The sequence below is a fragment of the Hippopotamus amphibius genome, chromosome 1, assembly GCF_030028045.1.
Source record: "Hippopotamus amphibius kiboko isolate mHipAmp2 chromosome 1, mHipAmp2.hap2, whole genome shotgun sequence".
Classification (NCBI taxonomy): domain Eukaryota; kingdom Metazoa; phylum Chordata; class Mammalia; order Artiodactyla; family Hippopotamidae; genus Hippopotamus; species Hippopotamus amphibius.
In genome coordinates, this window is record NC_080186.1 from 96,599,644 (window position 1) to 96,668,996 (window position 69,353).

Consider the following 69,353-nt stretch of genomic DNA (forward strand, 5'->3'; position numbering starts at 1 on the left):
CTGGTTTGGTGGTGCTGAATTCTCTTAGCTGTGGCTTGTCTGTAAAGCTTTTGATTTCTCAGTCGAATCTGAAGGAGATCCTTGCTGGGTAGAGTATTCTTGGTTGTAGCTTCTTCCCTTTCATCACTTTAAATATATCATGCCACTCCCTTCTGGCTTGCAGAGTTTCTGCTGAGAAATCAGCTGTTAACCTTATGGAAGTTCCCTTGTATGTTATTTGTCATTTTTCCCTTGTTGCTTTTAATAACATTTCTCTGTCTTTAATTTTTGTCATTTTGACTACCATATGTCTTGGCGTGTTTCTCCTGGGGTTTATCCTACCTGGGACTCTCTGCGCTTCCTGGACTTGGGTAGCTAATTCCTTTCCCATGTTAGGGAAGTTTTCAACTATAATCTCTTCCAATTTTTTCTCGGGTTCTTTCTCTCTCTCTTCTCCTTCTGGTACCCCTATAATGCAAATGTTGGTGCGTTTAACATTGTCCCAGAGGTCTCTTAGGCTGTCTTCAGTTCTTTTCATTCTTTTTTCTTTATTCTTTTCTGCATCAGTGATTATCCCCATTCTGTCTTCCAGGTCACTTATTCGCCCTTCTGCCTCAGTTAATCTGCTGTTGGTTCCTTCTAGTGTATTTTTCATTTCAGTTATTGTGTTGCATATCTCTGTTTGTTTGCTGTTTAACTCTTCTAGGTCTTTGGTAAACTTTTCGATCTTTGCATTCAGTCTTTTTTCAAAGTCCTGGATCATCTTCACCATCATTCTTCTGAATTCTTTTTCTGGAAGGGTGCCTATCTCTTCTTCCTTTAGTTGTTTTTCTGGGGTTTTATCCTGTCCCTTCATCTGGTACAAAGTCCTCTGCTTTTTCATTTTCTCTATCTTTCTGTGGCTGTGGTTTTCAGTTCCACAAGACAAAATACTGCTGATACTGCTTGACACTGCTGTCTGCCCTCTTGTGGAGGAAGCTATCTAGGAGGCTCTTGGGTGCTTCCCAATGGGAGGGACTGATGGTGTGTAGGGCTGGGTGGGTGGAGATCAGTAAGACTTTAATCTGACTTGGTGGGCGGAGCTCAGTAAAACTTTAATCTGCTTGTCTGCCAATGGGTGGGGCTGTGTTCCCACCCTGTTGGTTGTTTGGCCTGAGGCTACTTAGCACTGGAGCTTACAGGCTCTTTGGTGGGGCTAATGGTGGACTCTGGGAGGGCTCACGCCAATGAGCACTTCCCAGAACCCCTGCTGCCAGTGCCCCTGTCTCCTTGGTGAGCCACAGCTGCCCCCCACCTCTGCAGGCAACTCTCCAACACCAGCAGGTAGGTCTGGTTCAGTCTCCTATGGGGTCACTGATCCTTCCCCATGGGTCCTGGTGAGCACACTTTTTTTGTGTGCCCTCCAAGAGTGGAGTCTCTGTTTCCCCCAGTCCTGTGGAGGTCCTGCAATCAAATCCCACTGGCTTTCAGGGTCTGATTCTCAGGGGATCTCTCCTCCCGTTGCTGGACTCCCAGGTTGGGAAGCCTGACGTGGGGCTCAGAACCCTCACTTTAGTGGGTGGACTTCTGAGATATAACTGTTCTCCAGCTTGTGAGTCACACACCCAGCATTTATGAGATTTGATTTTAACGCGATTGCACCCCTCCTACCATCTCATTGTGGCTTCTCCTTTGTCTCTGGATGTGGGGTGTCTTTTTCAGTGAGTTTCAGTGTCTTTCTGTCAATGATTGTTCAGCAGTTTGTTGTAATTCCGGTGCCCTTCCAAGAGGGAGTGAGCGCATGTCCTCCTACTCTGCCATCTTGATCCTCTCCTACAATGTAATGATTTGATATTTGTATACATTGTGAAATAAAAGCACCATTTTTTTTTGACATGGAAATAGCTTCTTAAGGATGTCTGTTTGTAATAGTGCTGTCCCTTGGGTTGGGTGTCACCTAACTACCTGAGAGGCTAGGTGCTGAGAGTCTAGGGTAGATGCCTTGAGTTAACAAGTGGGGCCATGAAATCGGTGTTTGGTAGTGACCTGGGAGTGCTGAGTGAACAGGCAGAGGCTGAGCAGGAGTCTGGCAAGAAGAAAGCTAGCCGGCAGAGTCAGACTCAGGTGGGTCCAAGCTGGGAGGTGGAGGCACGCCGGGCAGGGGGCAGGAGCCCCAGCCCTCACTGCAGGCTCCAGCCCAGTAAGTCCCCTGCCTCTTGTCAAAGTAAAGAAAGACCTCTGAGCTGCTGCTGTCCTAATAGTCTGTGATTTTCAGAGGGGTGTCTACCTCATTCCATGGATGGAAAACCAAGGACCAGAGGAGACCCCCCCCTCCAGAGCTCAGGGGCAGAATTAGGGGCTCTGGCCCCTCAGGGGCTTTCTACCCACCTTCCTCCTGACCCTGAGTTTCCTTTGGCTCAAGTTCCATCTATGCCTAGAAAGTCACTTGTGTGGACTGGACCAGATGGGAACTGGCTGGGAGTACTGACCCCCAGGTTTTCCTCTTCTGAGAACCCTGCTCTGACCTGCATAAAGGGGAGGAAATCTCTCCAACTGCCCGGGAAAGGGGGTCTGGACCACCACAAGTTTCCTTGTTTCTGGGCCTCTGGCTTTTAGCAGTTGCCCCCCTCGTCCTCCAGCTCTGGGCCATCTTCCTGCTTAGCTGGGAGTAATTAGAATGCTAGCAGGCTGAAGTTGCCCAGCTGTCTCCCAGACCTCCCTGCCCTGCTGCTGTTAGCAAGACAGCACCAGGCCTGTTTATGGCCACTGCCACTTCAAAGACATTGCTAGACTCCTATAGAGGGGTGGCTTTGACATTTATAAGGGAACCAACCAGTTAATGAACCAGAGAGATTTCTGGTGCTTGGGGGATCCTCTTACAAGAAGAAGAAATCCATCCCAGATAGGAATGTCCAGAAATTTATTGGAAATATCCAGCCTAGGGCACATACCAACCCCATGCTTCTTTTTGATGTGACCTCATGACTAGACAGGCAGAGGGCTCTAAGCGTGTCCTTGGGAGGAGGTCTCGGTGATGCCACCCAGATGAGGGCCTCTACCCCAGCAGGTGCCCTGGGGGACTGGACTCTCCTTTCTAGAACTGCTTCCAGGGCTTGGAGGTAACATTAAAGACCAGTCGCCCAGTGGTCTTTTAACAAGTCAAAGCACAAGTCCTTTGAAAAAGTGGGACTCCAGGATGTGACAGCTGAGGGTAGCTGCTCTGTTGGACAGGGTGGGTGGCCCTTGGCTGGACCTCACTAGCTGTGGGAGGCTCCCCCTCCCCCAGGACAGTCCATGAGGCACAGCGTCTGCAAACCCCTTATTTTGTAGAGGAGGAGGATGAAGTCCTAAGATGGTGAATGACATCCTGGCTTGGGTTCCCGGGGAAGCAGAGGCTGAGGCAAAGATGTGGTTGCTGGTGGTTTACTTGGGAGATGATTCTAGCAAATAGGAGGGAGGAGTGGGGTAAAGGAGGCAGGAAAGGAGGGAACGCTAATAAAAAATACGTTCTCTCTGGTGGAGCCTGGATTCTCCCAGGAGCATTTATCGGCTGGCTTCTGTCCTCCTGGTTGAGGGCTTCCTGGGACTGGGTGGGAATTAACTCCCTGTACTTGCAGGCTGAGCTCCTGCAGGGCAGAGAAGATGCTGGGGCCTCAGGTGGGAAGAAGTGGTCTTCTGCATTCAGACCCTGTCAGCACAGGTAAATCTGAGCTCGTGTGGAACTTTCCATCTCAGCTGCCCCTGAAATCCGAGACGAGCCCAGCAGATGTGACATCATGAGGCCCCAGCAGAGCCTGCTATGAGGGACTTGTCCAAGGTCAGGAAAATCAATGAGCTGGGCCTCGGAGCAGGGCTCCCCAAGCCAGAATAACATAGGAGGTTTCTGTGAATGTAACTGAATATATACCACCTGACCCAGACATAAAATCACAGGCACATCTCTCTCCCTGTCTCATACACACACTCAGACACTTGGCATCTGCAAGAACTATGGAAGCTAACAAAGACCAAAGGAGAAAAGCAAAGGCTACTTATTCTGAGTTTACTATAGCAAGGGAGTCAGCCACCATCCTTGGGTTTTGGCAGAGACTCAAAGGCAGGCAGAAGAGTGGGAAGGCTCTAGAGTGGGAAAAAGAAGGCTTCAGGTGTGCCCTGTTTGGAGACTGCCAGCTGAGGGAAGCTGTAGGCAAGCCGACGGAAGGTACCCTGTGTGATTGCCTAGGGAAGTATATTTGACTTTCTCTGGTTGGTGAAAATTAGGGAAGCTGTTGGTTATTAATCCAGCCCTGGGCATTTGGAGCTGATTGTTTACAGGGGTTATTGTTGTGCTATTGCTCGAGACAGCAATCATGCTTCGTACAAGCCTGACTTCTAACTGGCTTCCTGGGCCAGTTACCGTAGCTAAGGGGTTAGTTCCTGGGCAGGTGGCTTCAGATATTGGGGGTCAGAGTTCTATTTCTGTGTATGCTCTGCCCGCTGTTCATTTGTATATTCAGTCTCTTAGGATCTTAAAAGCTATCAAAGGCAAGAATCCTCTCTAGCCTCTCTCCGAGATGGGGAGCCATGTGCCTGCTCTTGAACACAGCTGGCAACAGGAGGTGCCCTGCTTCCGTACAGCTCATGTCTGTACCTGCTGGAATTGTCTTCCTTGTCCTGGGCTAAAACCTTCTCCCAGTAACTTCCACACTTTCATCCCACGTTGACCCTCTGAAGCAACGTAGAGCAAGCTTCAGCCACCTTCCTTCTAGTAGCCTTTCTCCTATGTAAGAGGCCATGTAGCGTGGTGGTTGGGTGCAAGCGTTTAAAGTCAGACTTGGGGTCGGATTTCAGCCCTGTGACTTACCATCTATTTGACTTAGATAATTACCAAGCTTCCATTTTCTCAGCTATGAAGTGGGTACTGATATCTCCTCAGGACCGCGGTAAGAATTAAATCAGACGATGCTGTAGACGGCTCAGTGATGATCACTACCGAGGTCGCCTTCCTGCCTGCTTTTCCAGGCTAAGCATCTGACGTCCCCTCACCTCTTCCTCACGTGCTTGGTTGCCATTTCAAGACCTGCCCTAAAACAGCCCACCCACCCACTCTTGCTGCAGATGGGCCTGTGGTGAGGCAGGGAGCCAGCGTGGGTTCTGGGACTCTGCCATCTAGGGCTAGAGGGTCTGGAAGCTGATGGGTGAGGGTGGTGGGAGAGATGACAACTGGTGGGCTGTCTGGGGAGACAGCTGGACTTCTGGGTGGGACCTGAGGGCTGTGAGCCAGGTGGGGCAGGAAACTGTCCTGCAAATTGTCTCACCTCCAAACTCAACGTGGATCCCCGCAATTTGGGAACACAACCTAAGAGAGAAGGGCTCCCAGGCTTTCTCTTGGCCTGGGACTTATGGGAAAAGCTCCCCCAGGTCCAGACTGTGGAGCAAGCCTCTGGGCTCGAGGCCCCATGCTGAACGGTCCCTCCTGTGCCCCAGAGTCCCTAGAATATGAACCTCCAGGGAAGGGACTGGACCAGACAGCAATAACAAAAAACCTGGCTTTGGGGGCGGGTGGGAGAGCCCAAGAGGGGGAGGGGGAGGGGGAGGGGAGGGAGTCACGCGGTGGGGGTGGGAGGAGACAGTGGGGTTTATTGATGTCCTCTGTGTCCCTTCTTCAGTCTCTACTGGCTGATCCGCCAGCCCGGCCGTTCCCAAGGCGCCCCCATCCTGTGTCTGATGTTGTCCAGGCACTGAGGAGGTACGAGCACTGCTTAGGATGGGCCAACCTGGCTGCGTATCCTTCTCATGGTTCTGCCAAATCAGCACGAATTTTCTTTAACAGGAGTCCCGCTCCCAAGACCTGAGAACACGGTCGTGTTACTGTCGTTTTCAACTTTAGCGCTAAATGATGGGGGCTCCCTCCAGGCTGAGGCCTGATGTCCCACTTCCGGGAAGACATCAGAGTTGGCAAGTGTGTTAGCACGCCCTCTCCCTTTGGTCCTCTCAGAAATACAGGAGGGGAGGAGGGAGGGAATCCCGGCTGATGTAAGCGGCAGAGCCAGGATCCGAAACCAGGCTTCTTCGTTCAGCACCTCCTTCGCTTCTTCCTCCGCCATAGCTGTGTGGGGAATTTGGGCTCTGCTGCTGTCTAGCGATGCGGCTCCAGGGGATTCCATAATCCTTCTGAGCTGAGCTCCTTCTCTGTGGAGTGAGGAGGTGGGCAGAGACTAGGTTGCCCTGGGACTCACGATTTGAGAGTGAAGATGTCAAGTGGTACCTACAGTGGATGCTAGCGCCCGTGGAAGGAAAGGCCTCTCCCTCCCGTGGCTGGCTTCTCCCAGGTGCCGTTGCCCATCCCAGGCCTATCATAACTCTCGGCAGTGACACCAGTGTCCTTACAACGCCTGGGACTTGAAGCTCCTATATAGACCCTTAGGAATTGTGGTGGAGGAGTTTAGTCAAGATGATGAGAAGCCACCATGCTCTCAGATTTCCACTGGGAAAAAAGTGTTCCTTTTTCTTGGAAGAGGTTAAGAAGTAAACAAACATAAGCTGTAAATTCCTCAGGCATCTTCAAGAAGCCAAGATAAATGAGAATTTGTCATCCCGCCTGGACTCTAAGTGGTAAAGGTGGTAGACTGTCTGCTCAATTCTGGTCCCCTGGGTTCACTTGCTACGGACCATCTGGGAAGCCTGTTCCTTCCTGAGGTGAGGGTGGAGCAATGTCTCTATTCAAACTTGCACTTCAGAGAGGCCATCTCTGTGGTGAGTGCTTGAAGAGGAAATGAGGTGTTCTGATGTGCTGTCTTCTGGCCAGAACCTGGCCATGTGGGTCCCCATTCCAGGAGCACCCCTGATGGGATCCCTGCTGGAAGAGATGAGGAAGGAGGAGGAGATGGATATTCTTTGTGTGAGTGTCTGTGCTAGTTTCCTCTGGCTGCCTAGCAAGTTGCCACAAACTTGATGGCTTAAAACAACAGAAATGTATTTTCTCAGAGTTCTTGTGGCCAGAAGTCTGAAATCAAGGTGTTGGCAGGGCCATTTGCCCTCAAAGTCTCTGGGGGAGAATCTTTCCTTGCCTCTTCCAGCTGCTGGTAGCTCCTAGCGTCCCTTGGTTTATGGTAGCAAAACTCCACTCTCTGTCGCCATCTTCACATGATCCTCTCCTCTTCTCTCCCTGTTAAGGATGCTTGTCATTGGATTTAGGACCCACTGGTTAATCGAGGATGATCTCATGTCAGAATCCTTTGCTTAATTACATTTGCAAGACCCTTTTTCCAAATAAGGTCACATTCACAGGTTGGAATGGGATGGGGTCGTCTTTAAGGGGGCCACCTTTCAACCTGAAATAGTGTCTAAGCACTCTGCCCGCTTGTATCATGTACTTTTCACAATGCGCCTGGGAGGAGGGTATCATTCTCATTTTTCAGAAGACAAAACTGAGGTTCAGAGAGGTATATTAACTTGTGCAAGTTCATACCATCAGTAAGTGGCTGGACCAGGATGGAAACCTAGGGCTTGTCCTCCCAGACAAGAAGGAAGGAGACCAGCATGTGGAAGGTATGGAGGAGCCAAGAAGATTGGCCGGGAGAGGAGCTGTGAGTGGTTTTGTGTTGCTGGAAAGGGGAGTGTGTGAGGGTGGGAGTGATGGAGATGAAGCTGGAGGGGGGCAGGGCTGGGCCAGTCACACCCTTGGCTGCCAGCCTGAGGAGTTTGGGCTTGTTCCTGAAGTTGGCAAGGACTCCTTGGAAAATTTTGAATCTCCAAGAGTGAAGAACAGATCTCTGGGTTGTGTGAGAGATGGGTAAGCCTGGAAGGAGGGGGCTAGTCAGGAAGATGTTCATAGACACTGGTGGTGAATATGGGAAGGTGGGGAGAGTCTATGGTCCAGGGGAGGGCTGAGTGACAGGATTATACGACTGATAAAAGCTGGGAAATTCAGGAATCTAGGAAACTCCCAGGTTTGGCCACTGAGTGTGTTGTGGTGCCACTATTGGAGCAGGGGACACAGAAGGAAGGATGGGGTGGCGGGCAGCCATGCTTTGTAGCTGCCCGAGAGATCACATCTTCTCTGTGTTCTGCTATGAGCCAGTTACTTCCCAGGGTCCTTGCAGAAGGGCAGATGTGGGACCTGTGCTCTGTAATCAGCCTCTGCACAGCTTCCCTTCTGTAGGAATGAAGCGGCAGGAAGAAAGAGGCTCTGCGTGGGGCCTGGATGTCAGCACATCTGCCTCGCGAGACGCTTTCCTTGTTAGCTGATTCTGCGGTGTGGTTCTGGGCATTGTTCTTGGATGTGCACTTCCATCCTGTTTCTCAAGACTCCAAGGCATTCAGTGAATGACTTACTAATCTTTATTAAATTTCCTTTTGCTTAAGCCAGCCAGACTGATTTTGTTTTTTGCAACTAAGAATGTTGAGCAGTATGAGTGGGTTTAGGGGTGAGAGTGATGAAGGATGCTGGAGGACAGGGGCGTGTGAAGGTGAGGTGCTTAGGTATCCGTGTGTGACATCCAACAGGCTATTGGCTAGATGGGCAGGAGCCCGGGTGGCTGGGGTGGGGACAGGTCTGGGATCATCAGCATTTATGTGGCCGTGAAGCTCACTTGGGTGTGCGTGGCGGGGCGGGGGGCTAGTGAGTGTGCAGCCCCACGGTATCTCTGGAGGAGACTGATAAGGTGGGGGGACCTGGAGAAAATGATGTGGTGAAAAATAAGAGAGAAGGATGTAAAGAAAGAGTAGGTGCCTGTGTCAAAAGCTGCAAATGTGCACGTGAGGAGAGGATTAAAAACGGTGCTTTGTATTTGGCTTTCTTTTAATTTTGCTTTTTATTTATTTTTCATTTTTTAATTAAAAATTTTTATTGACGTATAGTTGATTTAATAATGTTGTGTTCATTTCTGCTGCGTGTTTGGCATTTAGGGGACAAGGGTGACTTAGAGGAAGCGGTTTTACTGGTGGAGTGGGAAACGAAGCGAGGTTGGAGAGGGCTGAAGAGGGGACAGGAGGAGAGGAATGTTGTCTGTCTTTCTAAAAACTCACTGTGTGGGGGAAGAAGAGGAACGAGGTGCCAACTGAAGGAGGGAGCAGGGCCACGCTCAAGGGCAAGGGCAAGGGCAGCTGCTGTGAGTGGGAGCGTGCGATGTGGATGGTGTCAGGGTGACTGTGGATGACCTGCCAGGTTGTGGGATGTTTCTTCTTAGGTACTTGATAGTCTCTGGTGCATTGTAGTTATGTCTTCTGTTTAACTACATCTTCCAGCTGTAGACAAAAGAGGTCTCATGATCCATCATTGGCAACCCAGTCAGACGGTTGTGGTGGATGTAACTTGGTGGGAACTCAAGATTCAAAGACTGATGGGAATCTGGTCCTTGGTTTTTAAAATCCAATGAGCTCTGAAGATGAGGTAGATGGGGTGTGAGTTGTCTGTGAGCTGGGGAGACTCAGGGGTCTGGGATGGAGTCTGCCTGAATCCGGATCAGGAGCCAGTTTACCCTGCAGCCCCTTTGTGGGAGAACAGCCACCAGCAGCATTAGTCCTGTTTCTCCGTCTGACCTCAGACACTGCATTCTGCCAGCCCTAATTGGCTGCTTTGGCTGCTTCTCCTTCTTTTTGACAATTTTCCCCCCAAATGTGTCCAGCCTAAGGTTCTAGCTGAGTTTGGCTAGCCTGAACTTAGGACCGTACACCTCACTAGACCAAGTCTTTTCAAAGTCTCCTCACTCTGCTTCAGGAGTTTTTACCTATTTTTTTTTACCATGAACCCCTTGGAAGCCCCTGACTCCCACTTAGAATAGTGTTTTAAAATGTATAGAATAAAATAGGTAAGATTGGAAAGAATCACTATATTGAAATGGTTATAAATATTTATATTAAAAACAAATTTGTGAAATGGTAATATACGTGCTTCTTTATTAACCTATCAGATAACACAGTCTAGACTAATCACTGCCGTGATTTCAGTGTACTGGTGGGCAGAAATGTTGTGAGCTGTCTGCAACAATAGCGATATGGTATTAAAAGGTCTGTAATTTCTCTTGGTGACAAGGACGCAGGTACTATTAATACTTCTGTGTTTGTGGTCTACATTTAGAAGAGAAGAAAGTGTTAAAATTCAGTTAGCAGTTAGTGATAATAGGATGCAATTATTTTCTCTACCCAAGTTCATGGATCCCCTGAATTCTGTTATGAACCACTTGGGAAGCTGTGACCCTAGGTTAAGAACCACTGGTCTGGAGGCTCATGTTTCCATTGTTTGATCACTTTCTTTCTTTCTTTCCTTCTTTCTTTCTTTTTCTTTCTTTCTTTCTTTCTTTCTTTCTTTCTTTCTTTCTTTCTTTCTTTCTTTCTTTCTTTCTTTCTTTCTTTCTTTCTTTCTTTCTTTCTTTCTTTCTTTCTTTCTTTCTTTCTTTCTTTCTTTTCTTTTCTTTCTCTCTTCCTTTTTCTTTCTCCTTCCTTCCTTCCTTTCTTTCTCTTTCTCCTCCCTCCCTCCCGTCCTTCCTTCCTTTTTATTCTTCTCCTTCTCCTTCTTATTTTCCTTCTCCTTCTCCTTCCTCTTCCTCTTCCTCTTCCACTTCCTCTTCCTCTCCTTCTCCTTCTCCTTTTTCTTCTTCCTCTTTTTGGCTGCACTGCAAGGCATGAGGGATCTTAGTTCCCTGACCCATACCCCCTGCTGTGAAAGTGCTGAGCCTTAACCACTATTGGCCTATTTTTTTCTTCTTATCTTTCTTAAGTGAGTCAGAGTCAGCTCTTGTTTAATCATTAGCCACTCATGAACCACTAATAAAGTGATCACACATGTCACTCTCAGGCAGAAGCAGTGCAGCCCCCAGACACACACTTCCTTTCTAGTTTGCAGAGTAATGGCCTCGTGGTAGAGTGCAAGGGGACTCAGACCCTCTAGGAGCGAAACTTATCCCACGCATGAGGGTGAGTGACCTCAGGGACTGTGCCAGGTCAGGGCTCCCTGGGCCTGCACCTTTGTCCCAGGGCCTACCTGTGCCTGAGTGAGTGGGCCTTGCGTGCGCGCGCGCGCGTGCGCGCGTGCGCGCGCACACACACACACACACACACACACACACACACACACGGCTGTACAAAGAGTCCTGCAAAATGGCGACACTGGCACCCCAGCACTAAAGCAGAGAAGCAGGGGCCCGGCCCAGTCACGAGGCAGCCCTCTTCCTCTCCTACAAATGCCCACCCACCTCATTCCCTGGACGTGGAGGAGGTGGGAAAGGTTCGTGCAGCACATCTTCTTCCCAGTTTTCCTCTCCCTCAAGGGAGGCAAGTATAGCGTTAACACTCATCACTGTTTCCCCGCTTTCACCACTCTCTTCACCTCTGACCTCCTTCTCTGGTCTCAGGTTCCTGCCGGTTAGTTCAGGGCCCTTCTCTCCTTCCCATTCTCCTTTTCTGCACTACATCTGTCAGCCAAAAAGTAACCCGAATCTGGCTAGCACGTGTCAAGGATACTGTTGAAATCCACCTGTGCACAGGAACAGGAGAGCTCTCAGTTCCGGAGAGAAATTAGACCCAACAGCCACGAGCTGCTGGCCCTGACATGCCAAAGGCGCTCCGTGAACATCTGCTGACGTGAGTTACTGGGTCAAAAACCCCAAAGCTCCCCAGAGTCTCCTCTGGGATTTCCACCAAGCCACCGTCTATCCCTTGCCTTCCTCTGATTAAACTGGCTTTTCCTTAAGCACCAGTATTCGAGAGAAATAAAATGCTTTCAGTAATCTCATTGGTCCTGTTTGCAGCAGTATTTCTTGCTACCATTCTTCACGCCCTTGTGGGATAATTAGTTTTGGGTGTTGTGGGGAGCAAGGGAAGGGATGAGGAAGGGAGGTGAGGGCGGAATGGGGGTGCTAGCCTGAGAATCGCTGTTCTCTAACTTTGTCTCTTGGGATGTGACCTATGTGAGGCGGGCAGTCTGTGCAGGGTGCCCAGAGCACACAGGGCTGCCTCTGCCTCCTCCCAGCACCTGGCACCATGCTGCCTTCTCCCGTGGTAAATTGTTGACAGGTGGTGGTCTCTTTGTTCTCCTGTCGTGTGCCTGGCTCAGGGCCACAGTGCACAGATGGGCTGGAGACACATTATTTTGATTCTCACCTTGCAGGAAAATTTCATATAAAAGCAGACGGGCCCATTTTTTTGGTGATAGAAATTGCCAATAGCTGCACATGCTGCTGTGGGCCCTGCATTGTGTTGAGCACGTCACAAGCATCATCTCACTTCATTCTCTGCAGACAGCCAGAGACAGCCTTCAGAGTGTAAATTACATCCTGCCCCTCCCTTGCTCCAAACTCTCCAAGGGCACCCATCACACCACTGTCAGGCCCCCATCATGTCCTGCAACGTTGGCAGGGTATGGCCCTTGGCTCCTGTACCAACAGCATCCTATCCCCTCCTTCCCCTGTTCACCTTGCTCCTTATTGCTCCTGGAATTGGCCAAGTAGGGCCTGCCACAGGGCCTTTGCATTGGTTCTTCCCATCAGGCTCTGCCCAGCTCACACCTTCACTTCATCAGTCTTCTCAAGTGTCTTCTTGGAGAGAACATCACCCCATCTAAAGCACCACCTACGTCATGCTCTGACATCTTCCCTGCCTCCCTTTTTAATAGCACTCCACAAACCTACCCATGTTATTACAAATCTATTTGTTTATTTGTCCATTACCTGTCTCCCCCACGTGAGGGCAGGGACCTTGTTTTGTTCATTGTTCTATTTCCAGCACCAAGAACAGTGCCTTCAATATAATAGCTGTGAAGAAATATATAGTCAATGAATAAATAAAAGGGCTAATACTCACAAAACCGCATGATGTAAGTGCTACTCTTACCCCCATGTTATAGATGAGAAAACTGAGGTTTAGAGAGATTCTCACTATTCTCAAGGTCATGAAGCCAATGATCCTGGGATCAGAAGTCAAGACATCTGCCTCTGAGGTCTTATTTGAGCTGCTGTGTTGGCTTCTCTCTCTCTGTACTCATAAACACCTGTCAATGTGTCTATGTGGGAGCTCTATTTCCCTGAGACACTCCAGGAAAAAAGAGTTTGGTGGATGAATCTGTTTAGGAAATAACGACAAGTTTCATTTCCCTGCTTGGTTTTTCAATTGCTTGTTGGCATATGAAAGGCTCTGAAATATCCTGCAGTAAAAAAAGCTAGTTGAACTGTGTAATCAGTGTTTCCCAGAGCTTCGACTGTGGAAATCTTCTATTTATGTATTTATGTGCCTAACCCCTAATAACATATTATGGGAAGTACCTTAGGCAATAACCGCTTTTCTCACTGTGAAGAGAAGCCGGGATTGTCTGATAAAGGGTCTCTGGGTCAGCTTGCATGGGGAGGTCTGCGCCAGGCCATTCCCCACCCAGCAGGAGGGGCCATGCCTAGAGTCACTTCCCCAAGGCTGGCATCTGAGCCCATGGATAAGGCCACTCTCATGCTCAGCCCATGAAACAGGGAGGCACGTGGCTCCTGGTACCTTTTAGCAGCAGCCCAGCCCAAGCAGGCTTTTCCACAGGGACCTGTGAGCTGGCTCACCTTCTGCCCTCAGGTTCCTGTGCCAAGTGACACTTGGTGCTTGTCCTGAGCCTCTTTATTTTAAAATAAATTTATTCATTTATTTATTGGCTGTGTTGGGTCTTTGTTGCTGTGCACGGGCTTTCTTTAGTTGCAGTGAGCGGGGGCTACTCTTTGTTGTGGTGTGCGGGCTTCTCATCGCCGTGGCGTCTCTTGTTGTGGAGCACAGGCTCTAGGCATGTGGGCCTCAGTAGCTGCAGCACATGGGCTCAGTAGTTGTGGTGCATGGGCTCCAAAGCTCAGGCTCAGTTGTTGTGGTACACGGGCTTAGTTGCTCCGAGGCATGTGGGATCTTCCTGGAGCAGGGCTCGAACCCGTGTCCCCTGTATTGGCAGGCGGATTCTTAACCACTGCACCACCTAGGAAGTCCCCATCCTGAGCCTCTTAGAGGGCAATTCCTTGTGAGTTTCTCAGGAACATCAACCCCACAAACCTGGCCTTGTTTTCTCATTGTCTCATGTCTCCCCATTGGAATTTTAACCTTCTGGGGGACCAGGGACATTGCTTTCCCACTGTGTCCTCTCAGCCCCCAACTCACGCTGAGCCGACAGTAAGTGCCCAGATTATTCTTGTTGGCTTGAGTGAGAGGGAACCGATGATCCTGTGTGTATGTCGCATGGTTTGGCGCAGGGAAGGGGAAATGGTGATGCTGTAAATCCCCTGATTTATTACCAAACCCTCCCCCTGCCCCAAGCAGAATAGAAGGATGCCCCAGAGGCAGCGAGGACTGCCGGGTGCGATGCGTGGAGCTGACTGGATCACTACATCCTGAGAGTCAGAGCAACCGTCACAGCTGCCGATGGTTCATCTTTATTGGTTTTGATGGTGATTCGATGTCATTAGGGATTCAGGTCTCATCTCCATCTCTGAGATCATCTGAATAACAGTGTGATGGGGAAGAGAAGAGAGGAGACAGGCATCCGTGGGCAGCCTGGATCGGATGGTATAAATCTCAGAGGAGAGCCTGGCCTTCCGAGCCGGCGGGCTTGAGGCTGAGCGGAGGCAGCAGAGCTGGCAGTATTTGCCTTCACCTTAAGTGACCATGAGAGGTGCCGCACAAGTCTCAGTCATGCTCCTCCTGGTGACTGTGTCCGACTGCGCCGTGATCACAGGGGTAAGTCGTCCAACATTCCCTACGCCCTGGGTTTCGGGAGGACGTCAGGGTCTGCATGAGATGGGAACCAGAAACCACACAGGAGGCAGACCAAGGGCATGGGGAGCCAAGAGGCATTTCACAAGATTTTCACGTTAGTTAACCCTCGCTTTGCTAAAGGAGATCTGCTTTTGAGAAACTTGCGTGTAAATCAAATTCTGCTTTCAACTGCATTAGGAGAGCATAGCAAATTCTGAAGTTTGGACCTTTGGCCAAAAGAAAATTCCTATTGCGTAATAATGAACTCTTTTATAAAGTGGATTAGCACCTCCTAGTTTATCTTTGTGTAAACTTTGGTTTTCGTATATGGTCTGGTCCACAAGTCAAGTGAAATTTACATAGCAAGTTGACCTAATTAAAGGAGATGACCTTAATTAACTTCTATTGGGTATGTTTAATCTCTGCTTTCTCTACTCTTAAGAAAGCCTGTCTTGAAACTTTCTTTCCCTTACAGTTTATGTGTTCTCACTCTGTGCCCAGTTCTGATAGGAGTAAAGGCGTCACCAACACTTGGCTGAGTGACCCAGAAACAAGTGTCGGATAACGAGAAGAAATCCAGTCCCACTGTGGGTACACCCGGGCGGGCACATTGTAGTATTCGAGACACCCGATTGTGGCTCCCTCTCAGAAGTTTGGGTTCACCGGGACCCACCCTCACATGGGCACACATTGTGTGATGGTGCTGGGACCATTCTTATCAAAACAGAAAGTAATGGCTTACTGAGAGATTTCCAGACAAAAGCCACTAGAAAAAAAAGAGGGACATTCATTTTTGTTTCAACTTCCTCCAACTTTTTATACAGAGAATGGAAATGTAGACAGAGGCCAAATCACTCCTGGAATCCGATTAACTTTAATGCTCACAGAAAAGAAAATTTCTTTCTCCTCCCTTTTAGAGGGAAAAGCTTGAGTTTCAAAGAAGAACAAATATCAAAGGCAAGCCAATGCTTTTGAGACCCAGAGCATAAATACAACTCTCAGGGCAGAATTATACCTAATGAATGCAAATCACCGGGGGCTGCCTTCCTGTTGTGTAGCTTGAAGATCAGGAGGGTAAGAGCAGAGGTTAGGAGCCATGGTTACCCCAGTGAGAGGCACGGGAGCAGTGAGTCTGACTCTTAGCAAAAGGCTGGGTTCTACCATCCCCACACTCCCCTGCTCCCTGGACTGGGACCTTCCCAAATTCAGGCCTGGAGTGTCCCTCCTCCCAGAGAATGATGCCCCACTGCTGTGGGGGAAGAGTCAGGTGGGGTCTACTGGGCCCTAACCCTGAGCTTTCAGGGACCGGCTGGTGCGTGAGGCGTGCCCTCCCTAGGCTGGAGACTGGAGTGCCAGGTGGCTGCCACCTGCACCTTCCCTGGGTGACAAGCAGCCCCGGCATCCCCCATGTTCCTCCTGGGGCCCAGCCCATTGCGGGTCTTCCAGTTCCTGCCGTGCCCCACAAGCCAGCCAGAGGGCACTTCCCAGCCTCGTGTTGAAGAAGAAGAGCCAACCTGAACCCAGCTCCCAACTTCAGCTCAGAAAAGCCACAAGGCTCCTCTGGAAGCAGAAAGACTTCTCCAGTGAGGCCACCCCTGAGTCTGGAGCATTTCAGACTTGTTTTCCTCAATCCAGACTTTTGCTTAAAGCAGGCTGGTATGGCTTTGCAGATAGTACCTTCCAGAAGGTCACTCAGCCCCTGTTCTAGGAGCCCAAACCAGAGGGGCCCATCCCTCTCAGGGGGCCAGGCCGGCCAGCAGAGAAGGGGAACACCTGTCAAGGGGCGCCAGCCCCTCAGATGAGGCGGGGCTTCCGGCGAGGACGGAGGGGCCGCAGTGGGGAGGGAAGGCGCCAACCCCGAGTGCTGCGGGGTGAGGACTAGAGGGTCCCCGTGGACGGAAACTCAGCACTGACCACGCTGGGATGCAGGCCATGGGGCCCTCCCCCGTCTAAGAATTTGAATTAATTCAATCCCACCAGCATCCACTGAGAACCTCCTGGTGCTAGAAAAGCTCCCTAAGCTCTAGACTTGTCAGAAGGGAACAGCCTCCCTACCGAGTGGCCTCAGAGGAGCTTGGGGGGGTCCTCAGATCCAGGTCTGCTGCCCTGCCGAGCCCTGAACATCCTGCCGAGAGAGGAGCGGGGGCAACATTGCACGGCCCCAGGCGTCCTGGGAGGCTGAGGCCTGGGTGCTGCTCCCGGCACCCCTCTCAAGGGGTTTTTGGATGTCCGTTCCCTTCTGGTTTCTCTGGGATGGCGCTAGTGGGCACTAACGGCCTCTTTGTCTTCCCTCGCAGGCCTGTGAGCGGGACGTCCAGTGCGGGGCGGGCACCTGTTGTGCGGTCAGCCTGTGGCTGCGGGGGCTGCGGGTGTGCACGCCGCTGGGGCGGGAAGGAGATGAGTGTCACCCTGGCAGCCACAAGGTACGGTTCTCACGCGCTCAGGGCGCAAGGCTGCGAGCCAGAGCCGGCACTGCACCGCGGTGTTCTGACTCTAGTCTTGGAATATCTCGCTGCCTCCTTGCTCTGGGGGTGGCCTGGGGTGCAGTAGGGTCCCCACAACACAGCCTGTTAGACCTGAGGGCTAGGACCTCAGCTCCTCATTTGCGGAAGGGTCCCGGGCCTCAGTCACCTCATGTATACAAAGGAGGGGAGTAGACCAACACCCCTCAAGTTCCTTTCTGATCTGAAAAATTCAGATTCAGAGAGGCTCTTGAGTGTCTTTTGCTGCACAGGATCCTTCCCTCAAGAACAGGATGCAACAAGCCTGCAAAATGGGCTCCCACCCAGGGCCTGGGGAAGGGGGGGGGGCAGGGTGAGGCTGGCCAGGCCCTCGGGACATACACTGTAAGGACCCTCACTCTTCTGCGCCCTAGGCTGGCAGTTCCTGCCTTGCTCCCTGGGGGTGTTTACCTCTGAATGTCAGGTGGATGCAGCAGCAACTGTGGGCTTGCACCCACTTCCCTGGGCTTCTTGTGGTCCAGGTGCCCTTCAAGCCCCTCTGGAGAGCATGCCTGCACCCAGGAGCATCCTTCGGCTGTGGTCCTCCCGGCAGGGCCTGCCTGGGGGTGACAGACAGGGCAGAGCAGAGTCCTCGTGGCCTTACGGTGTGCGAGGAGGCTCAGCTGCAGATCTGTATTCCCAAAGCAGGCAGCAGAGGTAATACAAGCCAATGTCCAGTGCTTACTGCGTGCCACCCTTCACGCTAAGTGCTCTTTGCAAGTTTAAACCTCCTTAGGTTTATAGTGTAAACCTCTTTACAACCATATGTGGAAGCCGCTATTATGAATCCATTTTACAGACAATAAATTGAGGCGCAGAGAGGTTAATAACTTGCCAATTGCCACACAGCTGGAAAGTGGCAGACCTAAGATTTGAGCCCAGGCCACCTCATGTGACCTATGCTCCTAACCCCTCCTATTCACCCTCCTTGAGGAAGCCAGTGGTTCAGCCCTCCTCTGGGTGTGAGTCACCTGGGTGTGATGACCGTGTCCTGTGCAGCTGCATCCTTGCACCCAACAGAGGGTCGAGAATATAATGGATGAGCTATAAGTGATATTCAGTTGCGAATGTGGATGTGAGTTTGTGAGCGAGCACATGTGCTGGGGCAGCAAGGGGACCCGGGTGGGCGGTGTTGGGGCTTGTGGGGTTTTAGGGTTGTGGGCAGACAGCATCCCATCATGGCTGATCACAGTGTGAAACCCAGATTGCCTGGTTCAAATCCTGGCTCCTCCACAAGTTGGCTGTGTGATTTTGCACGTTGCTTAGCCACTCTGTGCCTCAGTTTCCTCTTCTATAAGCAGTGATTGTTGTGCTGGAGGTGGGGGCGATGAGACATTGGCCAGGGCTGGGCCGGCCAAAGGCTCCTGCCTGGGGGGTTACTTCCCTCTGGTGAAGGTGCCGCCCCTTCTCCTCTCTCCCCAGGTCCCCTTCTTCAGAAAACGCCAGCACCACACCTGCCCCTGCCTGCCCAACCTGCTGTGCTCCAGGGTCCTGGGCGGCAGGTACCGCTGCTCCACCGACTTGAAGAACATCAACTTCTAGGAGCTTGTCTGGTCTCAGGACACCCACCGGCCTCTTCCTGAGCACGGACTGGGACGGTCTCCCTTGGACTTTTTATTTCTGCCGCGTGGTCCACTCCTGCACCGTCCCCCACCCCCGCCGCTGTCCCATCCCCATTCTCTGCGCGGCTCACCTACACCTCTCCTTCCTAGCGCACACACATGCACCCATGGAGACACAAGCCACAGGGCGACCTGCAGGGCCCTGGCTGGTGGCTGTGGTCCTGGGAGTAGCCTGTGTGAGCTGCTTAAGCTGCCTGAGGGGCTGTAAGTAACAGGAACATATTTCTTCCTCATGTCTGCATTTCCCCCGCCCCTCCTCTCCCCAGAGGTGAGCTGTCCTCCCTGGGCCCTGCCTCTCCCCATCCTGCATGTGCTCTTCTGCCTGAGTCAGTGAGCTCATGGAAGGCGTGGGCAGCCAGGAGGTCAGTGGCCTCCAGATGGCTGCTGCAGGGCTAGGCTGCGGCGGGTCCACTGGGCCAGAACGACAGGCCTCCAAGCCCTTCCTAGCGCACGTCACCAGTTCACAGTGAAGCCCCCAATCCCACTGCCTCCCCATGAAACACAGATGGTGGTGGTTCAGTCTCACCAGCTGTTGACGTTTTAGGAGGCAATGAGGGAGTCACCTTTCACAGCTCCCGTCCAAAGATCAAGAGCAGGTCTGTGACCTTGAGGAGGCCTCTGGCCTCTGCCCAGCTTGGGGAGGGGTGGGGTGGGGGGGCAAGCAGGCCACTGATTTCAGACACAGGAGGCGACTACCATCCAGGACCACAGCCCGGCTGCACGCGCCCCACACTGGATAAGGCATCTTCTCTAGAGAGTGAGGGCTGCCTGAAGTTCAAAGCAGTTTGGGAGTTCCATCACTGGCCTCCCTCTCATCTGGAGCACCAGCCCCACGCAGCTGCTCACCTCTGGACCCTGCCCAAGGCTCGCCCAGGGCAGCGCACTGTCCCTGGAAGCTGTGCACACTGACCCCCAGGTGCAGAATAAACGCATGAACAAGGGGCGAGTGGCCGTGGTGTTTCTGCTGTGACTGTGTGGGGATGTGGGGAGAGGGCAGGACCGGGCTGTGTCCAGGTAGGAGAGGGATGCGACTGGAGTTCCTCCTCCCAGATGGGGAAATTTTATGGAGGAAGTGGACTCAGGGTCTCTTTGAAGGAGGGTTCGAGGCAGCTCAGTGGGCTCCAGGTAGAGAGGGTGTGGTTCAGAGGGGTTGCTGGTTTAGAGGCAGAAAGGGGGCTGTGAGCTGACATCTGGGTGGGAAGACCACTAGTGAGCTCAGGATGGTGGCAGCTCCTGTTTCTGCAATTTAGTCCCTTTTGTTTATTGTCAAATACTTGATGCATCAGATCACCACGTGTGGGTGAGAAAGTCCGTATTAGGGATGGGCTGGTGAGGCCCTGAGCCTGTGTCTGAACCAGGGGCTGGGAGCACCCCCTAGTGCCAGGCTACTAGCCCCATGGCCCCTTCTTACCTCAATCCCTGGTCTAGGAAAATGCAAGATGTAAGATGAAAGTACATTGTATCCTCCTGTTTCCCAGAAGCCTCCAAGGAGACTGGTTTCTGAGAGCCGGGGGCTCCTGCCCTCCCTCACTTGCCCTTGACCCTGTCAGCACCCTGCCCAGGACAGGTTTTACTGCAGGATCCACCCAGGCTGGGCCTGGGCCCCACGCAGGGCTTGTTCTTTGATGTTGGCTCCACTGACAGACATCGGTGCTTGCTCTGCAGACTTGCCCCCTTCTTCCAGCCTGTGAGCCTCCTTGACCCTGACTTTCAGGCTCAGGTACTAGATATGGAGTTCCTTTCCACACCCAGGAATCCAGTTTGCCCATCCTGTCCTTTGGATCTCCAGGAACCATTGACTGCTGCCAGGTCATGCTCTGTGTGGGGCCTTTCCCAGTCCTGCCGCCCTCTGCAAGCAGAGCCAGCGGCATCACTGCAGGCCCCAGTGCCGTGGCGGGGAGAGGCTGGGTGGCTGCAGGCACAGGGGCCTTGTGGCTGGTGACATGCTGCCTGCGGTGCCTCTCCATCCCCATGGGGAGCTGGTTGATCTGCAGAACCCATTGACGGGCTGAACCATCCCTTTAAACTTACTGGACTGAGTCTCACTTTCCATATCAGAATTTCAAGGAATGGATAATTGGTCTCTGATCCAGTTGCTTTTTTTTTTTCCTGAAGACTGAAGAGAACACAGGGGAGGCTGGGGAAGCTAAGGAAAGTATATTTGTGAGAATTCTTTATATTCAAGGATACATTCTTCATAAATATAGTTGTAAAAAGAATCAACTTATAAGAATAATATACCCATAATAAGAATGTATTCTAGGTGAATTAAATTAAGTTAGAATTAGGTGAAATGGACACCCCTTCAAGATGTGGGTCCCTTTCATGACAGCCTGACCTCCCATTATTTGCCCCAACCCTTCCTTCCCAACTGGTGGCATCTTCTGCCATCTAGTGGCTAAAGCGGGGATGGCAAAAAGAGCTGAGGCGGAAAAGATAGAAGCATGAGAAAGATGCAAGCTCTCAAAGCAGATGGGGACCACTCCCCAGACATGCCAAGTGTTAGATTCAATCAGAGGTTTAGAGGGACAATGCTTCCACCTGTTTAAAGAGGCTTGCCACCCTAAGGAGCACAGGATAAATGCTTAACTGCCCCTTTGGGTCCGGTCCCACCCTACAAACTTCTTTCCTGTAAGCCTCTGTCATCTTCCTGTGAGACATCCTCTCGTGGCTTCTCCAGGATTAGGAAAGTGGAGGTGGATGGGGGTCAGAAGAGGATGACTGTATGCCCCCCTCGGCCTGTCTGTGTGCCCCAGGGCACAGCACAGGAAGAGCTGCCTCTCTCCCCAAATCTTCACTTTCTCTGCTGGTCACAACGGTAACCGCTTCCACCACCCCTAGTGTCAAGTCTGAAGCTCAAGCTTGGTCTAGGCTTTTCACTCTCCTGCTGTCCCTTCTTCCTGAGCTGCTTGTCAATTGGTCACCAAACTCTGTTTCTACTGCCTCTTAAACGTCTCTCGACCCTGCCCCTTCTCCATCCAGCCGCGGCTGTCTGAGCCCTCATCCTGCCCAATCTGCTCTGTGGCAGTTGCTTCCACCTGTTCTCTCTGCCTCCATTTTCCCCTTAAAATCCAGCCCTGCATGCCCACCAGTCATCCTTCTAGGTAGCACATTTGCCCGGTTCTTTCCCTACTAAAAATTCCCCAAGTGGTTTCTCAGCAACAAAGGAGAAAGCCCAGTCTTGTCAGGGAGCGAAAAGCCCCTTGTGGTCTGGCCTTGCCACAGAGCCTTCCAAGTAGGGGGCTAAGACAAGAAAGAATCTTCTAGATGGAGGGCCACAAATTGTGTCCCTCCTGTGACCTGGACCCAGTGATCTTCTTGAGGCCACATACTGTTCTCTCAGGCTCACGGCTGGCTGCAGGCTCCCACAGGGCGCTTTCTTTATAAACTTTGAGTGGAAGGCCTCAGTGGGAGCTTGCGGAGGTTGAGAGGGGCCTCAGGCAACCCAGGGGGAAGCTGACAAGAAGGGGATCATATCTCACCCTTATTCCTACCCAGGATTAGCTGTCAGGAGCCTCCGTCCTCTGTCTGCACAGCTGCTCCAGCCCTGGCCTCCACCATTCAACCCTGGGTACACAAACAGGACTCAGACACTGCCCTTCCTTCACCCTCAGTGGAGGCTGTCCTAGACATGGATGCTTTCTTTCTTTCTTTCTTTTTTTTAAAGGTTTATTTATTATTTATTTATTTACTTGGCTGCGTTGGGTCTTTGCTGCTGCGCAGGCTTTCTCTAGTTGGGGTGAGCAGGGGCTTCATTGTGGTGCATGGGTTTCTCATTGCGGTGGCTTCTTTTGTTGCAGAACATGGGCTCTAGGCTCGCGAGCTTCAGTAGTTGTGGCTCGAGGGTTCTAGGGCACAGGCTCAGTAGTTGTGGTGCACAGGCTTAGCTGCTCCAAGGCATGTGAGATCTTCCCAGACCAGGGCTCAAACCCGTGTCCTCTGCATTGGCAGGCGGATTCTTAACCACTGCGCCACCAGGGAAGTCCCTAGACGTGGATACTTTCTAAGAGCAAGTGCCAACTTGTGCCTGCAGTGTGTCCTTTGTATTGACGGATGCAGTGGAGGTGGGGGATGCATTTGAGTTGATCTGAAGGATGCGTTGAAGTCACCAGACATCAGAGGAAAGCAGAGCATTCGCCACAGAGGGAAGAGCCTGGGCAAAGAGACGTGGCATCTTGCACAAACTGAGGCAGTCCTGAGGCCCTCCATCCAGAAGATTCTTTGTTTTCTTAGTCCCCTACTTGGAAGGCTCTACTGCCCACGGATCATAGGGACATTTGCTTTATTTAAATATGAGTGCAGGGCTTCCCTGGTGGCACAGTGGTGAAGAATCCTCCTGCCAATGCAGGGGACATGGGTTCCATCCCTGGTCTGGGAAGATCTCACATGCCTCGGAGCAACAAAGCCTGTGCGCCACAACTACTGAGCCTGCGCTCTAGAGCCCACGAGCCACAACTATTGAGCCCACGTGCCACAACTACTGAAGCCTGTGCAGCTAGAGCCTGTGTTCTGCAACAAGAGAAGCCACCGCAATGAGAAGCTGCACACCACAATGAAGAGTAGCCCCCATTCTCCGCAACTAGAGAAAGCTCGCGCAGCAGCGAAGACCAATTGAAATATATTAGAGCCATTTGGAGGAAAAACACGGGTGTGGTTTTTAAAAAGGATCAGAAACCCCAGAGGCCTTCGCCTCATCCAGGGCAGGAGAAAGCTTCTAGCATAGTGAGGACAGAGGGGCCTTTATTTTGGGGCCGAAGATTAGTGAGGAGGATTAACTGGGTCTAAGCAGAAGAGAAACGCTGATGAGTAAGAAGTTGTGGGCACAGTTCTGGCAGAGACAAGGCATAGAGGAGCCTCTGAGATTCTGTCACGAAACTAAGCCCTGAAGACCAAGTAAACAAATCTGCCACATGGCAGCTTGACATTTTCTTGTCATTTTACATTTTGCTCTGTTGGCAAATCTCATGAAATTAACAGCAACGCTACCTTGCTACAGTGGTTAACAGCACAGACTGTGCGAGTTTGAACGCTGGTCAGGCTGCTTATTAGATAAGAACTGTGGGCAAGTTACTAAGCCCCTCTACCTCAGTTTCCCCATCTGTAAAAGGGCAGTACTAATAATAGTGTAACTGAACAGCACCCTATAGGGCCTTGCTGGCACAGACCACCCCATGTCCTCCTCCCGCCTCTTGTTTGTAGGAAAACTTTAGCCTCCTAGACCTTCCCCAAGTTCCCAGGAATGAATTTAATCAGAAAGGAAAACAGTCAAGCAAGACAGAATAATAATAGTTTAGCCATTAAACAAAGTCAGGGACCTTTAGTTCCTCCCCGAGGGCTATAGGTAATATTCGGAGCCATATCCTTTGAGCTGTTTGGCAGATACCGAAACCCCACCAGGTGGAAGGAGTTAACTGTGTGCTGCCCACAAGCACACAGACCTCAGAAGGGTGATGGTGTTGACTCCTGACTACCTCACCACCAAACCATCAGAAGAATGTCCACGAGCTGGTCACGCATCCCACAGCCCTCTCCCTCACTCTGTCTTTACAAACCTTTCCCTAAAGCCGTCAAGGGGTTTGGGTCTTCTGAGTCTTCGCTGCCTGGACTCCTGCCTTGGCTCCCTGCAATAAATGCTGCACGTTCCTTCACTACAACCCGGTGTCAGTAGATTGACTTTACGATGTTCAAGCAAGAGGACCCAAGTTTGGTTTGGTAACAAGAGGTACCTGCCTCTTAGGGCTGCTGTGAGGATTACATGCTAGTGCAGGCAAAGTGCTTAGGACAGCTCTGACCCATGGAAGCACCCTGGGAATGTTTTATGTGTCTTTTGTTTATTCATGAAGACATCTCAGACAGTCAGCACTGAGATCTGTCCGCCTGGCTCACCACGCTGGTGTTACCTGGGGCACCTCCTCAGTGAGGTAAACTCATAAAACTGCCAGGGAGAAACAAAAACCTGCTCCTGGATGCACCTCACTTCTTCAGAATTTGAACATGGTAGGAAGAAATCCCAGTTTGTCAGATCCGGCTCAGTTATTATTATGTCGTTTGCAAGCACAGGTTTACGTGGGAAAAGCTCAGTAACACTCCGTTTGGGAACAAAGATACACAGATCTTATCTAAGAGCTTCTTAATACCCTGCTTATACACATGAGTCACTGTTTCCAAGTAAAATGGAATGTTTGCTCAATACGGGCTATGATCTTAATACTGCGTTATTCAATTTTTTTTTTCTAGGAAAAGCATAAGGAGAGTGGGCTCTGAATTTTATTCTGACTTTTCTCAGATTGGGTTCACATTAAATCTGCCAAAGCGCGTGTGTCCCCTGAGATAGGCATCTCGGCGGCTGGTGGCCCCACTTCTAGGAAATGTCATTCACCCTGTAGACCTGCAGTTTCCAAACCTTAGTGTACATAGAAGCCCAAAGGATGACGTTAAATGCTGGTTCCTGGGTTCCCTCCAGAGACCCAGACTCAGTGGGGCTTTTAACAAGCCCCCTCCAGCTGTGACCGATACAGGTGCTCCCTGAACCTCCACCCCCCAAGAAACACTGCCCTCCCTCGTCTGTCACCCCAAACTTTGGAGGAAATTAATTAAACATATAATGAAAATTCTACTTTTTTTCCCCCAAGGGACTGAGAGACTAGCTTCCATTAGGAAAAACTCCAGTCAAGCTAGTGTGTGGTCTTAATATGAAAACAAGATGGGCAAGACAGGAGAGAAGGCGGGGAGAAGGCGGTGGGGGCGGCGCCTGGGTAGGCGTCCATCCAGAATGAGGTTGCAAAGTGGGTGCGACTGTCCCTGGGAAAACCTCGATCCCCAAAGGGGCCAAGGGGGAAGAGGAACACAAAGAGAGGCGTGACTGTGGAGGAGAGACAGGAGGCCCCCCAGGGGGCTGTAATTTCCGCTCAGTTGAAGGTGGACAGCTGGGGCCCCACCTGGATGCTGGGAAGCCACGCAGGTGACGAGGTGGCACTGGCTGCCCCAAGGCCTCAGCCGGGAGGCAGACACGTGTCCTGCACATGCTTCCAGGCCCCCTTCTGGGGCCCAGCTGCGGAGAGACACGGGCCTGAGCAGCCAAACGGGATGCTGCGTGGCAGCAGGGGACGCTGGGAGGCCCGGCAGCAGGAAATGGGGCCCAGGCCCCTCGGCTTGGGCCGCCCTGCCCCAGGAGCCTGCTGGGGTTGGGGATCTCAGCGAGGAGCCCCACGGCAGAGGCAGCCCACAGCTCACTCCCAGGGGAGCAGGGGGGCCTCACGTCTGGGAGCGCACTGCTGGGATTGCCCTCCCTGGTCTCACTAGCCTCCAGGGAGGGGTGCTGACAAGGGGCCCAGTGAGGTCTCATGAGGTGGGGCAGAAGGAGGATCGTCTGGTGGGGGGGGGGCCGTGGAACTATGTTCTTGGGAGGATTTGGCCCCAAGGGGCACGGAGCCCCAGCTGGGCTCCCAGTTAGCCTCAGGGCCCTAAGTGTCAATGGCAGCTGTGAGGTCACTAAGTGGTGGTCTGTCAGTGGTCTGTTCTCAGGATGTGTGTTCCTTTCTTTCCTTAGGGGCTGCGGGTACCTCTGATTGTGGGAAAGGCCTCCTGTGGCCATCACGCCCCTGGACAGCCTGCACCCTCATAGGAGCCCTGGACCAGGGGAGACCCGTGGAGACGGCAACGTCTTTGGGCCAGGAGGGCCTTAGCTGGTTGCCCCAGAGAAGCCCTGAGCCCCTGGGGAGCTGGGGACAATCAGAAATGGGGCTACATGCTGCCCCCAGCATCTCCTGCCCTCCTTCCCAGATGCTGCCCTCCCCATCTCCCATCTGCCTTCTCCCCTCCAAGGGGTGCTCCGTCCCCCTCCTCCCCCCACCCTTCTGTCGGGTGGTCCAGTCCCTCGCGGTGACATTGGGACCAAAGGTTCAGATTCTCAGCTCAGTTCCCTGAGGGGTCAGGAGGCTCTCAGAGTCTGCTTGCACCTCTGCTAAGTGGGGACAGTGATTCCTGCTACCTCACTGGGTTGTCGCGAGGTGGACCCCACGGCAGTGCTGCCCACCCCTCCCTGGTGGTGGGTGTCACCTGGGGGTGCTCGTTCGGTACCCAGAGTCCTATGCTCCTTCCCAGAGCTGCTGGATCTGAATTCTTGGAAAGGAGGGCCTGGGCAGCTGGGGTTTTAGCAGCTTGAAAAATGTTGGAGGGGGATTAAGCAAGGAGACCCCAGTGACTCTCTCTCCTCGGTTTGATCCTGACTCTGCCTGCCACTTGCTACTTGGAGGACCTCAGGGAAGCAGCATCTTTAACCTCAATTTCCTCCTTGGTGCAATGGACTTCCCACGGGGACTTCGCTCGCAGAGTTGTCGTGGGACCAGGTGAGCTGGTGCCAGCCCTGGGCACCGTGAGCGCCTGCACTGACAGTGCTCTGGAGACGAATAGAGGAATTTTCCTTCTGTTTGTGTAACGTGGGTTTTGTGCCCCTTCAATAAAGGATGGTGTCTGTGTCAATCAATTACCAAGAGCAAGTGTAGAAACTGGCCGTGAACTCAGTCAGGGTGGGATGAAACAGCCTGTGCCCCCTCCCTCCTCTGATCCATCATGAAATGTGCCAGGTGGGAGGGAGGCTGACCTCCCCCACCCCACAGGGAGGGTGCAGGTCAAAGCCACGCTAGGACCCTTCTTCCCAATCCACCATGGCTGTCTTTTTTTTTTTTTTTTTTTTTTAACGTTTTAAACACCACCCCAAATAGACCCACCCAGGACTTTAGTGCTCGAAGCAGCCCCCTTCATTCCATAAACTGCTGCATGGAGTCAGTCTGTTCAGTTCAAGGTGAAGATTTTAACTCGGGCTATTTATAATTCCCGCGGTGGAGTGGGTGTCAGTTTCAAAGCAGTCGCTCCAGATGTCGACTTGGAAGCTGAAAGGGAGACAAGCATTATTATAAATTAATGTTGCCAGTGATTAATATTTGATTTTTTTGACACACATTCATCTCGGAGGAAAAAAATCCTCCTCAGTTAGTGTGGCTGGATGTTGTGCAGTCCTCCCACGGACTAGGGGTTGCTAGAAATCTTCGGGTATAGCTTCAGGCAGAGATCTGAAGGACAGAAGAAAAAAAGCGAGCTCTGAAATCAGATTCTCTGCAGACCTGCCTCTTCAGGCGGATTCTGTCAGGTTTGGGCATCCTGAACTCCCTTCGCTCAGCCCATCCTTTCTCCTCTGTGCCTCCTGCTCTAGTTCTGAGCTGGTCCAGGCGAGTGAAACCACCGGTTGGTTCCTTCCTGGACTGCGGGTCAGAGACTTCTCTCGAGTCTGGGCTCTGTCCGTGAGTGAAGTGGCTCATTGTGGAGACCTGCGCTAGGGGTTGCCTGCACGCCTGTCTTATTTGGTCCACACAGTGTAAGAGTAAATGGTTACCTGTATTTAAAAGTTGGTATATTTCTCCCCAAAGCTGCATTTCCTGTATCTCTTAGAAAATGGGCAGCCTGTGGCTCCCACTGGGTTCCCACAGTGGCAGTAACTGGGGGTGTGGCAGCCAGCTCTGGGTAGTGGTTTAGACATAACTGAACTCAGCACACCCGTGTCAGGGTCTCCACCACACCTACCTGCCTGCCTCAGGGTAGCCACTGTGTGGCTGGAATTTGCATCTGACCTGCAAATAATTTGGTCTACACAGTGCTGGCTGCATCGTGCTTAAAATTTTTGGAAGGGAATTAAATTAATTGTGCATTTCTATTTTTTGATATTTACTTTAAAAATTAGAATTGGAAATACAATCTCCAGCATCATACAGGCTCATTGTATGTTGCATGCTTTAGTCATAATTTAGTTAAAGCAAAAATTCTTTGGTAGAATCTCTGGCAGATGATTTTCCTTACACTGTCATACTTGACTGCACTACCTGTCTGGCCCCTGTGAGCATCTGAGCTCTTTCCTCTCGCCCAGTGTCCCCAACCCTCAGGTTGCTTATCCATTAAATGAGGCCCAGGTGGGGTGGAGTAGGAAGATCGCGGGTTTTGGAGTCAAACCGGTCCTGGATTGAAATCCTGGCACCACCATATTCTGACCTGGGAGCTGGGTAGATGACTCAACTTCATTAAGCTTCATTTTTCTCATTTGTAAAATGGGTAATGATATCCACTTGGTATGTTTTTGGTGGTGATTGGAAGAGAGGAGAATAATAATAAGGGCTTACATTTACTGAATGCCTACTGTCCACCACGCACCTGACATGGCCTCATTGATCATCACAAAAACCCCACAAGATGAGGACGATGAGGCTGGGAGGAGTTGTAATCACACGACTAAAGGCAAATCCTGGGCACCTGACACACAGTGGGGAAACTCCATGACTAAGACTCTGAGCCCTTTCCTTGTTACAGTGGTGCAGGTTCCTGGGGAGCCACACCAGGGAGGGGCTAGTTTTCCAGATGTTCAAAGAGAGGGTGTAACATGTGGAGTTGTCCATATTTTATACTGTGAGTTTTAAAGAGAAGTATACCACATTTTATATTTGGCTCATGAAAGTGTGTTTCTTTTTATTTACAAGGGAACTTTAATTTTTAAAATTGTGGTAAAATGCACATAACGTAAATTTAGCATTGTAACCATAAGTGTACATTTCAGCGGCATTAAATACATTCACATTGTTGTGCAGCCATCCCTACCATCCATCTCCAGAACTCTCTTCATCTGGCAAAACTGAAAAATCCCTATCCATTAAACAATAACTCCCCATTTCCTTCCACCCCCCACATCCACCATTCTGCTTTTTGTCTTTACGAATCTAAGTACCCCATACAAGTGGAATTATACAGTATTTGTCCTTTTTGTGTCCGGCTTATTTCATTCTGCATAATGTCCTCAGGGTTCTCCAGATTGAAGCATGTGTCAGAATTTCCTTCCTTTTTAAGGCTGAATAATCTTCCACTGTACGTGTATACCATGTTGTGTTTGTTCACTCATCCGTCTAAGCTGAGGTTTCTTCCACCTTTCGGTTATTGTGGGTGACACTGTTGCTGCATGGGGGTACAAATATTTTTTTGAGATTTTACCTGCAATTCTTTTGGTTCTATAATTGCTGGGTCATATGATAAGTCTATGTTTAATTTTTTGAGGAACTGCTACACTGATATCCATTGTGGCTGCATCATTTTACATTCCCACCAGCAATACACAAGTGTTCTAATTTCTCCATATCTTTGCCAACATTTGTTATTTTCTGGGGTTTTGTTTGTTTGTTTTTGTATGTATGTATGTATGTATGTATGTATGTATGTATGCATGTTTGTATGTATGTATGTTTGTATGTATGTATGTATGTAGGTATGTATGTAGGTATGTATGTATGTATGTATTTTTGATAGCAGTCATCCTAATGGGTGTGAGCTAGTATCTCGTTGCAGTTTGATTTTCATTTCCCTAATGATCAGTGATGTTGAGCATCTTCTCCTATTTTTCCCTGCCATTTGTACATCTTTGAAAAAATGTTTATTCAAGTCCTTTGCCCGTTTTGTAGTTGGGTTACTTTTTTTTTTTTTTTTTAACCTGTGTTGTTTAGTTGCAGGAACTCTTTACATATGCTGGATGTTAACCCCTTATCAGATATTTGGTTTGCAAATATTTTCTCCCATTCCATGGTTGCATTTTCACTGTTGAGAGTGTCCTTTGAAACTCAAATGTTTTTGGTTTTGTTGTGATCTAACTCATGTTTTGTTGCCTGTGCTTTTGGCATCATATCCAAAAATCATCACCAAATGCAATGTCATGAAGCTTTCGAAGCTGAAATTTTGGATCAAGTTCTCCACAACTATTCAGTGATTCTTCAAAACTGTATTTATAAAGCAAACATGCATGATCTCAAGAGGCGTGACACAGACTCTGTTTCGCTGTCCTGCAGGGGCTCATGTTCTCCACATCCACCTTTATCATCCCCTTTTAGCCCTGCTCTGTCCCGTCATGATGTGGGTGTCTTGAGAAGGTGGAGGCACAGTTGGGAGGGAACTGACTTCTACCAGAGGATCTTCCCTTCCCATCCTTTTCTTCCTCTCTTCCACCCCACTGTCCTTCCTCTTTTCGACTCCCTACTTGAAAAACAGCCCCAAATGGGATTTAGGGTGCTGCCAGCCTCACTTCCTGAAGCCTCAGCTCAATGGCTTTCCCTGGAGCAGGGTCCTGGGTGCTGAGCAGCCGGCTCTGTTGCTCTTTCCATCCTCTTCCTTCTGAATGTGCTGGAGGCCCAATTTATAAATATGGAATTTATTTGGAGAGGGTTTGGAGTATCTCAATCTTTAAAAACTTTTTATTTAGAAATAATTTCAAAATTACAGAAGTAGTACCAAGAATTCATGATACCTTTACCCAGATAACGAAAATGTTGGCATCTGAGCACCCTTGCTTTTATTTTCTCTCTCTCTCTCTCTCTCTCTCTATATATATATATATAGTTTGTTTGTCTGTTTGTTTTTCTGATCTGTTAGAAAGTACGTTGCAGACACAACACTCCTTTACTTCAATATGTCTCCCCAAATCAAGGACATTTTCTTATAATTATTAAAATCAAAATCAGTACAAATATTGAAGCCAGAAATTGACCTCAATACAAGACTATTAATGTTTGACCAAGTCCTCTTCCCCAACTATTTAGTGATTCCTTAAAACTGTACTTATGAAGCAAAACATGATCTTAAGATGCGTGACCCAGTGATGCAGAGACCTAATCTGCTGGCGGCCCCAAGTTCTGCATTGGAGCTGGGGGATTGCCTTGACCCTTCTCTCTCTCCCGTCCCGTTCGGGAAGCTGCCATGGGCTTCCCTGTTACTGCTTCCCATAACTCACAATGTGCTCTCCTATGTGTGGGGGGCAGGGTCCCCAACCCCACCCTTCTCCCAAGAGGACCTGGCAATTCCGTGATGCATTGGCCAGATGTTCCGAGGGCTCAGGTCACTTGATGCAGAACAAACAGAGGTGCAGGTTTGGAGGCTGGGTGCTGGTCTCCCCCCAGATTTCTGCTGACCACAGCTGGAGGACTGGCCAGTACATCACTCACAGGGATCACTTTGGGGGCAGGAGGGGAGAAAGGTGGGGACTTACAAATGTGCGGGGCAGTCTCCTGATGTGTTTTCCAGGTTTCAGCTCTTCTGAGGTCTCTCCCAGCTGAACTGTTGCTGTTCCTCTGTCCTGCATTCAAGACCCCAGGACCCCTCCCACCTTCTTCAGCCTGAGGCTTGTCGAGTGTGGATGTGATGTGGTCATCTTCACTGAACTGTAAGATTTTGGTGCCTGGAGGGTCACGTGGTCAAACTGAAAGGATATGCCGTCCAGAATCAAACAGACCCAAGTTTCAATCCCGGCTCCGTTTGTTGTTAGCCAAGTGACTTGGAAAATTGGTTAAGCTTTCCAAGCTCCTGTTTGCTCATGCGTAAAATGGAGACATTTTAAGAGAGTAAATGCATGGTGTCTGACACTAAGCATGTGATACTTGGTATAGGTTTTTAATGTGTCCGAATAATATTTTGAGATACTGATTTATGATTTAAAAAAAATTCCTCTCATTTTCTCCTTTCTCTTTTCTTCAGGAAAGGAAAAGCCAACCCTGCCTTTGCTTGCCTCAGGGAAGGTGTGGGCAGGGCAGAAAGCAGAAGGGATCTGCAGCGTTTCCAGGTCAGGACATGTTTCTCCTGAAGCCCTGGGAGAACTTGGGGCTCCTCCGCAGGTGTAGAAGGCAGAGGCAAGGGAGTCAGGCAGATTCTGAGTGGTGGGGACCTGGATCCTGCTTCCTGGCGGGGGCACAGGGAGGAGGCAAGATCAGGGTGGAGAGGCCGTGTGGCCTGCCTGGGGGAGTATGACCAAGACAGCTTCCAGAAGGCTGGGTTGGCTCAGGTGAGACATGGAAGCAACAGGGGCCCAGGCAGGGACAAAGAAAGACCACAGGGCAAACTTGGCGAGCTGGAGAGTCACGTGCGCCGAAGCACTTCTGTGGGACACTGTGCAAAAATGGCTGAGGTCAACTTGCCCCTCGGTCTGGAGGCCTGGGGCCACAGTGCAGAAATTCAGCTGATTCATAGAGCAGAAAAAGAATTGCTGCTTTGGAAACATCTGAGATTCAGACCAGCGTTGTGAGCTTGTAAATGCTGCATTTCACAGATGAGGAACCGAGACTGGGGAATGACTAAAATCTTCAAGGTGACAATCTCAGTCCCTTATGCCTCCTATCTGCAGAAGGCCTAACAAACAGAAGCCCTGGACTCTCTTGTCTTTGATCCTCACACGACCCTCTCTGTGTCACTGTCTCTACAGAAGAGGAAACTGAGGCACAGAGAAGTAAAGGGACTTGCTCAAGGTCACACCACCATGTGACAGACCGAGGGTTCAAACCCAGGATCGTCCCACCCGCAGTTGCCAGAAACCACGCTCCCTGCTGGCTGGCCCTTGCAGAGGAGGTGTCTGGCCCTTTGGACCACAGCAGGGTCACATATCAGAGCCGATCTGTCCCCTGTGCGACTGGTGGAGATGACACCAGCGTCACATCTCCGTCCAGTGAGACACAGAAGATGCTCAGTGGAGTGAGTGGAATTGGCATCATTGTTGCTCACATCTGAGTGGGGATCATAAGGTTGGTACCCAGGAGAGGCTGTCCCTGGGCCCTGGTTTTGTTTGAACCACTTTTGTGGGTCAGTTCGCAGACTCAAGGAATCTAGACCAAGGGGCGTCGTCCCCACCTGGCTCTGGGTAACCGATGATGAAATCTTATCGTGGCTTTTCTAAAACCTTTTCACAGTTTTTGGCCTGCTTCCCGAGGATAAACAGTCCTAACATCCTGTGCAGTCTGGGGCAGCCTTCCTGATAACGTGCACTTGAATGCTATTAGAATGATGCCAATCTTGTGAATAAACACGGAGAAACCAGCGCTTTGGTTCTTGGATTTGAGGGTCACCTTGCTGAGGGAGGGGGTGCTGAGCCTGACTTCCAAGACTCATTGTCCAGGAGTGTTTGCTGCTGGGTCAGGCTGGGCCACAGGCGACATGGAGCAGGGTGGTACAGCGCTCCCGCCTGATGTCCTGACCCCCGTGGGTCCCCGCCCCACATGCTACCGATGGACCCACTGCTCATGAGTATTGATGTCCCCAGGGATGTCCAGAGGTTGGGAGGGGTGAGCTCAAAGCAGTGCTGCCCCAGACTTGACATTGTAAACTCATGAACTTCCCACAGCATATTGGGCCCTGTGGTATAGTGTAGCACATCAGACCAAGAGTCTTGTGAGAGTTCAAGCTCTTCTTCCTGACAGGTAAGCCCTTTAACCTCTACAAGCCTCTGTCTCCTCATCTGCAGGACATAATAACGATGCAGCCTGCTAGTTACCCTTGAGGGTGGTGGCAAGACCGTTTACTCATTCATTTAACCAAGCATTTATTGAGCACCTGCTATGTGGCATGCTGGGTCCTGATGGGTGGGAGGAAACACTGATTGGAGGCAGGGCCGCTGGGACAGGACACGCAGGCCCTGGCCTGGCAGGGCAGCCTCCCCAGGGAAGGAAACAGGAAACAAGCTGTACCATTGGTAGTGTTTTTTCTCTCTGCTTCCCGGGCTTTTGGAAAGGGAGGGTGCCGTGATGGTGCCCTGAGGATGTGTTTGGAAAGCTGGATGTGCCTGTGGCTGCTTCCTGGGGCCTGAGAAGCAGCAGTGCTTGGCCTGCTGGGAAAAGATGTGGGGGGTGGGCATTGCCCTGGCCAGGGGCGGGCCTGCCTGTCCTCCTAAGGCCTGTCATAAAACACTCAGGTCCCCTGTCGACTTGCCTCCTGAGGCCCTTATATATCAAATACAGGAACTTCTGGGTCTGTCCCTCTCAGAGCCCTCAAGCCTGCCCGTGTCTGGGGGCCACCACACGCCCACCTCTTCAGCTGCCCAGCCTGCCCTCTCTGTTTCAGGTCCTTGCCTCCCTCGTCCACCCCACCAGGCCTCCCTCACCTTGCAGATGTCTGTCCTGCAGGGTGTGAGTGACTGGCCCCGTGATCTCCCTCACACCCATGTTCCCAAAGCCCCTGCCTTATCCTGACTTGAGCCTGGTCTTCCAGTTCTTAGCCTCCCCTCACTCCTGGGAAGTGACGTCCCCTTTTGTGGCTAAGTCTTTGTTTTCCTTTTTGCCCTAATACTCTCTCAGGCTACGGGCCTGAGAGCATATCTGGCTTATCTGGCCTGGACCCTGGGACCCTCTACTCATCACAAGCCCCTGCGTGTGTGCCTCCAAGAAGCTTTTCTGGGTCCTCTGTGTGTGGCTTAGATGCACTTAACCCGCTCCCCAAACCTGCCCATCATGTTGTGGCTTCCTCCTTCCCCTCCACGTGTGGCACATGCCTGCCCCCGCCGTTCACCCTCCCCAGGCCTCCCCGTTGCTCATGGGATCTGGCCTCTACTCCCTCCCCTTCCCAATGCCCGCGTAACATGGAACCAAGGACCACAGCCCCGGGGGAGCCCAAGGCTTGGGTCTGTGTCTCTCTTCGATGGAGATGACAGACTGACCAAGCACTCTCGGCTTTCGATGCCACTTGGGGAGTAGATGAGTGGACCCTGGAAACCTGGGCTGGGAGGACTGGGCAGGGAGACTCCCAGACAGGGCTGGCTGGGGCTCCCGTGACGTCAGGATCATGGACGGGAGGCAGCTAGGGCAGGAAGGGGCCCCCTGGGAGCAGACCTCTTTACAGACCATAGGGTGGGACGTGAGATAGGGCTCTGGCGGAGGCCCTACCTGTGTTAGCCCAAGAAGTCCTGTTTGAAAGGGGAAATCAGATCAGGAAGGCCTGCATGACATTTCCCGGCCTGAAGATCTGGCATGTGTACCCTTCAACGTTGAAGTCCCCGGGGTGGCCCTTATCAGAGCAGGTGTTGTGTAGTCTGGGTGCTATCTTAATGTGTTTGTGGAGTGGCCCGAATTTAGGGGCTATCTCTGCAGCCTGGGCTCCCAGCCAGCGGGAACCCCGCGCCCTCTATAAAGGCTGTGGGAGTGGGCACTGGCTGGAGCGGTGGCCGGACCCAGACTCAGGATGAAGTGTCTTGTGGCGCTACTTGCAGTTCTCGCTCTCTCCCAGGGCACTGGGATCACCAGGTGGGTGTCAGGCGCCCGGGGAGGGGACGGGCATCGCCCGCATCCTCTCTGGGTGGGTCTTTCCCCAGTCTTCTGGCCATTGGTCCCCCGGGGCGTCCTCAAGGAAGTGCTGCTAGTTCCCAAGATAATTGCTCCCGGTCAGTCTTGCCTTTGTATTTTGGGCCTTTCCCTCTACGTCGTTCTGCTACTCTTCAGGGCGTGGTGAACAAGAACGGGGGTCAGATGGGCTGCCTGGTAGATTAAAGGCCTGGCTTCTGCAGTCAAACTGCCTGCGCTTTGATCCCCAGTAACGTAACTCTCACATCACTTAATGCAAATTTGTGAAATTAGGATGAGAGAAGTGTCCATCTCATAGGGCTGTCACGAGGGGTACATGAGTTAGTACTTGTAAAATGCTCCGAACAGTGCCCGGCACATTGTAAGAATGGTGCGCATCTGTTAAACAAAATAAAGTTCTCTTTATTTTGTCCAAATCCTTTGTGGGTGAAGTTCCCAGGTTCTCCTCCCAAAATGATAACTGATATTTATGGAGCTGCTTGCTACTAGGTGCCAGACACTTGGCTAGGTCTTTACCTACACTATCACTAAGCCTCAGGGATTAAGTAGATGTATTATTTGCATTTTACAGTTGAGGAAACTGTTGTTCAGGGAGGCCCCCTGAGCTGCCCAAAGCCTGATGGTTAGAAATGGAGAAGCCAGGACTTGGTCCCAGGTGGTCCCCGTCTTAGTCCCAGACTCTTGCCATGACGTCACACTACCTCTGGTTCCCAGGTTCGAGCCCTGTCAAGGCCCAAGCCTAGGGAAACCTGAATCCATCCTCACGAAGCAGAATCCCTAAAAAGAGGTCCAGTGCCTTTGAGCAGTGGGGGCTGCTTGTGGTGGTCCTGAAAGTGGAGTTCGTCCAAGTGTCAGGCATCTGGTGGCCTCAGCAGAGGGCCTGGAGGCAGGACTGGGTGGAAGTTTCCCTGGTGGTTGGAGCCTGTGTGCAGGGCCATATTCCTGGTTCTCAGCATGGGGCGGTGGACTGCCTTTGATGCTCGCTTGCCCTGAGGGAGGCTCTCTGGGTCTTGTGCTGCGAGGAGACAGCTCAGCAGTGTCACGGCTACTACTGTGGATCTTGAAGAAGATCCAGTTGAGAAGCACAGCTGGAAAAGCCAGAAAGCACTGGGGACTTGGACATGGGGACACGCGAACAGGCAGCTGTGGGCTTGCTCCCAGGAGCTCAGTCCAGCTTCCTTCCTTTAGGGCTGAAGTTCTTTTCTATCATCAGAGACAAAGGCTGAGAAATGTCTTGAGAACCTTTCATTTAGAGATCAGGTCCCAGCTGAAGTCACACATGAGGACTGGGGGCGGGAGGCACCGGAGGAGAGACCAGAATTCACACATGAGGCTCTTCCATATGGGACCCATTTGGGACGTGAACGACATGAGAGAACCCACTTCCTTTATGGGTGTTAAACCTGCTGCCATTTTATTACTCTCAAAGCACTTTCACACCTGTAGCCTCCAGTCGTCCTTAAAATTGGCCTGCCGAGAAGGGCCACGTGGCTCTTAGAGCTGGGACGGATGCTGGGAACCAGGACTCCCCAGTCCTTCAATCTGCAGGAGAGGAAACTGAGAGCCACTCGGCTGGCCCACAGCAGGGCCCCTGAGAGTGGCTGGAAAGGGAGAGAGAATCCATTTTGCAGAGAAGAAGCTGAAGCTCAGAGGGCCTTGGGGAGCCACCAGCCGTCCCAGACGGGCTGTCAACCAGCTTCTGCTGTTTTCCTTCTTGATTCTCTTCCTGCTGATCCACCTCCTTCATCCAATATCTAAACACTAACCAAGCTCCCTGGGGACCATGCTCTGTGCTGAAACCCTTTGAAGAATTTCCACCTGTTAGGCTGCCCAGAGGAGAGAACAGGGGTTGGCAAAGGGTGGGAACATTGTCGTAGCATTTTCCAAAACGTGGGGGGCACTGTTTTCCTCTCTGGACAGTTGGTCCCGGAGGGTGGAGACTGTACCCTTTTTCCCATTGTGTTCCCTGTGCCCCATACAGTGCCTGGCACAGGGTACGTCCACAGCAAGGATTTGTAGACTGAGTGAGAATATGCGTAGTGTCTTTCAAACCTTGGAGTTGCAAAACTCATTAGCAGGTTATGAAATACATTGACTGAGTCTCCACCAGCATTAAAGAAGAGAAAGGAGTAGGAGATGTCAGAGCGCATTGGGTTTAGTAAGGACTGGCATGGATTTGTGAACTGATGTAGACTACAGTTTTTACTTTCGGTTATGGTACAAAAGTGGGGGAGTGGCTTATGGAGCCCAGAGCCTCTGGGCACTTCTCGCAGGCTGGGCAGCCCTGAGGAGAGGCTCACCTCATCACTAATTCCTCCCCCCTCCTTAGGATCCCTCTGCACAAAGGCAAGCCTTTGAGAAAGGCGCTGAAGGAGCGTGGGATCCTGGAGGACTTCCTGCAGAAATACCGGGAAGCTGTCCGCAGCAAGTACTCCAGCTTCGGGGAGGTGGCCTGGGAGCCTCTGACCAGCTACCTGGACGTGAGTGGCTCTGCCAGCCTTCCAGTAATGATTCCCACACCGTGCGATGGATGCCCCCCTTCCCTCTTTCAGGAATCATGGAGCCCCAGGGGGTGTGAGGTCATCTCCTACCCCTCAGGATCTCCCAGGGGCCAACAGGCCCTCAAAGCCTATCCCCTGCCTTCAAAGGTCTGCGCTCAGATGACCTTCCTGCAGACCGCATCCCTTGTGGGTGCGTGGTCTGCTCCCAGACCCAACCTCACACCCACCTTTCTGGGCCCAGGGAGCCCATGTCTTAGGCTGGGCTCGGCAGGAGGGGGCAGCTGGCGCCCACTCTCCGCTTCCCAGGACATGGCAGGAGTGCCCCGTGTGCCCTCGTCCTTTCTGGAGCCTGTCTCTCTCATCTGTCACGCTTGGCAGTAAACAACCCCCTGTTTTTCTCTTCTGTGTCCTCATTTCCTTATCTAGGTCATCCCTGCCCCCGCCCCAGCCCCAGTACTGACACATGGGGAGAGCGGGAGAGGAGGGGTGGCCGGGACAGCTTGGCTCTGGGGTCTGTACCCAGCTGGTGTCCCACCTCTGTGTCCCGGCCCCTGGCAGGGTGCCCCAGGCTCCCTACCAGGCGGGGCTTAACTTTCCATGCAGTGTCTGCTTTGGGGGCTGATTCCAGCAGTGGAGGCAGGGCTTTCAGGAGGGGCAGGCCGAGCACAGCTGGGGTGGGAGCGCAGCGTGGGGGCCGGGGATGAAGAACCACCCCACCCCCAGGGATCCTCCTTCCATTCCCTCCCCCTCGGCCTCCCAGGTCTGTGGGCAGAAAGCACGCGGCCTACAGAGCTGAAGCGGGTCCACGCCGTGCAGCCACCCTCCCCTCCACCCTGACTCAGTGCTGTCTGTCCTCAGAGTGAGTACTTTGGGACGATCTACATCGGGACCCCACCCCAGGAGTTCACCGTGGTATTTGACACCGGCTCCTCTGACCTCTGGGTGCCCTCTGTCTACTGCAGGAGTGACGCCTGCCGTGAGTGACCTCCATCCGCCCACGGCGCCACTCTGCTGGCTGCAGTCAGGGTGGCCGTTGGGGTCGGGGGGAGACACGGGGGGTCAGCAGAGCTTGCTCGGACGTTCCCAGCCTCCTGGTTGTGTCCCATCTCCTCGTTCAACACTTCCCACTGGCCCCAGCCTGGGAAGGTGTAAAAATCACAGGCTGATGTATAAAGCACCAGATAGAAATGAGGGAACTTAATTTTTCTGCTTTTTTTTTTTTTTTTTGCTCTATCAGGAGCCAAGGCAGACTCCTTACGCTCCTGGGTTCTCAGTTTTTTTTCTATAAAATGGGGCCAGTGGGCGCTGGGAGAATAAAGTGAGAGGCACTGAGTAAACACTTCATGTATGTAAATGATTTATTTCTCCAACCATCCTGGGAGGTTGGTGTTCTTTTTATCCTCATTTACCAGGTGAGGAAACCAAGGTTCAGAGAAGCAAAGAGACTTGCCGGATATTACAAAGCAGGTAGAAGCCAGTCTCAGGAAACCACAAGGATGGTTTTCTTCTTCCATTTTTTGTTTGGAAGCTATGAAGCGGGGGTCAGAGAGGTGGGTTGAGCAACAAAGAATAATTTTCTTGACTAAACGCTGTGGGATCAAGAGACAACGAGGTGCTTATATTCAGTAGAGAGAATGGTTAGTATTTATTCCTTTTTAAAAATAAATTTATTTATTTGCTGCATTGGGTCTTTGTTGCTGCGCACGGGCTTTCTCTAGTTGCGGCAAGCCGGGGCTGCTCTTCATTGTGGTGCGCGGGCTCTTCATTGCCGTGGCTTCTCTTGTTGTGGAGCACAGGCTCTAGGTGCGTGGGCTTCAGTAGTTGTGGCGCGTGAGCTCAATAGTTGTGGCTCACGGGCTCTGAAGCACAGGCTCAATAGTTGTGGCCCAAGGGCTTAGCTACTCTGCGATATGTGGGATCTTCCTGGAGCAGGGATCAAACCTACGTTCCCTGCATTGGCAGGCGGATTCTCAACCACTTCGCCACCTAGGAAGCCCCAGTATTTATTCTTACAAAGCCTGATGAGGATTCAGCCCTGGCTGGCACGTTGAGTGGCACAAAGACGCTACGGGCCCCACTCACCCTGAGTCTGTGTTCCAGAAAACCACCGCCGCTTTGATCCAAGCAAGTCGTCCACCTTCCAGAGCCTGGGCAGACCCCTGTCCATCCAGTATGGCACAGGCAGCATGCAGGGCTTCCTGGGATACGACACCGTCATTGTGAGTGTGGGATGGGACCAGCCAGCCCTTGCCTCTCCCTCCCCACCAGCCACTCTCCCACGCAGACACCCCGGCTCTGGGCTGTGCCACAGCGGGCGCTGAGAGGCCCTTTGGGTCCTGCCCCTGGGGGTGGCCCTGTGGGGGAGGACTCTGAGAGGGATTTTAGCCAGCAGCAGCTGTGGGGTGTCCCTCCCTCCCTTCCCTGTTTCCTTCCCTGGTCAGTCACCAGAGCCCCACCTGAGAGGCTTCTCTGGGTCCCGTTTCCATCCTCTTAACCCTTTTTTCACTTGACCTAGCCATAGTGAGTCCAGAATCCTGAGTCTGTGCCAGTTCTGAGCTCTTCAGCATCACCTGTGTGATCTCATTTTAAATTTAGTTCTATCAACAGCCCCTTGAGGAAGGTATTGTCATCTCCATTGTTCAGATGAGGGACCGGAGGCTCAGATGAGCTGATAACTTGCCTGAAGTCGCACAGCTGGTGATGGTGGGAACTGAATGTCAGACCCACGTCTCTGACTCTCTGGGGCTTGACCTCACTCTTTATCAATCATACAGCATTATCCTCTCTCAAGTCAGAGAGTGTCTGTGTCCTCTGTACAAGGGGTCCCCTTGCTCTTGTCCCCTTTCGGCTTCTGAAGGACTTACAGTGACCAGCACATAGTACATGCATGACACATGTTAGCGTCTTTCTTTTTGTCCTCATCCACCATCTAAGACTGACAACCAAGAGGCATCCCTTGATGCTCTTCCCCTTGATCTTCCTTGAGTTCTTTCTTGAGTCTGGCTGAAGTCTTTTTTGCTTTAAGCCCCAAAAGACACAGCCCTTCTCTGCTGCCAGCCCTCTCCTCAGCCTCTTCCTTTGGCTGGACAGGTGCCCACTCAGCTCAGGCCTCCCCAGGAGTCAGCAGCAGAGCCACTGGCTAAGGTGGCCCATCAGACAGGCCTCCGGAAGGCTGATTCCCCTGCTCAGGCGTCCTACTTCTCTGCTGCCTGGAGCCATTGGCTTTCTTTTCTGCTATTTTGGGTTCAAGGGGAAAAACCTGCATCTTCACGGAGGAGCTGGCCCTTGCTGTGGGCCTGGGCCATGGTGCATCTTGCTGTCTTCACTCACCCACCTTGGCCAGGGGGTATGTGAGAGAGGCTCAGGGGTCAGGACCTGCCCGCCCCCTCCGGCAGAGGTTTCACATGAAGTGGGACTGAGTGGGGCACCCCAGGAAGAGGAAGATCAGTGTGGGTAGAGCAGAGTGAGCTCAGGGACCAGAGGAGGGCGAGGAGGGGTGAGAAGCAGGACCAGAGCATGAGGGGATTCTAGGACACAGGTTTCACCCTGAGTGCCTTCAGGAGCCACTGGAAGGTTGTAGCAAGGGTGACATGATGACATCCACTCTCAAAGGTCGCTTTGGCTGCCTGTGTGGAGGATGGGTTATAAGGGGACAGAGTAGAAGCAGCAGGGCCACTGTGGGAGCTCAGAACAGGCTAGTGGACACGTCAGCCTTCCAGGGAAATGGCAGACTGATAGGATGCTTTGGAGTTAGCACTTCTTGGCAGAATGCCAATAAATCTTTGTTGATCAGACATTTACGAAGTGCTCGATAAATGTGCAGCGTTTGTATTCTTCAGTCTAAGCACTGCCTTGACATGCAGGTGTTATTATTCCCTGTAACAGATGAGGAGACAGGCTCAGAGAGGCACCTGTCCAAGGTCACACAGCACACGACAGAGCAAGGACGCACAGTGGGGTCTTTTAGATGCAAACTGCGCGCATGTTCTTTCTGACCATCACGCTGCCCCCACGGCTAGTCCCTGGGGGAGGCCCCGGTGCAGCAGCCGACGGGAGGGCGGCAGGCAGGCAGAGGGCCTTGGAGCGTTCCTTGTCTCACCGCCTTCTGTGGGCTCACCCCCAACTTCTGCACCATCAGCACTGCTGTCTGTACCCCTACCCGTGCCCTCTCTCCCCCCACCATCCCAGCCCCCTGCCTTGTCAGCCCAGTTCCCTCCAAGCCACAGCACAGAGCTGGGTGAGGAGGCTTTTCTACGCCTCCTTACATAACATAACTACGCTGCCTATAGGAGGGAGGGTGGGCTGGCAGAGACTGACCCTTGACCTTTGTGGGTCCTCTGGCCGCAGGGCCTCCTGGTGGAGGTCACTCTGCCTCTCTTGCAGGTCTCCAACATCGTGGATCCCCAGCAGACTGTGGGCCTGAGCACCCAGGAACCTGGTGATGTCTTCACCTACTCCGAGTTCGACGGGATCCTGGGGATGGCCTACCCCTCGCTCTCCTCCGAGTACTCGGTGCCTGTGTTTGACAATATGATGGACAGGCACCTGGTGGCCCAAGACCTGTTCTCATTTTACATGGACAGGTGGGAGCTGCACCCTGCGTGGGCTGGACTTCCACGGCCTGGCAGGGACTGTCGGCTGAGGAGTATCCTCCCTTGGGGACACTGCAACACAGGGCTAGCCCCCAGCATCCAAGCAAACCTCTCCCTGTTTCCAGGCACATCCAACCTCCTGTCTAGTCCCAGCATGGTCATGGATGCAGCCAGAGTCCACTGGGCCAGAATTTGACTTTTATTTCTGGCATTTAAAACAGGAGGCCTGACTCCATCTCTGCACAGGGTTTTTGTTTGTTTGTTTTTTAATTAACTAGGTTTCATATTTTTTTAAAAAATTATTTATTTATTTATTGGCTGCATATTTTTGGGTCTTTGTTGCTGCACGTGGGCTTTCTCTAGTTGTGGCGACTGGGGGCTACTCTTCATTATGGTGTGTGGGCTTCTCTTGTTGTGGAGCACCAACTCTAGGTGCACGGGCTTCAGTCGTTGCAGCACACAGGCTCAATAGTTGTGGCTCACAAGCTCTAGAGCGCAGGCTCAGTAGTTGAGCTTAGCATGGGCTTAGTTGCTCCGCGGCAAGTGAGATCTTCCTGGAGCAGGGATCGAACCCGTGTCCCCTGCTTAGGCAGGTGGATTCTTATCCACTGAGCCACCTGGGAAGTCTCACATAGGGGTTTTTAACCTCTTTTTTTTCCAAAGCGGCAGGTCTTAGTAATCACTTATTGATGTCATCGAGGTTCACAGATGTTTAGAGCAGGCCCGTCTCCTTTCAATATGCAGGAAGCTGAGGTCCTGGAAGGACGATCACCCTCGGTACTGGTAGATGAGCCACGTTTGGGGCCCAGGACTCCTGACTCTTAGCGCAGTGTTCCCCACTCTACTCGCCTGATGGGGCAGCTCTGCTAGATGGAGGGGTGTGTGGCGGGACTGGGAGCAGGGAACCACACTCAGGAGAAGGAGCTGGGCAGCTGAGGTCAGGGGAACCCAGGCAGGGGGTAAACTGGTGCATTCATTTATTCACTTAGTAGATATTTACGGGCCCTTCCTATGTACAGGGCTCTGCCAGGACATGGGGCTACATCAGCAAACAAGAAAACTGGGAGTTAACTTTTTAGCGGGGGAAACCAACAGCACACAATTATGTATACAACTACAATGACAGTTGTGATAGGAACACTCTCTGCAGGGGAGATCTGGGTGTATAGTAACAGGAAGCCCAGTCTGATGAGGTATGTGTGTGAAGGGTGGCCAGGGGAAACTTCGCTGAGGCCTGAGGGGGTGTTATCCTGGTGAGATAAAGGGATGGTCCATTTTAGGCAGTGGGGTGGCATGTACCAGAGCCCGGATGTGGGACAGAGCTTGATGAGGCCAAGGAACGAGAGCTGCAGAGTAGGAAGTAGGCAGCCCACAGTGTGCGGATGTTTCCTGGCTGCAAGACAGAGTCCTGGAAAGAACAGAGAGGGTTTGGGCTGGGGTGGCAGTTTTAATCCAGAGCATGTGGGTCCTTGTTGAAGACCCCTTCCCCTACTTGAGGCCAAAGGGCTGGGGGCAGAAAGCCTTGAGTGGTGGGGGGTGGGGACACAGTGGCTTGAGCAGAGCCTGGCAGTCATGTGACCTCCTACTTCCTGACCTCCCCTCACACAGTAATGACCATGCTCTGGCCCCTAGTGCTGCCACACCCTGGGGGTGGGGGTGGGCTGCAGAATTCAGAGAGAAAGGATGCTGCAGCTGATATCAAAGAAAAGCCTGGAGTACGAGGGAGGCTGGGAGAGCTCATTTGAAGCCTGTGGGGTGGAGGTAGGGGTTGGGGGCGGGGGGGACAGTGGGGCAAGGTCTGAATCTCATCTGCCCCTATGTAGCGCTGGGGTACCTCCTCACAGAGCCGGGGTGTCAGAGTCCCACCACATGCCTTTCCTTGGTTTCAGGAATGGCCAGGAGAGCATGCTCACGCTGGGGGCCATTGACCCGTCCTACTACACAGGATCCCTGCACTGGGTGCCCGTGACCATGCAGAAGTACTGGCAGTTCACCGTGGACAGGTGGGTGAGCTGCGGCTGTGGCACCGCCAGAGGCTGACCCCAGGGTCTGGGCGTCAGCCCGGTAGCTCGTAAGACCATCACATTAGAGTCTGAATCAGATGCTGCAAAGCCAAGTGCCTTTGTTGGTGAGAATGCTAAACATTCACTTATACTTTATTAGTAAGACTAACTATGCGTATCCAGCACTACTGCCGGCCAAGCATTGTGCTGGGCAAGAGTGTGACTGCCTGGTTTATTCCTCCCTGGAGCCCTGTGAGGGCGGTGCCGTGGTCATCCTCACTTTGTAATTTACTAACACCGAGTTTGAACCTCAAGACCATCCCTTGAGGAAATCAAGAAAGGAGTGGTTACCGTACCCATTTTGTAGATGAGAAGCCTGAGTGTAGGAAAATAGGAGAATTTGAAGCAAGTAAATGTCAGGAGAAAATTTGAAACCAGGTCTTTGGGCAACTAGTGCGGTACACATTCCACCCCTTAATGAGTGTGACTTTGTTGTTTCATTGAAGTTTCTGTCCCATAGAAGGTCAGGTGGCCTCTGTTTAGCCACTGAGTTGGGAGAAAATGGTTTCAGATCTTTTCTCTGAGCTCAGGAATTAATGGCAGCTCCAGGAAGGAGCCCAAAGGAAGGGATTTGTGGTGGCTGGGCTTCCTTCTTGCCAAGGATCCTGGCAGGGGAGGCTAGAAGGAGCCCAGGGAGGGAGGGCTGGATGCTGGGTGCCCTGCGAGGCCATCCTGTTTCCCCTCCGCAGTGTCACCATCAGCGGTGTGGTGGTGGCCTGTGATGGTGGCTGTCAGGCCATCCTGGACACGGGAACCTCCCTCCTGATGGGGCCCAGCAGTGACATCCTCAACATCCAGATGGCCATTGGAGCCACAGAGAACCGGCATGGCGAGGTGAGGCCAGACCCTTCCCCCTGCCTCCCCAGACCCCCCTGAAGAGGGGACCCCTTTGCACATGGAAGAAATGACAAAGGGAAATGGTGAGGGGGCCCATTCCCCTGCAGGGGTTGGAACTTCTTGGGAGGCCTTCACGGTGGCCTAGCTTTTTCAGCTTTGGCCCGCTTGCTGTCGGAGCTCCCATGTCTCATGCAGTGGCTGCAATCTGACTTCCTGTCCCAGGGAGAGTCCTACATCCCCGACTCGCTAAGCTTTGCTGCACCCTCTTGTTCCCCTCCACCCATGGGTCTCCCCTCTTCCTCCCTGACAGCTAAGTGCTCTCAGTGTCCTTGGGAGGTCTGGCTGGGCTTGGAGGGAAAATGTCGGGGCAAACCCCTCCTTGTCTCCAGCTGGCGTCTGTCCCTGGGCTGGAAGACAGCTGGTCCCCGTCTGTGTGACTCCTTTGAGGTCTGAGAGCCTCCCTGGGGTCCTCTGAGTAACAGGCCCCTCCCTACCGCTTGGCTCCAGTGCAGAGGAAGAGGCCCCGCCTGGGACTTTCTCTGCCTCTGGCAGTCAGATCACACCCATGGCCCTTCTAAGGGAACCCCCCTCTGGTCTTTAGTTTGACATCGACTGCGGCAGCCTGAGCAGCATGCCCACGGTGGTCTTTGAGATCCACGGCAGAATGTACCCACTGAGCCCCTCTGCCTACACCAACCAGGTATGAGTCTCTGGAGAGGAAGCTCGGGCTCACCCAGCTCCCCTCCTCCCTCCTGGCAACTCAGTGCATTGGTGAAAAGTGGCATGGCCTACGTGGAGAGAGCAGGGTGTACATCCAGACCACCAGGCCCTTCCGAGTGGGGCCTGTTGTCCTTGGGCCTCCTTTGTGGCTGCTGCAGCCTCACCCTGAGAGAAATGGGGAGGCAGGAAGGACAGAGCCCAGCACCCTGAGGGAGAGTGGGATGGACAGGACCACGGCCACCCGTAGGAACCTCCATCTACTGTGCTAGCTTCTAAGCCCTGGGGCCTAGGGCTTTGTCTGGGATTTTTCTTGATATCCTGGGCATTGTGGGGACCCAACCCTCATCCCTACTGCCCTGCCTGCTTCAGCTTTGACCTAATCCTGAGCACCCCAAACAGCCAAGGCCTCGGGTCCCCAGGCCTGCTCTGGCTGGTCATTAGGGCCGTAGGTACCGAGAGCAGGAGGGTGGGGGGTTTAGGGAGGACAAGTGAGCGGGAGTGGGGAAGGGACCCACCAGATGATCCTGGATTTGGCATTTCATTTCTGAGTATCCATTTTCCGTCTGTTGAGTGGATGAATTTGATACTTGTTTGCTTACCTCAGAAGGTGATTTCAAGGATGAGAGGGACTAATAGATGAGAGAGTGATTGGGGGTGGGGTCGGGAGAGGCAGAGCGACGGGGGTTGGGACCAGCTTCATGTCAGCCTTCCCTTTCCCAGGACCAGGGCTTCTGCACCAGTGGCTTCCAGGGTGACAATTATTCCCAGCTGTGGATCCTGGGGGATGTCTTCATCCGGGAGTATTACAGTGTCTTTGACAGGGCCAACAACCGTGTGGGGCTGGCCAAGGCCGTCTGAATACACCGCTGACCAAGAGCCTCACTGTCTCCAAGCACATGCACGTACACACACGTACACGTGTAGATGAGGTTCTCAGGCAGACGGTTCTCAATAAATACTACATCTCTGCAAAGCCTGGCTTCCTTTGGGGCTGAATCCTTGCACGGCTCTGGGGTGGGATGCGGCAGTCACGTGGTGTGTCCGGCAGAACTGGGTAGGGGAGGGCTGGGGACACAGTTGATGGATGGAGACTTTCACAAGGGAATTGGCCATTTCAAGCTCAGGTCAGGCTTTTAAAAGCCAGACCAGTCTTGCCTTCCTGTTCTACTGTACATCTTTCTGGGGAAAGAATGCAGTGAGGGAGACCTTCACGGGATGAGACTTGTGCCCGGGGAGCAAGGGCTTGAGGTGGGGCTGAGTAGAGACTATTGGCCCAGGGAGAGAACGGCTTTAGGTCTATTAAGAAAAGGGCTTGAATGCCATTTGGAGAAGACAGTTAGTGGAACAGGCAGAGGGTATCTGGGAAGGTCCGAGGGTCCTGAGGTTGCTGTGGGGAAGAACCACAGCCCAGAGTCCCATCCTCGGTCTTAGAGTCTCCAAACTCAGCAGCGCCTGAAAAGTGGCTACATCGCCGGGGGCGGACCCTCGTCCACCGGCTCACAGAGGCGGACGTATAGAAGCTCAGCGAGGACCACGGCTGTCAGTGAACAAACCACGCACGCTCACAGGTCCCTGCAGCCCCTCCTGAGGAGGGGAGAGGTCACAGAGGAAATACAGGTATCGGGCGTCAGAACAAAGGCATCTAGGCAAAGGTCAGAGGTTTTTCTCAGTCATGCTACTTTGAGGTGCTGTGACGGGCAGGCCCACCAGCCTCCTGGGGAGATCCCAGTGCTCGGTCCCTGGGCAGGAACTGTGCACGTTTGCTCCCTCCACCCTCCACCCTCCTTCCCTTCTCTCTGCACCCCTTCTTTTGACAGTTTTTTCCCTAAAGGGAACAGTATAATTGATCAGGCTTCACTTTTCTAAATCCCAGCCAGTCTTGCCCCCAGTACAGTGACTGGGCTTTAAGTCACAACTTTATAGGAGCTGACCTCTCAGAAGGCCTTGGAAGCGGAGCTGGGACCACATTACTATCTAGTCCCTGCCCCCCCTGTATCCTGACCACACGTGCCCTGCAAACAGCTGAGGAGCAGGTGAGACACGAGGCAGGTCTCAGAGATCCTGAAGCCACAGGTTTGGCTGTGACATTTCACGAAGGAGGCTGTCCTTTAGGAAGGGGGCAGGCGGCTCCCAGCAGGAGCTGTGGCTGGGGTCCTGTTGATGGGACCCTCTGGGGACACCTCCTGGGGTCTTTCCCAGTTGTACCCAAGGACAAACGAAATGAGGGATCCGGGACAGTAGAGATGCTGTGTCAGTGGCTTTCTTGTCTGTGGCTAAGCCGCTGGCGCTGGCCACGGAGGGAACTGGGGGCCCCTGGCAGGGAAGGAGCAGGGCTGCACCGTGGAGGGTGACATGGAGGAGGAAGGGCTCAGGCTGCCGCCCCAGGAACTGAGCGGCCTGGGATGGGTTGGGGCAGAGGAGACAAGAGAATGTCCAAGACTTCAAGGGCGGAGGGCAGCCTTGGTGCTTCAGCCTTACCGGGGCGGGGAGGTGGGCATGGTGCCGAGGAGTGAGAAGCTGGCGTTAGGCAGCTTCTCTAAGCCTCTGTTTTCTTATCTAAGACCAACACTGCCTGTTTGCCAGGAATGAGACAGAAATGGGCCACTTTCATTATTTTTAGGCTTCCTGTAGATTAAAAAAAAGCTGAACAGGCTCACAAAAATTGTGTTATATTTCAGCGGTTTACACGTCACAAATTGTATTTGAAATATCCAAACCTCATTTGGAGATAATGTAGAAAGTCTAAATATGATGACTTTCATAAATGGGAAACTTGGACCGAATGGTCCCCCACGGCACCCCCTGCCCACCTGGCCCGGGTGGTGACCCCTGTCCTGAGGGGCCAGCGCCCTCCTGGGTCTCATGGGCCAAGGCAGCCTCACAGTCTGCTCCTGGAATTTCTCCTGGTGCAGAGAAAGCTCTGCTTAGAATATTCTCCACACTCCTACCCCTTTGCCCAGCTTCTAATTGTCATTCAGATCTCCCCTAATCCAGATCTTGGATCTCCTGACCAGGCTGGGTTTGGTGTCTGCCTGTGGCCCCTGCTGAACCCAACCCTTTCCCGAGGGTATACTTGGTATTTTTATTTTCTCGTTTGTCTCCCTCACAAACTGTGGGCTCCTTGAGGACTGATACTGTGCACCTTTCTTTGATACCTTGGGGGCCTAACTCATGGAATGCCCCCAGCAGGTATTGTTGAATGAATGGAAGAGTGATTCACTCATCCTCACAAGTGATACTACTTGCCGCTGGTCTCCTCTTCCCTCTTCATCTTTACAGCGGCTCGGCACCACCGCACACTCAGGCCCGCTCTGTACCTTCTCGCTCCCCTTGTGAGCCTGGGGAATGGCCCAGTGCATGCTGGGAGGATGCTGAAGGGGAAAGAAGGGACCAAGCTCTCTGCAGGATTTTAAGTTTCTGCCAAGGGGCCCACACTGGGCTCTGCAGAAGGCCCAGCTCCCTGGGGGTGGGGGTGGGGTGGGGGGGTGGTCTGCAAGGTGATAAAGGGGCCTTGGAAGGGCCACATCTGCCATTTGCTTGTGAAGAAGCCAAGCTGGAGGCCTGTGAGGAGCTGCAATGCTGGGAGAGACCCTGCAGGACTGGCTGACTCACTACTGGATTTCCCACCTGTGCTGTGTGCTGGCAAGAACCAGGGCCGGGCGGGGCAGCTGAGGAAGTCTCAGGGGCCTTTCACAGGCACCCTCCACGCAGCTGCTGCTGTCTATCTGCTACCACGGCCACACCCAGTACCCTGCAGGGCTGGCCTCTGGGCCTTTGCTCATGCCGTTCCCTTTGCCTGTTTTCTCCTTTCCACTCTCTCTGACCTATGAACTGCTCCTCACTCTTCAAGGTTAGCTTTAAGTGTCCTCTGAGAGGACACCCTCACTGCACCGGACTGCTGGCTCCCAGCTTCCTACTTGCTTGGCAGGGATCTTTACAACAGCATTTATCTTGCCTTAGTTACTCACTGACATGTGGGTCTCTCTGCTCGAGTCCCTGACAGACAGCGCAGCACCTTTGCTCTCGAATCCTCAGCACCCAGGGGACTTCCTGGCACACTGTGGAGGCTGAGAAGCAGCCCAAGGGGGGCTTATGGCTTGTGACGTAGGTGGGCAAGTCTCTGACTTGGTGGCATGAATCATAAGTGCTGAAAAACAGGAGCGTGCGCCCTCTCTCTCTCTCTCTCACACCCGCGCACACACACACACACACATACAGGTGTGCACGCACAGTCTCCAGGTCTCCTACCAGTCCCTGCCCTGCCCCTGCCCCTGAGTACACACAGGCAGAGACCTCAAGCCTAGAGCCCTGTTGCCAGTTCCTCTCCCTTCCTTGTCACTCATTTTCCTACCAGTTCTCGTGTTAATGAGAGGAAGCTTTGGCCAGAGAGAAGCTTGGAAAGGAAGTCTTTGAAATGGAAATGTTGTGACAAAATGACGGATTGTTTTCTGCGCTGTGCAGTTGGTTTCTTGCTTGCAGCAGAAGGGGAGGGTATCTCTGCACCAGGAGTGGTGGAGGTTGCCCGCGCCAGGACGTCCTGGACGGCTGGAGATGCAAGTGCAAGGCACACCCAGAGCAGGAAGCAGGCGGTGAGAAGGTGGGGTGAGGGAAAGCCCCGGGCAGGCAGAGGAACACAGCCTGGATACTGCCCAGTAGCCCTGGAGGGGGGGAGGTTGCGGCCCCTGAGGGGCGCAACCAGGGCAGGCAGCAGCTTCCTCCCGAAGCCAGAAGACACCTCCCTCCGGTCTGTCCTTCAGCCTCGGCCACACCCCCCGCCCTGCAGGGCTGGCCTCTGGGCCTTTGCTCACGCCGTTCCCTTTGCCTGACGTCCCTTTACACTCTTTCTGGCCTGTGAGCTGCTCTTCATCCTTCAGGACCGGCTTAAGGGTCCCCTCTTCTGAGAAGCCCCCTTCTCAGATGATGCCCCCCTGGCCCAAACCCTCCACACCGCAGGAATGCCCGCTGGCTGACCCCTGGCCACTCCGTTTACTTGAGATTAATTAGAATTGTCACCTGTCTTGTTTACTAAAAAACATATTTTGAGTCCCTACTGGGTGTGAATCTCTATTCTATTCGCCGCGTCCCTCAGTGAACACAGCACGTGGAACCTCCACCCTCACGGGGCTCTGTGGGGGACACGGACTGTGTAGACAAGACGTGCGTAGACTGTGCAGCATGTTGGATGGTTTTAAGGGGGGAAAGTAGAGCCGGTGAGATGATGCAGTGCTGTTCTAAAGCGCTTGCTCTAAAGCGAGGTGAGAAGAGTAGGCTCCCAGAGAAGGTGATCTTTGAGCAAAGACAGGCAAGAGGCGGGAAGGCACGTGGATATGAGGGAGGCACTCGCATCATAGGTGGAAGGAACAGTGTGTGAGGATTAATCAGCACTTAACCAATGGAAGTTACTGGTGGACAAACATGGATACATTGTTTTTTGCTCATGCCTCTTGTGTTTCTAACGATATGACCCTGTCTTTGAGGGCGAGAATCAGGTCTCAATCCTTCTGTATCCTTTGCAGCACTTATGTGTTTGGCACAGAATAATTGTTCAGAAGATGCTCAACAAATAAACTCCAAACTGCCCTCTCTAGATGCATAAGCGCTTGAGGAAGTCAGCACTTGTCCTGGAGCTCCCTCTAGTGACCTCATCTCAAATGCCAGCTTTGTATACATTCCTTTGTATCTGGCAAGCTTCCTCCTCATCACCCCAGGCCAACCAAACAACAGAATTCACTCAGTGCTTACTACCTACAGGGCACAGTGCCTGCTTCTGCAGGAGGCACAGACACACAGGAGATATGGTCCCTGCCCTCAAACCCCTCGCTCGCTGGACGTCTCCCTGGTTAGCCTTTCCCTTCTCAGTCTTTGTTTTCTGGGATCCTCCACCCTTGATCTTTCTGGATCATCTGTTATACCAGAATCACATTTTGAGCTAGAGCCAGCCAAGTGAGGATGTGCCGAGCGTGTGCCTGAGGGACCTGGGGGCAGCATTAGCCCTTCCAGGTCGGCCGAACAGTCCTCCACCCCAAGGAGTTACAGCTCCAAGGAGCTTCGCGAGCAGCCGGGACCTGCTGCACGAGATACTCCCTGGAGTCGGGCTGGGGCTGGTAAGATGCAGATCAGAGCTCCACCCCATTCTGGCTGGTGGAACTGTGCCTCCTTTCTGGAGACTGCTCATGGCCTTCGCCACCTCCTCTGGGCGACAATAAAGCTCCATTGGAGGCGTTGGGCCTCCCCACTTCTGTCCTTGCCCGCCCCTCTGGCTTGGGCTACGAAACCCGAGAGTCTCTTTCTTTCCCAGGACTCCATCTAGCATTGAGACCAGAATAACTGTGTCCTTGGAGCTTTATTTTTAGGGCTTGAGAGAGGCATCAAGGCGCCTCCTGGGTGGGAGGCAGCCACATCTCCTGCAGCTTTGAGCTGCGGCCTGAGAAGTCCTGTAAGCCAGGCTCTCCCCTGGGAGCACCAGATCTCAGCCCTGGTCCCCAAGTCACCTCCCTGGGGGGCATGTCTCATCAAGAGAGTCATTCATAAGCAGTGGAGTGGACTGTGGGCAGACTGGCTGTCCGGATGCCTAGGCTTGTGCCCCTGGGACTCGCAGAGTCACTCTGATGGCCAGTCTCTTGACCTCAGCCCTAAGACAGTGAGGAAGACAGCCCTAAGCTGACGGGATGCTGAGGCCAGAGCTCTAGTCCCTGTGCCTGTGGCCCTGGTAGGTTTGGAAAATATGCAAAGAGGAGAGAATCTCAGAAGCACTTTTCTGAGCCATTTCCAGGGAGTCACAGACACAAACCAGTTAGGGAGAGAAGATGGGATCTGAGAAGCTTCAGAAATGAGAGACCTATTGACAGGCTAGTACAGAAGGCACCATGTGGATATTCTAGTCATTGATGGGCTATGGATTTGAAATGGATTCAAAGGATTTATTTAGACACAAGAGGGAGAGGAAAGACTTTCTGCCACCCACAGGGTTCTCCCTGGCAAAGTTCACTGGGCACTTGTGTAGATGTCTCCTAGGTCTCTTTCTCTGCTCAGACCACTCAGCCCTCTGCATCTTCTTTGCCTTGAGAGCCCTCTTAATCCGGTAGGGCTGCCATAACAAAATATCACAGACTTGGTGATTTAAACAACAGAAATTTATTTCTCATGGTTCTGAAGGCTCAAAGTCCAAGATCAAGGTATCAGCCGTGTGGTATTCTCTTGGGTCCTCTGTCCTTGACTTGCAGATGAGATGGCCACCTTCTTGCTATGTGCTCACATGGCCTTTCCTCTGTGTCTGCACATCCCTGGGTATCTTTTCCTCTTCTTATAAGGACACTAATCATATTGGATTAGGGCCCAACTCTTACGACCTCATTTAACCTGAATTGCCTCTTTGAAGGCCCTGTCTCCAAATACAGCCATGATGGGGATTAGGGCTGCAGCATACAGATTTTGGAGGGGCATAGTTCAGTTCACAACATGTGGCATCCTGGGAGGAGTGTCCTCCCCTCCCTACTGTGTCTGTCAGTCCCACACCACCCAGCAGCTCATCTGTCCTTCCCGACCCAGTCCTGAAAAGCAGCCTCCTCCCCCAGCGCTAAAGCTGCCTAGCCTGCTGTAAGCACCGTAGCTCGTTCTGGGACTGGTCAGGCCCCAAGGGGTGCAAGTACCAGGTAGGATCCAGTGTGTCTCCCGCAACAGGGGCAGAGGGGCACTGAAAAGTCCCTTGCCCCACTGGAGGTACCTGAGGTAGAGAGGTGAGAGAAGGTGACACAGGTGTCTGTGGCCTTTCCCACACAGCCGGCAGCCCTGGCCTGAGGTCTGGGACATTTTGGGAATTTAGCGGGGCCTTGTCAACGTGAACGTGCTCTCTCACTCTCTCTTCCTCTCTCATTCAATATTTATGGTACGCACCTGGCACTCGGTGCTAAAGCCAAGATAGTGAGAAAAGCACGACCTTCACCCTCTTAGAGCTTTGTACGGGTACCAGTTATCAGGAGCTTTATTGTGGTGAGCTTTTTGGGAGAGACCATATTTTAGAATTTAAATACTCTGTCCCATTGTTCTCTCAATTGATTGCAGTGTCCTAAAAAAGCTGGTAATCCTGAAATCAAACTCCATCTGCCAGACTGTTTCTTATGCCAATGAGTGTCCCAGTTTTTAGTCTAGAAGGTATGGTCCCCATTCAGCTGTGCTTCAAAGCCCCTGATGTGGGGCATGGCTTTGCGTGGAGGAAAGGGGAGCAGGCCTGACATCCGGAAACCTTACCCACTCAGCTGCTCTCCCAGCTCTCTCTTGGCTCATGGAAGCCTGTCCCTCCCCGGGGCAGCCTACGACCAGCTCCCCTCGCTCTGCTACTCCAGATGCGCCACCTGGATTTCACCAGCCTCTGGACAACCTGTTAAGGGCTCCAGATGAGATGTCATCTTTATAGTCCCAACAGTGTTTGAGGGAGGATCTGAGAGCTGAAGCCAGAGGCCAGCCGAGAGCTGTGACATGATAGGGACAGATGGGAAAGGGGAGTTGCTGCAGGCTGGCTCCAGCAGAGCCTCCGCAGGGCTCTGGGGCCTAAAAGCGGCCTGGCAGGCTGGGGAAGAGGCACCGTCTCTAGGATTTGCTCTTAAAGCTTTTGGTAACTTTGGCTATCTCCTTAGGTCCATTGGTGGGCAGCCCCCAGTGTCTAAGGCCCTGGAGCAGAGGATTCTCACGTCAGGCCACCTGGTACTGCAGAGGATGCCAGGGAGGGGGGTGCCCTAAAGGCCTTGACGGCTCTCTGATGGAATAAGACCTGATCTTCCAGGGTGGGCATGGTTCAAAGGATCTCTCACTGGAGAGCAGAGGCTGGACCTCGCAGGCAAGTCACCTCCTCTTCGGGGGTCTCTGACAATCACTGGTGCCATCACCACGTGGCCCCCTGAAGGGTGCTGCTCCGTTTTACTCTCTGGCCCAGGTGGGGGTGCACAGCTCTAGTGCCAAGGCTCTGGATGATTCACAGGGGAGTAAACAAGAGCGACATATCCCCAGACGGTCAAGTTTAAGAGCTGTGTGTTGACCCGTTCTATCTCCAGGCTGATTTCTTTATAACAGATACCAGCAGTATTAGTTGTCTCTCTCTGCTGCAACAAATTAGCACAAATTTAGTGGCTTGAAACAACACAAATGCATTATCTTATAGATCTGGAAGTTGGAAATCCAAAATCGGTCTCAGTGGGCTAGAATTAAGGTGTCAGGAGGGCTGTATTCTTTTGGGAGGTCTCCGTGGAGAATAGATCTTACAGCCTTCTCTGGTTACTATAAGCTGCCTGAGATCCTTGGCTTGTGGCCTCATCACTCTGAGGCTGGCTAGGGGTTAGACATGATTCTAAGTCCTCAGGGAGTGTCTGGTCACCAAAGCCAAGAGTCTCTGGGGATGATGGCATGGTCTTGACATTAAGTTTTAGAGAAGTAAATAGAAATAATTCATTCTCACTGTACATTATACTGTCTTTATAGAGAAACAAGTTTTTAAAAGTTTAGATAAATTCAAGGATGTCAGACTGGGTTCAGCTTCAACCCTGCCATTCATTAGGCCATGTGATCGTGACATTTCTGGGCCTCAGTCTTCTCAGCTGTAAATGGGAACACATAAGAACTACCCACCGAGGACAGTAATAAGGTAAAAGTGAGATAGGGAATGTGAAAGTGCTTTGTATGAAGGGATAATGCTATGTAGGAGTGTCATTATTAAAGGAATGCTAGCATGCTGGAAGCATTTGAACACCTGGAAGTTTTGGGACCAGAAGGACAATTATACCTTCCGACAGTCTGTACCTTGGTGGGAGGGAACCAGACTGACTGACCCAGCAGACAACTATATGTGGGAGACCTTACATTCTCATGCGGTTTCTATTCCCATGTGCTCCTCTCATTCTAACCATCCCTCCTTTGGTCCAGCTCCACTTTGGCAAGTGATAAAATATCCTATGAAATGCTTTACTCTGTGTGATTGATGGCCTTCCAGGATGGTCTCCAATCGTCCCCACCTCCATGTATTCACACTCTCGTGTAACCCCTGCTCTTGTGTGTGGGCTGGATTTAGTGAATTGCTTGTAACAAATACCTGAAAGCAATGGGGTAGGGGACTTCCCTGGTGGTGCAGTGGTGAAGAATCCGCCTGCCAATGCAGGGGACACATCCCTGGCCCGGGAAAATCTCACACGCCGCGGAGCAACTAAGTTTGCGCTCTAGAGACCGTGAGCCGCTTGAGCTCTAGAGACCGTGAGCCGCAACTACTGAGGCCCACCTGCTCTAGGGCCCATGTGCCACAGCTTCTGAGCTGGCATGCTGCAACTACTGAAGCCTGCTCACCTAGAGCCCGTGCTTGTCAACGAGAGAAGCCGCTGCACAGAGACACCCGTGCACCCAACGAAGGGTAGCCCCCCACTCGCCACAACTAGAGAAAGCCCGAGGGCAGCAATGAAGACCCAATGCAGCCAAGAGAAAAGAAAGCGATGGGGCATCACTTCTGAGGCTGGTTTGCAAAGACTTTGGCTCCTGCCTTGCTGGGCCCCACTCCCGCCTCTCACCTGCTCGCTCTGAGGAAGCAAACTGCGTTTTTGTCAACTGCCCTACAAGGAGGTTCACATGTCAAGGAATGGAGGGCAGCCTCCAACCAACAGCTGGAGAACTGTCTCCCTCAGTCCAGCAGCCCTAGAGAAACTGAGTCTTGCCAACATGCAGGTGAGTGAGCTTGGAAACAGATGCCCTCTTCCCTGCCCGCCGCCCCCGCCCCACCCCGCAGTTGAGCTGTAAGGTGACTGCTGCACCTGCTGACACCTGGTTGCAGCCTCCTGAGAGATCCTGAGCCAGTGGGCCCAGCTGTGGTGCACCTGTGTTCCTGACCCGCAGAAACCGTGAGATAATAGATGCATATTGTTTTAAACTGCAAAATTTGGGGGTAATTTGTTACATGGCAATAGATAGCGGTGTAAAGTGTCATTCAACACTAAAGAATCTCAGTGTCATTACACTTCTAGTTTAGTAAATACAACTGAACGTTGCCTCTGTGCCAGGAACATAGTACTGGGGCTTCTCAGGCTGTGGAGACCAGCCAGGCAAGACCGCGCCCCCAGGAGCTCACCATGGGGGGAGCAGTAGGCAAAGAATGGGCAAGGGGTGTGTGTGGGGGGGTGTGGGTGGGCAGAGGAGACGTCAGAACAAACTTCACGGTGGCAGGGGTGTCTGGAGTGGCCTGAAATGATAGAAGGTAAAGCTACACCCAGAGAGGGTGAGTGACTGGCCTCAAGTCACACAGCTAATTGGCGCAGACCCACTGGGCTGAGCAGCCAGCAGAGAGCATGGGTCTCCCCACATTTTCTGGGCAAACGGAACACAACCCAGACAGAGGAATAAGGTGAAGCTGAAAAAAAAAAAAAACTGCTCTTGCCAAGTTTTGTTTCCTGGGGAGTGGGGCAGAAATACAGGGTGTGGTTGTGGGAAGAGCGGGAAGTCTGCGGAGTTTGGGTCCCCTGTTCCAACAGCAGAGGCCGAGCAGGGGTGCGTAAGTCATCCCGCCAGAAACACCTCTTATGCCCGGCTGCCCGGCTGCCCGGCTGCCCGTGTGTCCCCCTGGCTCTGCCCTGTGCCCTTTCCAGGGCCCGCATGGTGCTCTTGCCTCCCTCCCCTTCCCTTCCCCCAGCCCAGGATGCTTTCATTCCCCGGGAAAGGGCTCAGGGATATTGTGTCGGAGGCAGTCAGGCATGCAGGGGTGTGTGTGTGTGTGTGTGTGTGTGTGTGTGTGTGTGTGTGTGTGTGTGTTGTGGGGAAGTAATTCTTGACTTCAGGGGTCCTGCAAGGCAGGAACCAAGCCATTGAGAAACTCTAAAACATGACTCAAGTAGTTTAGTAAAAATAGCTTCATTTACAAGTCACTAGTGGGAGCTGTTTCCAGAACCTACTCAGGCCCTCAGCTGACTGCAAACCTACCTGGCTTGAGGAACTCAGGAGGAGGCAGGCCCCCACCCTCAGGGGAGCTGCCAAGCACTGCCCGCACGCCTCGCCTGACCGCCTCCCCCTGCTCTCCTTCCCACCCACTCCTTACCTGTCCGGTGCGGGGGTGGGAGGGGGTGGGGGTGGGGGTGGGGTGGGAGAAGGTCAAGGTGGCTGGCTGGGAAGTTTCTCCTCCTCTTCACTTTAGTCCCTGACACAGTCTTAGGGGCAGCTCTGCGGTGGGGTGGCCTCTGTGCCCATGGCAGGTCGTGGGCTCCATGGAGGGAGGGCACATGGTGTGTGGGGTCCACACAGACTCTGGCATCAGGGCTAGTGGCTGTTGCGTTTCCTTGCTGTGTGACTTTGGGCATGTGACTTAACCTCTCTGAACCAGTTTCCCATTTTTAAGGGAAACTTAGTGGGGAGATGATTATTATTATGGGTTATTGTGCCCCCCCCCCCAAAGCATACGTTGGAGCCTTAATCCCAGGATTTCAGAATGTGACCTTATTTGGAAATAGGTCTTTACAGAGGTAATCAAGTTAAAATGGGCCATTAGGGGGCCCTAATCTAATGTGACTGGTGTCCTTATAAAAAGGGGGAAATCTGGACAGACAGACATAGTGGGAAGACATGTGAAGAGATGTAGGAAAGAATGGCATCTGTAAGTCAAGGAACCAACCTTGCTGGCACCTTGATTTTGGACTTTTAGCCTCCAGAACGGTGAGGCCATAAGCTTCTGTCATTTAAGCCAGCCAGTTTGTGGTACTTTGTTATGGCATCCCCAGCAAACTGATACAGTCATACTCACCAGAAGAAGCAGAGCAAACATCTGGCCTACAGGAAAGGCTAATCCCCACTGGGGTAGAAGGAAGGGGCCCCTTCTCCATTCTTGCCCCCATTTTCTCCTAGAGCAAATGTTCCATGTCTGACAAGCTATACGCTCTGAGAGACCCTGCTCGGGCAGCCGTGGTGTCGTGGGGAAGCCACAGGCTCAAGTCCCACCCACCAAAGACTAGACTGACACCAGGGGCAAGTCATGGAACTTTTCAGAATCTCAGTTTTTTCAGCTCTAAAGTGAGGCAAATACCCAAACATCCTCGACTATCTTGAAGGGTTATTGTGAGGTTCAAGTGAGATAATGATGTGTATGGAATCATTTTATAAACCCCTGCATCATTAATTACTACTATGGTTATTCCTGGCATAGGAAGGAATTCTGAGGACACAACGAAGTGTCATAGGGAAGCTTGGAAGAAGGCATCCCTGCTTCGTGGGAAAATGTGATACTGTCCTAAGGGGCCCACAGAGGCAGAAGCCAGAGGCTTGCTTGGGAGTGTTCCAAATACTGTGCCACCCTGAGTTCAGGTATGCTGCCACCAAGTGGCAACAGGGACCCTGCTTAACTTTTGAGTCTTTGTTTTTTTTTTTTTGGTGGTCTCATGGGAGGGTGGGGGGCATGGGGCAGAAATCTACTAATTATTTAGTGCCAGTTCTGTGAAAGGGGCTTTGCAGTTGACATCTCACTTAATTCTCTTGACGTCTTTAAAAATATGCCCTAATAACCCCACTTTATAGTTGAAAGGATTGAATCTCAGGGAGTTTGAGCAACTTGGACGTGTAATGTAATGGCTGTCAACCCTGGGCTCCTTCCACATCCTGACTTTCCAGATCCAATATGGCCATTTCTGCTTGTGCTTCCCTAGCAAGTAAAGCGCTCCAAGCCTACTTAACTTAAAAAAAGCACCCATCTGTCATTAAAACAGTTGAACTTGAGCATTTCATTTATAGATGATGTTTCTGAGAAAAAACAAACCTCAAGACATCTGAACACCTCTTTGCATTACAAGGAACTATTTTTAGTCTTAGCTTGTCCCCTCTTTTTTGCCCCCTTATCCAGTTTTAAAGAGAATATTGTAGCTCTTTGCTTTTTCTAGTCACTTATTGTTTTTTTTAAAAAGCCTCTTCTGTTATCAACGTGCTAGACTTCAGGCCCTGGCCACAAGTCCCTTCCCTTCCCCTCTGTGCCTCTCTGTCACCCCAAAGAGAAAGAGAGCCACAAGCCTGGCCTCTCGCTCCGCTCCCTGCAGCGAGGCTCCCACTGTCTCTAAGATGAGGCCAGATGAGTCTCTCCTGGGAAATGCAAAACCCTATTTTCCCCGCTCTCCACTCAAAGGGAAGCATCTTGGTATTTGATCCTTTAGGACCGGAAGGGAGCGTCACTCCCTCCGCTCTCTCTGGCAAGAGAATTCTCCGGGACTAGAATTTGTGTCAGTGCTGGCAGGACTGGCCTCTTGGGCCTCAGATTCTTTCCCACTTGAATGTGGCGACACCTTCCAATGAGCAGAACGCCTGGGGGAAACTGAGATATGTTTACAGCCTCCCCTCTGTGGGCTCCATCCCAGGGCTGGGTAGCGGCAGGCTCCCACGGAGGCTGGCTCCTCTCGAGTCTGAAGGAGCCAGGGAGTGGGAGGGGTGGCTGGCTCTTCATTCACAGGGAGAGCTCAGAAAGTTGGCGGTTTATCAGGAGGCACCGGCCTCAGACCCATCCTCAGGGAGGACGTTGGTTTCTGGCTCTTCCAGGGAGGCCATTTCCACTTCCCAAGGGCAGAGGCCCCTCTCAGTCTCTGTAACACCAGAGCCTTTTCCAGCGTCTGGCCCGTAGCAGGGACGGGGTGAATGCTGGAGGAGAGGATAAGCGTGACATTTATGCGCCTAAGAAAGTGAAGCGGGCGCAGGGTGGGTCTTCGTTATTTTCTCCTGCTTGAAGTCTCAGAAAACATAGAGAACTCAGGGCCCGCACAGAATATTGTGTGTCAAGAAGCTACTTCAACCCAAACCCTCCAGGTAAATCGGTCACAATTATTATCATTTGGGGGTGTCAGGGGCCTCCGAGTACGCCTTCCTGTGGCCCCAGTTCTACCTTGGATTGTCCCGTGCTTTCTTTTCCTCCTTTCCTCCCTTGATTTGTTGGGCATCTCTTATGCACCAGGCCCTGTGCTGGGATGTTGACATTGAAAAGGCACACCCACGGCCCTTGAAGGGTTTACTACATGCGGGGGAGTTTTTAATCTTCGGCTTCATCCATCTCCTCCTACTTTGTAGCATGTTTTAGCTTTTGGTAAGGAATTTCATGTATTATCTTATTTAATTCTCACAGCGACCTTGGAAGCTTTGTGCTTATTATTCTGCCATATTTATTTTTTCTTGTTATATTTATATTTATTCTTCCTGTTAGCAATAGAACAACAGGGTCAGGTGGGAAAGAGGGGGCTTGGCCCTGGCCCCTCCGGCTCAGAAGAGCAGAAGATGCACCCAGGGTCCCTAATGAGGACGGCTGTCATCCCTCGCATGCGTCTGACTGACACCTCTGCGCCGGAGTGAAATAGCATTCATTATCCGGTGACATTTCACAGGCAGCTTCTTACCTCCGCTTCCCCTGAGAGGCAATAACAAAAATTTGTCTGATCTTCCTTTCCCCCATGTCCCTGGCTCCCTGCCACCCCCAGGGCCTTTTCATCCCTGCGTTTGAGGGCAAACGTTCTCCTGTCTCTAGGATGCGCCGGCCGGGCCGACTCAGTGGTCTCTGGGGAGACTGGGAGGCTTTCTTCCTCTCACTTCAAAGGGTCTTTGGAGCGCTGAGCTCCACGGGGTGAAGGCATTTTATTTTTTAGGGGGCTGGAGTCAGCTTCTGGGCAGGAGTGCCTTGGGTGTCTCCTTCCTTTTCATGCCAGGACTTACAGGGGGGAAGGGGGGGAAGGGGGGGCTGGGGAGACGGTTGGTGGGTGCCTTGGCACCGGTGGGGGGGTGCACTCCTTCCCCAGCAGCTGCTGTGGAGGTGGGCCTGGTAGGCTCCGTAGGAGGAGGGCTTGCTGAAGCGGCCTGGGTGTGAGGCGGAGCAGTCCAAACTGACCAGGGAGGCCCGACGTTTGGGATGCTTGAGCAGAGCAAACTTTTGAAGCCTCAGTTTTTGCACTGGAAAGCTTGTGAAGGGGTCCGAGACAGGGAGACCTGCAGAGTGGGGCTTTCAGGGAGGGGAGGGGCTCCTGGCTCTCCTTGACATCCTCTCTCCTGTCCGGCGGACCGAGCAGCCCCGCGGGCAGGGGGGGGACGATTTCCCTAAAGATGGCTGGAGCATGCCCTAGGCCAGGCCTCCCCGGGGCCCCTGCCTGGCTGCACCCAGGCCTCAGAGCCCACCCCCATCATGCCTTCAAGGGTCACCTGCCCATCATACACTTCATTAAGGAATATCTGGCTTCAGCCTGTAGATCTAGGATTTGGGGGAGAGTGGGAGTGGGAGAAGAACAACAACTTTCCAGGCTTACAGAGTGGCTTGGTTTGGTCTCTTGAGGGTCATTGGGAGGGAGAGCTTGAAGGGACACTTCATTAATTCAAAAAACATTTATTGAACACTTGCTCTGTGCTGTGATAGGCCCTGGGAACATAGCAGTGGACCAGACAGACAAAATGCCTATCTTTTGGATCTAACATGTGAGGAATTAAAGCCAGTACTTAGATACAAGGTGATTATATGTATTTATGTATTTTTGGTTAGATGGTGATAAGGCTGGGCCCTGGGGACTGCTGTGCTCCCTCCCCATGTAGAATGCTTCCCTGTCCTGCAGAGGCCAGCAGACAAGGGCAATGGAGAGAAGTGACAAGAGCTCTGAAGGTGGTATGTGAGTTCCCAGGTCCGATGTGCCTACCATCAGCTCTCCTGCATTTCTCAGTCATGTGAGCCTGTGAAGTCCTTCTTTTGGTTCCATTTGAGTTGGGTTTCCACTACCTGCAACTGAAAGTGTCCTGCCCAACACATTCCTGCACCAGCTTGTGCCCGCTCACAGAGTGCTGAGCAGGTGGTGGGGAAGGAACTGCATGCAGAGCAGAGCGAGGGCTGGGCAGGGCCGTCAGGAGGCAAGTTGCTGGCCATACTGGGAGAGCAGGGTGTGGGGACGGTGTGTGAGCTTCTGGGGCGGCAGCCACTCCAGGCCACACTGGGTGGGCAGGTCTGTGCTTGGGAAGTGGTCCTAGGGGTCCTGTTGGCCCTTCTTTCCCAGATGAGTAACTAAGCCCCGCTGAGTAGGTGTGGACCTGGAGTGGCTGGTGTGGTGAGGGGTGGCTCCAACCTCAGCTTCTCTGATGTCCCAGAACCACAGGGAAGGATGCTGGCCCGTGAGATGGTACCACCACCTTTTGTGTGCATGTAGCTGAAGGTGACTTGAGGGTGAATGATGTAGGGGTTGGGTCTTTGGGCAAGAAAGTGGGGGGACAGGACTACTGGAGTACCGTCTATGTCTGATCAGCCTGATTTTGTGCTCCCTTCATTTGGGGTGCCTCTGACGATTCCCCCTGCCACAAGTATTCCAGAGAGGGAGGTTACTTAACTTCCTGAAGCTTCAATTTCCTTACCTGTAAAATGGAAATAATACCTAGCTTATCACGGTGTTTTTGGAGGAAACAAAATGACACGTGTGTAAGGCATCCAGAAGGGGGCATTTTTTTTATTGAACATGATGTATCCTCACTCCTACTACTTTCCCTGCTTCGTATCCATTCATTCTATTTTTATACTGTCTTTGAAATCAGTTTCTGTCTTTAAAACGAGGTTATGATCTGACTTGGATTGTAAAGGCCAGTTCTATACTGACTTGGGCAGTGTTAATTGGTCCAAAACGACAGCTTTTAGAGAGTAATAATTCCTTTCATTTGTGTAGTGCTTTACAGCCATAAATTACTTTGAATAACACTCCATCACTGATTCTTCCCAACAGCTTGGTGAGGCAGGTGTAACTCTGTATGTTTTTTTAGATTTGGAAGTAAACTCAAAGAGGTTGAGTACAAGTACAAGAATGAGAGAAGTAAGAAGTCACGCAGGGGTCTGTCTCACACAGAGGGCAGGTCCTAAGCAGCCACTTTGACAGCCTGTGGAGGTCCTGAAGATCCCGGTTGGCCAGTTTGGGTGAGAGAGGGCAGCTGGAAGGACTCTGAGAATACTCCCTGCTCTGTTTGTTTGTGTGTGTGTGTGTGTGTGTGTGTGTGTGTGTGTCGGGGGAACATCCTTGTTTGCTGCGAAGTAGGCATTTTTTAAAGTCTCCACTTTCCATGTAAGGAAACTGAGGTTCATTGAGGCCAAAGTGATACAACTGGTAAAAACTCAGCCAGGTCCTTTGATTCCAAGTCTAGAGAACTATCTACTCAAAAAATCCTTAAGTTTTTGAAACTCTTTGTGGTTTATAAAGCACTTTGAAAAGAGAAAGGTGAATAGACACAACTGTTAGTCCTGACTTGCACAGTTCTTTGAAAAGTCAGCCAGCATGATATGGTAGAAAAGAAAACATGAGATTTGGAAGCCTTCTGCAAATTGTAGCACCCTCTGAAAATGTTTTTGTTTTTATTTGCATTTTTTTACTGTGAAAATTTAAAGGGACACTTTCATTCTTTCTGTGTCCTTATTCAGTGGCTATAAATTGTCTGCCACACAGTAGGAGCTCAATAAATATTAACTGGGTGAATGAAGCCTCAGGCCTTGCTCTGCCCTCCTTAAGGCAGGTTTCTACGAGCCTGGCTGCTGACCAGTCCTTCCCTCCTTGATGAGAGTGGGAATATCCTTCCTTCTGTGTTTCACACTTGCCCCCCTGGGCAGCCAGGTCCTGTCTGCCCTGCCCATCTCCTCTCCCTTTGTCACTGAGTCACCTTGGGTGTTCCACTGTGGACCACAGATCCACAGTGGAGGCTGTGGACAGATAGATGGTGAGAGGGATTCCCAGAGCCCATCTTCCTGGGTTGCTGGAGAAGAAATGGATGGCTCAGTGCTGGCACACAGGGATGGCGACACCAGCCCTACTGGCAGCAGTGGCATGGCGGGGCGGAGGGCTTGCTTCTGCAGCCCCACTCCCTGACTCCAGCCTGAAGGCCTGGACCTGCTTCCTGGGCCTCAGAAGCCTCTGATCAGGCCTCCTAACCTTGTGGGGTAACTGGATTATCTGGAGAAAAAGAGTGGTTCTCTCTGTCCTGCTAGACTGGACTCTTCCTGCAGGATCCCAAGAAGAGAACTGCTGGGGCCGCAGGCTCATTTTTGCCTCTGGGGGCCCTGGTCTCGTCTGCTCGGGGTCTAATTATCTTACCTTGTTTGCATTATGTGAAGGTGTAAGGCCAGCACGTGGCTCAGCTACTGGACATGGAGTCAGAGAGAATAAGAAAGCAGGGGACTTAGGAGAAGAGCCTCCCTGCTCCCAGGAATGCGCCAAGCCTGTCTGCATGACACAGCCCCGCTTCCTAGCTCCAGCAGAGGCTGTTCTGCAGGTCAGGACACTCTGGGCAGGCAGCCTGGTGGGATACACTTCAACATCAAAGAGATCTAGATTCACATCCCTCTCTGCTGCTTCCTGGCCATGTGCCCTTGAACCTCTCAGAACCAGTTTCCTCACATGGCAAAATGAGGGTGACAATACCTACTTTGGAGGACTGACGTGAGAGGGCAAAGAGTTTCTCTGTGAGGAGAGGGTTTGGTGTAAAGGATCATGATGACGTGGCTCGCGGAAGGCAGAGTGTGGGCATGTAGGCTCTTTTGACAAATATGCTTTGGATTCTGGGCAAATAGTTTTGGCCAGCGCCTGGTGTATATAGACATTTGCATCACCCCAAATAAGAGTGCTATCACCATCCTGGCATCTGAACTTGTGTGATCCTGTAAAAGAAATACCACACCAGACAGTGGGAGCAAGCTGTTCACCAGACAGCAATCCTGGCACTGGAGCCTGGCACAGGGCTTCAGGGTAATCCCACAGGTGTGAGTCCAGGACAACCATGCATGCTTGGAAGTGAAGGGTGGGTAGAGAACTGGAGAATGATCTCAAGAGGAAAAATTGAAAGGGAGCTTAGAAAATTGCGAGGAAGACACTTCAAAGCCCAGAACCCTGAGGCTCAGGCCTGGGCCAGGAGTTCTGCTTGCCCGGGTCAAAGGGCTATAAAGCCAAGGCTAGATCTTTCCATGACTCTGTGCCAAATTACATCTTGGGGTTAAAGTGCAAGAGGGAGATTGAGACTTTCAGAGCAGGAGGGGCACTTAAGATGACTAAGTCCAGCTTCTTCGGGCCTAGACTGAGGACACAGGAAAGGAGAGAAGCAGCTTTCTCCCACACCAGTTCATTTGTTAGACTGTCCTGAAGCAGAAGCTGTGTGGTGGCACCTGTGGCTGCAGTGCTGTATCTCCAGGGTTGTGTGGAGCTGGGTGTGTTCCAGGGTTGTATGCTGTGGGTGTGTGGTTTGGGTTGTGTACAGTGGGGCTGTGCAGTGGCCTGCAGCCCAGGGGTGTTATTCCAGTGTTGACTCACCTTTGAGGTGTGGCCAGATGTTGGGTATTGGGTCCAAGGAAGGCACAGACCTCCTGACTTGAGGGGTGAGTGAGGAGGGACAGAGGGGAGACTTCCTTCCCTGCCTTCTGGGGAATCCCAGCTCCCCTCCCTCATCCTGGGAACGTAGTGGGCTGAGCGAAATCCTTTCCCAAGAGGTCAGTTCCTCAGTTCCTGGGACAACTGCTCTCCTTTGGGAGGGCGCTGGCCTCTGTACATGTCTCAGGGTCCTGTTGTTCTCATCCCAGCTGCCCCACAGGCTACTGGTCAATTCCTGATGACTCACTGGGAGCTGAACCCCAAGGCAGGTGGACCTGGAGCAGTTCTCTGAGGCCCTGGTGTATGTACTTTCCCACACTCAGGATCCCCAGTCTTTGCACAAATTCATGGAGATGGGCCAAGAGAAAAACATCTGGGAATGTTTCTGCTTGTCCACTGTCCAAGGGAGGGACTGAGGAGCAAGGGGGCCAGGCTGGCATTGCCTCCCAGGCTGCATGGAGATGAAGGACCCCCCGGGAGGAGTGTGCCTGCCCAGAAGTTTGCTGCCTGGATCCTCTGAAAGACATACCTGTCAAGTTTCTCTCCCCCGCCCCCAACTCCATCACATTCTCTTCATTAGTGGAAAGAGCACCAGACCAGTAGTAGGAGATTTGGGCTCCAGCATTGACTGTGTCACTCTTTCCGGGTGATCTTAGGTAAGTTGCTGTCTCCTGGTTTGTTCATCCGCAACGTGGAAATAATAATCAAATCTGTTCTGCTGGTTATTTTTAGATGCAGTGAGATAATGTAGGTGAAAGAGCTTTGGAAAATGCACGCAATGCTACACAAGTGTACGGTATTGTTATTAAACAACTCTCAGCGCTTACTCATTGCTCATAGCCATCCCTGGTGGGTTAATGTGCTTCCTCTTAGGGAGACCAGAGCCAGCGCTTCTTCAACTTTAATGTGACAATGAATCACCTGGGATCTTGTTAAAATGCAGATTCTGATTCAGCAGGTCTGAGGTGGGCTTGGATTCTGCATTTCCTTGCTTCCAAGTGATGCCAATATTGCTGGTCTTGGGGACCACAGATGAGTAGCAAGGACTTGAACTACCCCCTCCTAGGGAAGGAGAAGGGACTCTTTCTATAGTCAATCGAAAAGACACAGCTCAGAAAATACAGCAGAAGTGTTAGTTTACTAAAATAGCTTCCAATCAAAGATGGCCTGTTTGTCACAAAAGATACATTTTGGTCTCTGAAAAGACATAGAAGAAGAGGTGGGAGGGGGAGAGAGAGACAGAGGGATCTGGGAGACTCAGGGGACCCAGAAGCCCTGAACAGATCACTTCCCTGACTTCTGCGCAGAGCAGCCGCAGTTGGTCTTGCTAAGAGAGTCTGTGCTGCCCGTTCTTGAGCACACACTATTGATGATTTTGTCGACTTCTCCTGGGATGTTCTGCCTCTCCTCATTCTCAGTCTCCCGATGGTAGAAGTAGTTAAAGTTGGAGACAATGACAGGCACAGGGAGGGCAATGGTGAGGACCCCTGCGATGGCGCACAGCGTGCCCACGATTTTCCCCCCTGGGGTGGTCGGGCACATGTCCCCATAGCCCACAGTTGTCATGGTGACCACTGCCCACCAAAAGCCATCAGGAATGCTAGAGAAATGGGACTCTGGCTCATCCACCTCAGCAAAGTAGACCGCGCTGGAGAAGAGGATGACGCCAATGAAGAGGAAGAAGATGAGCAGCCCCAACTCCCGCATGGACGCCTTCAGCGTCTGCCCCAGGATCTGCAGCCCCTTGGAGTGGCGGGAGAGCTTGAAGATGCGGAAGACCCTCACCAGCCGGATGATCCTCAGGATGGCCAGGGACATGTTCTGCTGGGCGCTCGGCTCTGTCTCCTGGACCAGCTCCGTGATGAGGGTGGCAAAGTAGGGGATGATGGAGATGATGTCGATGATGTTCATGAGGTTCCTGAAGAAGTCAGCCTTGCTGGGGCAGACCACGAACCGGAGCACCAGCTCGAAGGTGAACCACAGGACGCAGCTGGACTCCACCATGAAGAAAGGGTCAGTGAACATGGTGTGGGCGAGGACGGTCTTGCTCATGTTGAGGCTGGGGTCTCTCACCACCTTCAGCTCCCTATCCTCTCGGAACTCGGGAAGTGTCTCCAGGCAGAAGATGGTGATGGAAATGACTACGACCAGGACGGAGACCACAGCCACACCACGGGCAGCGCTGGAGCTCTCGGGGTACTCGAAGAGGAGCCAGAACTGCCGGTGGATGTCATTGGTGGGGAGCAATGTGTCGGGATCTTTGAGGAAGCCTTCATCCTCTCGGAACTGGTCCATGGCCTCACTGCCCAGTTCATAGAAGGAGATCTCATCCGCAAAAACGTCAATAGGGACATTGGCTGGGCGCCGGATTTTCCCACCAGATTGGTAATAATATAGGATTCC

General features: G+C 52.2%; 3 protein-coding genes across 3 annotated transcripts in view; 2 read left to right on the top strand and 1 right to left on the bottom strand.

Annotated features, from left to right (window-relative positions):
- The first annotated feature begins 14,556 nt into the window (after nucleotides 1–14,556).
- On the top strand, nucleotides 14,557–18,689 carry PROK1 (prokineticin 1). The gene is made up of 3 exons (XM_057709174.1): nucleotides 14,557–14,628; nucleotides 16,944–17,069; nucleotides 18,570–18,689. The coding sequence occupies exons 1-3, from the start codon at nucleotides 14,557–14,559 to the stop codon at nucleotides 18,687–18,689; spliced, it is 318 nt and encodes a 105-aa protein (XP_057565157.1).
- A 17,093-nt stretch (nucleotides 18,690–35,782) lies between these two features.
- Nucleotides 35,783–47,477, top strand: LOC130858426 (chymosin). Its single transcript, XM_057744830.1, has 9 exons — nucleotides 35,783–35,844; nucleotides 38,231–38,381; nucleotides 39,261–39,378; nucleotides 40,503–40,621; nucleotides 42,786–42,985; nucleotides 44,884–44,997; nucleotides 45,747–45,891; nucleotides 46,496–46,594; nucleotides 47,335–47,477. The coding sequence occupies exons 1-9, from the start codon at nucleotides 35,783–35,785 to the stop codon at nucleotides 47,470–47,472; spliced, it is 1,146 nt and encodes a 381-aa protein (XP_057600813.1). The 3' UTR covers nucleotides 47,473–47,477.
- A 20,757-nt stretch (nucleotides 47,478–68,234) lies between these two features.
- Nucleotides 68,235–69,353, bottom strand: part of KCNA10 (potassium voltage-gated channel subfamily A member 10) — a 1,536-nt gene continuing 417 nt past the window's right edge. Inside the window, exon 1 of the mRNA XM_057746897.1 lies at nucleotides 68,235–69,353. This exon is cut by the window's right edge and continues 417 nt beyond it. Within this exon, the coding sequence (XP_057602880.1) occupies nucleotides 68,235–69,353 (1,119 nt within the window).

Excerpts from the sequence above, each read along its gene's own strand:
- PROK1 (XM_057709174.1), top strand. The coding sequence starts at position 14,557 with ATGAGAGGTGCCGCACAAGTCTCAGTCATGCTCCTCCTGGTGACTGTG. Across the intron at positions 14,629-16,943 it reads ACTGCGCCGTGATCACAGGG|GCCTGTGAGCGGGACGTCCA; the intron begins GTAAGTCGTCCA and ends CTTCCCTCGCAG. Across the intron at positions 17,070-18,569 it reads GTCACCCTGGCAGCCACAAG|GTCCCCTTCTTCAGAAAACG; the intron begins GTACGGTTCTCA and ends CTCTCTCCCCAG.
- LOC130858426 (XM_057744830.1), top strand. The coding sequence starts at position 35,783 with ATGAAGTGTCTTGTGGCGCTACTTGCAGTTCTCGCTCTCTCCCAGGGC. Across the intron at positions 40,622-42,785 it reads TGGGATACGACACCGTCATT|GTCTCCAACATCGTGGATCC; the intron begins GTGAGTGTGGGA and ends CCTCTCTTGCAG. Across the intron at positions 46,595-47,334 it reads CCTCTGCCTACACCAACCAG|GACCAGGGCTTCTGCACCAG; the intron begins GTATGAGTCTCT and ends TCCCTTTCCCAG.